Source organism: Mercenaria mercenaria, chromosome 4 (genome assembly GCF_021730395.1).
Source record: "Mercenaria mercenaria strain notata chromosome 4, MADL_Memer_1, whole genome shotgun sequence".
Classification (NCBI taxonomy): domain Eukaryota; kingdom Metazoa; phylum Mollusca; class Bivalvia; order Venerida; family Veneridae; genus Mercenaria; species Mercenaria mercenaria.
The window spans coordinates 11,896,219-11,953,370 of NC_069364.1; the positions used below are offsets into that span (position 1 = coordinate 11,896,219).

A 57,152-nucleotide genomic window follows, 5' to 3' on the forward strand; every position below is an offset into this window, starting at 1 on the left:
AACTACAGTCAAGATTGTCGAAATTATTATTTGAAACAAAATCATTTGCTTCAATGTTTCCTGTTTGTAAAATTTCTCCACTTAACTTCGAAAAGTACTCATAAAAGTCTTCCATTGGTATATTACCGTTATTTCTACTTTTGCTTTGCTTAAAATATTTCCAAATTCTCTAGGTTTAAAACGCCGAAGATTTTCTATGTCCTGTATTTTTTCTGTTCAAATTGTCTTCGTTTTTTCCGGATAAGATTTTTGTAATTACTTTTGCTTAGCCAAAATTGCTCCCTGCTAAAATATGATTTACTAGCATTAAAAACCCTCAGCGCTTCCTGATACACACGCTTTGCTTCTAAACATTCAGCGTCAAACCATTCCTTATTATTACAACAAAAGTCAGAAAATTCCGGACTGCCATGGGCTACATACTGTTTACAAAAAAGTGGATCTGCAACATCTCGGATAATTTCGGTAAATTTATTTACAAGATTATTGACAGAAGATCTATTTTCTATCACTAAGCTATCAGTCAAATGATTTAAGTCGGACAACTTAGAAATAATACCAGCCCTAAAGGCGTTTTTCAAATTACTGTTCCACTTATATATAATGTTATTTCTTTCCTCTTGTGTACATACATTTACGGTACAATTTAAAGAAAAAGACAGTGGTGCATGATCGCTCCATTCATTGAAAGACTGAACATTAAAATCACAAATGTTACTAAAATTACTTTCTTTTGTCAATAAATAGTCTATCACGGACGCTCCGTGCCTAGAGGCATATGTATACATTCCACAACCTTGATCACTGCCTAGACGACCGTTAGCTATTCTCAAGCTAGAAGATTTGCAAAGGTCAAGAAGCTCTATCCCAAAACCGTTACATGTTTTATCTTGTGAGGCCCGTATAAGTGGGGTGTCAGGAACATAGTTATCAAAGTCAATATCAACAATATATCTATCACATTCAATAAAATCGTTTCTTATGCCGACCCTGCTGTTCAAGTCACCTGTTATATACACTGCACCGACACAGTCAAAATCTGAGATATCATCCTGCAACAACTCAAAAAGATCAACACTAGAAATATTATAAGCTGGTGAGTCCTCGCCTCACATATAAAGCCCGCACAAGTAAACATCTTCTTCCATATTAAAAAATTTTTTGTCTAGTTTCAACCATATTATCGTGTCACAATGATTGCGGACTATTTCAATGCCATCTTTAATCGTATCCTTATAATAAACTGCTACTCCACCACTTGCCCGCTTAGCATTACGATTTTGAAATTTACGGAAGAAGTTGTGTGAAATATATCCATTTAATTCCAGGTTACTGTCCAAATACGCCCACGTCTCGAATAGAAAAAAAATATCGTTCTTGGAAAGTATATTTACAAAATCGTCTGTTTCTTTTTTAACATCTGAAAGCCCATTTACATTCCATGATAGAATTCGCAAAACATCCTCTTCGTTTCCCTACTTACTGTCAACTTTAACCTGCTCCCCATCTATGTATAGCTTATCATAAGAAAGCCACGCCCTTTTCCCGTCCTTTTTGGCCTGCTTCAATTTTAGTAATAATTTTTTCCGTACTTCAACTATTTCCCTTGGTAACTGCTCGTGAACTGAAAATTCCGTCCCTTGTAACGCTTTCCATTGCCTTCTAGTTAACTCTTTCTCTTTGTACTCCGTATATGTACAAACTGAGAGCAGAATGAAATAAATCGAGGAGTATATTGTTATGTCGAGAAGCGGTCATCAACGAGTATTTCATTCAGTCGAGAAACGGTCATCAACGAGTATTTGTTTTAGCTGAAAAGCGGTCATCAACGTGTATTTCATTTAGCCTAAAGGCGGACATCAACGAGTATGGCATTCAGCCGGAAAGCGGTCATCAATGAGTATTTCATTCAGCCGAGAAGAGATCATCAACGAGTATTTAGTTCAGTGAAGAAGCGGTCATCAACTAGTATTTCATCCAGTCGAGAAGCGGTCATCAACAAGTATTTCATTCATCAGGAAAGCGGTCATCAATGAGTATTTCATTCAGCCTTAGTCGTCAACGAGCTTTTCGATGATACTCCTCGGGCGGTCAGTCCATTGTGATATCCAGTCACAAAGTGTCAGTGGATGGCTTCCTGCCTTCCTCCATTTTTGAGTCACAGCCACAATCCGTTTAATTCTCATTCTGCGGCAGTTGCTCGTGATACGATACGAACTTGGTATCATTAAGGAAAAATATGTGTCAGGTTAGCTCAGTCAGTAAAGCACTGTAAGCAAGAGTTTCCGGGTTTGAGCCCCGGACTGGATGCACTTTTTACTCCATTCGACTCGACAATCGCTTTTTAGTTTTTCATATTATACCCATGGATCTTTGATCTCTTCAAAAGAGGATGTGGTGGAAAGGCTCTAGTTCTAACAGTCATATAACATGTTCTCAGCAATTCTCAAAAAGCGGTCTGTTCCTTTGTTCATTTTGCTGCATCTACACTTAATCCCGGTCTACAGCCGGTCCAGTAATCGGTTACTGCTTCCGGTAACTGACCTGGGTTATAGCATTAATATTTACAGTAACGTATATAAAGTATCAAATAAAATAACAATATAAATATTATACATGTATTAAATGATGTGCAGGTCAATAGTAAAAACTATGGCCAGATTTCCGGTTGAGCAAGTGCCAATTGTTTTGACTTTTAAGCCAGTAATAAGTATTTCATCACATGACATCAGAAATAGATTTTCATTTTTTTCTTCGAGTAGCCCAGCAAAATTTAGTATTCTTGAACTATTTTCACTTCCGCAATATAGATAACGAGTCATCTAATAACGTTTACATTGTATTTCTTTCAAAACTTAGACTTTATGTGATATATAGTAGGAAACATAAGCTTTGAGTAATGGCACTTTGACAATATATCATTTAGATTAAACCTGAAGTAAAATCCTGACATTTGAGCTATGTGTAAAACTCTTTCAAAGAACTTATCGCCTTGATATAAATTATGAGGACTGGAAAAAAAAACAAAATGACCTTAGACATTTGACCTTAAACTTTGAAATAAGGGTCTGAATTAAGTATGTAACAAACAGTCTTACGATGGTGAATGTTTGTGCAATGTTTTTTTAATCATTCATCTATGTATACAAAAGTTTTAGACCGGCAAAATGAAGAAAAATCTTTGACCTCTAAGTGCGACATCCAATTTTGAGGTTGTGTTCTGAATCTTGCACGCAGCACATTGTCTGGTCATGATAAACTAGTTTTGTAGTTTGTACGTCAGCACGGTAACCACCATGTCCATGTAGAAGTCAACAAATTGTCACAACGACTATTATTATTTTCTTGTCAATTTTTTAGATTTCGTCAATTTATTGTTACAGGAAACCTTTGTTGAGGCATATGCCTTCAGCAATGTCTTACTGACATATACAGCACACCCAACTGTTTGAACTTGCAAAGGTACATTCAAAATTCAAGTACAGAAAACAGTTTATCTCATACACTTACATCCATTTCCAACGTTGCTGTTTTTTTTGTACAATTCATACAGTTCCCAGACCAAAAATATGTGAGTTTTACATGTAAACCACTATACTTGGTCTCTGTGGCCCTTTCTTACGTTTTTATTATCGCATACCTCGAATTATTTTTCCCCAGATTTTTAAATGTCTTCTGTCTTTTGTACGGTGCTCTTTTCCATGACTACTTTCCTACTGTTTGTTTTAAAACGATCTGTACAATACTTCTAGTACTAATCTAGTAAGTTTATTCTGCCCATATCAGTTCCATTAATGCAATGTTTGTATAGTCTAGCCTGAAATGTGTTCATTTTGAAAGTGTCGTATCTTAGAGTATATGCATTTCTCAAAATTATAGGATGTTACGATTGCTACAAAATAACCACAGATTAACTTTCTAACCACAGATTAACTTTCTTAAAGTACTGTAATCTTACTAAATTACACCAATCTCCCGTCAATTTATCATATTGACGTCAATTGAACGTAACAGGATTTTCGAAATTTTGATTCTTCTTTACAGATTTTTGGTTTGGTAGTATTTGAAAATCCAGTAATGAAGTATATTTGGAGATAACACTTATCATTGCTGATAATAATTTCGGTTCATTGAATGCAGTTCATAATACGTTCAATATTCTTCTATGTTTTATTAGCGTTTGTGTGTGTGTGTGTTTTTTTGTTTTTTGTTTTGTTTTTTGTCGTTTTTTTTTAGGAAAACTATTTACTTTTTACTTTCCTTCTAGGATTGGAATGGCCAATATTCCAAAATCTACTAGAAAAAGCAAAAGCAATAACCTTAATTATATCAGCACGTAAACAGATATGATTTTGCCCCTGAATAGTATGCCGTCTGTTTGCTAAAAGAAAAACGTAAGCCGAAACCACGGAAACAAAATGATTTTATTTATTACAATAATATATTTTTAATTAATTTTTACTATGGCTTTATATGCATGCATGTTCTTTCACAAAATTTAGAAGAGATTTTTTTTTATTTATACGTAGAAAACCCAAGAGACTGACCTCCTTTGTTAGTTACTGAGTTTAAAATATCAGCTTTTCCCATTCCAGGATGTTTTGAAGTGTCACATACCAACGTTAATCACGTGTACTGACCTTTTTCTGGTGTATGATGATGTGGTTAATAACTAAACTGAATAGGATTCCTTTTCTGTGTAATACTAAGGATGTTGCATCAACCAAACAGGTTCAACCAATCATGTTCCCATTTACCAGCAGCTTCCAAATCAGACTGAAAACGTTTTGAGTCATTAACAAAGTATAAAATACATTTTTATAGCTGTTTGAGTCATTTAAAGTTTTAATTTCTCCACAAATTATGCTATCATCGGCAAAGATTCTTAAAGTACTATTTTTTATACAGTCGACAAAGAAATGGCTGTAGATTAAAAAGATTATATAACCCGGAAACGTGCACTGGGGGACACCAGAGGTTATATTAATTTCACTTTCCAGGACTTCTGTCTGGGTCCTATCCTCTAGAAAATCAGAAATCCATTTGAGAGCATTACAAATTATTCTATAATATTTTAATGCATACTTTCACTCCTTTGACCTGTGCATAATTATGTACTGTAAGATTGTAATGAAACATGTTCCGGGTACGGCACACTGGTACTCGATACTCGTTTCTTCTACAAAGTTACTTCCCTTTTATTTATAACACCACATGGGAACCTTAATTTGCAAACGAACAACTGTGGCCATAGTCGACCTAACCCTAACCTTTAGTCAGTATATTAGAGTCATAATTTTAGTGGTGCAAAGCCTGGACTATGGCCGACAAAACTATAGAAAGTAGTGTTTCCCCCTTAATTTAGTAGAGGACACAAAACCTGTTTTCGTAGGTTTGCATAAAGTACAGGTATTTTGAATGTATCATTCTGATGTTCTTTATGGATAATATAAATACTTTGTATTTTTTTATCTGTACTAGCGCGTAATTTCACAATACCCCAAACCAGGTCAAAACTCCCATAAAAAGCTCTTTTCAACCATCAAAAATGCTAAACAGGACACCCAAGGCATTGCCCCACTATCGGAAAATGATAACCTTCTCACAAATAGCAGGGGCCAGGCAAATGTTCTCAACCGCCAATTCCAGTCCGTCTTCACTCCAATGAATCCCTTAAAACTAAGTCAGCTATGCTTAATGAAAACTAAATACCTGTTTAGCAATGCCCCAAAGCCTCAATACCCCAAAATGCCTGAAATTTCCATCAGTGTAAATGGTGTCCAAAAGCTTTTGTCCACATTACATAGTGACAAAGCTTGCGGTCCCGATAACTTAAAACCGGTAGTCCTGAAAAACCTAAGTGTACAAATTGCCCCTCTGGTCACCAAACTTTTCCAAAAATCTCTAGAAACAGGCACTATCCCCTCCGACTGGTCCAAGGCGAATGTCACTCCTCTCTTTAAGAAAGGTGACAAAAGCAACCCTGCTAACTATAGACCCATTTCCCTGACGTGTTCTTTGCAAAGTTATGGAGCACATTGTCGCATCAAACATCACTAAACATTTCCAGGTCAACAACATACTTTATCACCTTCAACATGGCTTCAGGTCAAAACGGTCATGCGAAACTCAACTATTAGGACTTGTCGAGGACCTATCCAGGAATTTAATTCAAGGTCACCAAACAGACTTAATACTCCTCGACTTCTCAAAGGCGTTTGATAAGGTTAAACACCTAAAGTTACTATATAAGCTGCACCAACATGGCATCCAGGACTGTACACTACAGTGGGTCAGATCATTTCTCATCGGTCGTCGTCAGTCTGTCTTAGTCAATGGTGATAAGTCGGATGAGGTCCCGCTCACATCTGGTGTCCCACAGGGCTCTGTCCTCGGCCCTCTTCTCTTTCTGCTATACATAAACGACCTGCCTGAAAACATTGTTTCACAGGTCCGGTTATTTGCTGATGATACTGCTGTTTATATTACAGTCAACAATGTTACACAACAACATACTCTGCAAGAGGACTTAACCAGGTTACAAATATGGGAACACACATGGGATATGGAATTCAACCCATCCAAATGTACAGTGATTAATATTTCCAAGTCTAAACACCCTTACAAATCCACTTACACACTACATGGGCAGACACTAGCAACCGTGAGTGATGCAAAATACCTTGGTGTTAGCATCACTTCAGATCTAAACTGGAACAAACACATAAACCAGGTCACTTCAACAGCTGGTCAAACACTTAATTCATTAAGCGCAATATTCCCTCCAAACAGCAAAATATTAGGGAATTTGCCTACAAAACCCTTGTTAGACCACAACTAGAGTACTGCAGCTCAGTGTGGAGTCCACATACACAACTCAACATACATAAAATCGAGATGGTCTAACGCAGGGCCGCTCGATGGGTCACCAGTGACTATTCAAATTACAGCAGTGTCACACACATGTTAAAGCAATTAGGGTGGCGTTCCCTTGCAAACAGAAGAAATGATGCCAGGCTACTGATGTTTTACAAGATTGTCCATGGACTGGTTGCAGTGCCAATGCCATCTTATATTTTATCTCCTACCCGGCTCACTAGACACATGCATTCCCTATCTTTCCGGCAAATTCAAACACCCTGTAATTATTACAAGTTCTCTTGCTACCCGGCTACCATCATTCTCTGGAATTCTTTGCCGGCTGACATTGCTCAAGCACCTACCCTGGACCAGTTTAGGCAAGGGGTAACCAAACTGGGCCAGGACTTCTGAGTGACCAGGCTGTTTTTAATCCTTTTACTGTACATTTCGCCTTTTTATTAGCACTATCAGCTTTGTCTCAAATTCTCACAAATACTTTATGTATTACTTTATTTCTCCTGTACATTCCTGCTTTTAAACTCTTATGCACTGACGCGCACCTGCATAAAATACTCGCAAGGGTGTCATGCAGTATTTATAGATAGATAGATCTTTTTGGCATTGTTAAGTTTCTGTAGAGTGGTGGAACCTATGCTCGCGGTATTTTGTAAATATATCCTTTAAAGAAGCAAGAAAAGATTATTATTTCGATTTGCCTATGCAAAAACATAAAGTTATCCTTCTTTTATCGAAACATATTGTTGATGTGCGTCATCACATGACTTAGTCGTCTTGTGAGCTGTCGACACGGCATACGTGAGAATGTGAAATTTCGCCCTGAAGGGAACCTATGCTGGCGGTATGATATATCTATCAAACTAAGAATGAAACAAAATTTAAGCAGGCTAAAAATGAACAGTCAAGCATATGCGAGTATAATATTTGGAATATTACTCATTTATTATGTGAAAAACAAAAGAAATGAGGATGAAATTTAGTATGTGCCTCTATGTGTATATTTCTCTTACAGAAATGGAATCACTATTAGAACAAAGCATAAAAACGTATAATAATGTAAGATAAAAACAGAATGTTCAAGAATTAATGTTTCAGATGACAGTGATTAACTCACTAATGTTTCCTACACTTCTTTGGTGTGTAGGATAATTACTCCTCCCTACATCTCAGCAAGAGCCATTTGGACTTCGTCAAAATACTATGATCAACATCGATCTTTTCATGGTTCGACAGGGACTCGTAGTGTAGCCAGGCGTCACATTCATCACATATTGCTCTTAAATGTATCTTATATCTGAATTCAATACATGATTTCTAAAAGACTAACTTTAGCTGGGTGATTTTGACGTATTTGTCTGAGATTTGTGCGACGAAAACAGATTGCGTAAAATGTATCGGTTGCTGTATACGTCACGTGAGCGGCATGCGTGGCTATTGCTACGTTTGTTGTAAAGGCATTTCACAACTGGTCGGTGTTGAACTTAGTATGATGAAATATTTTTATCTGTGCTTCTGCAGAGAGCGTATTTATCGAAATACCGCGAGCACAGGAATACCGCGAGCATAGGTTCCACCACTCTAGTTTGAAAACTTTGATGATGGTGGGTAGTTTGGGGTAGGATAATCCAAATGATGACCTGTTCCAGAAAATACTCCCTGTGGAAGCAGTTGTTTTGGGGGGACAAGAGTGGGGGTGTAATTTATAGATAAAGGGAACAGGAGGTGCCGGGGTGGGGGTGGGGTTGGGGCGGGGAGTCCAGAGGGAAGGAGGTGTGGGGTGTATTTTCTTTGTGTACTGGTACTTAGGGGTGACTATTGAGGCCATTTTTGACTAAATTAGTAATGCAATACTGTTGGTATTGCGGAACGTACCATTGCGATACTGTTGCTGTTGCAGGTCACTATTGCAATACAATTGTGATAGTTATTGACAATCAAGTCTGTTCTGCTTTCCTTAATTATTAAATAACAAAGTGGAATGTAGCTAACTTCTACAAGTTGACATTGATGCACAGTGTAAGCAGGGATTATATATATTTATAAAACAACTTTTGGTGTAAGACAAAACAACATTATAATTGAATTCCAGAAAAGGACTGTATAAATGGGCCACACTTTTGGATAGTTAAATGCCTTTAAAAACTCACCATTTTCTAAGAACTGTTACATACTGGCTAGGAACCAGTTTCAAGACAGAATTTGATGTTTTTATTAAACAGGAAATCATTATTTCAAGTTGTCACGTAAATGTAAGACTTCTGAATTTTCTTTTGTAGGTAAAATGTTTTGTAATAGAGCAGTTGGTAAAGGCAGGATGGTTTTGAGGTATATAGGCAGAGGACAGAATTCGGTGTGCCTGTCATCAAAATCTGAGCCAAAGCCTGCAGCTGTTCAGAATCAGGAAGCAGCAGATAAAGTGAGACAATTAAAGAAAGGTAAGGAATAGTTATAAAAGGTAAAAAATGTATTTTTCTGTTTTAAATCACGGGAATGAGTCAGAATTCTCAGATTTGTCTTTGGGTAGTGTTGGGAATTAGTCAGAATTTAAAGTTAATCAGTACACAACAATCCTAATTAAACGGATATATGTCATTACTTAGAATACATACAAACATTCTTTCTTTTTTTATCCCCCGACGAAAGTCGGAGGGATATAGTTTTGGCGTTGTCCGTCCGTCCTTCCGGCCATCCGTCTGTCGGGAGCCATGTCTAGGAAATGGTTGGGAATATTTATTTAAAACTTCAGATACATGTTCACAACAATGAGTTCTTGCGGCCCGTCAAGTTTCAGTCAGATTGCCCAAGTAACACCAGAGTTATGGCCCTTAGAAGTTTCTAGTGTTAACTATATAGGGTACTATAAATATGGCAATTTCTGCATCATAACTCTTGATATATTTGACCTAGAACTATGAAACTTAAACAGAATTTAGATCACCATAATGTGGTTGTGTACACACAATTTCATTTGGATTTATTTGTAAATTAAGAGTTATTGCCCTTTAATTGTATAAAAATCCACATATTTGTACATAACAAACTTACCATTTGGTAGAATTTCATTAAATTTCTTTCATTCTTTTCCATGAACATTTATTGTAAACATGTGAAGTTGTGTACCCACAACTGGTCACCCCCTTAGCTTGATCACCCCATCCCCCGACCCCCCCCCCCCCCCCCCCCCCCCCCACCCCCAAAAAAAAATCATTCCTTAGATTTTTTCCAAACAAACTTCATATACATGTTCAACACTATGAGGTTATGGGGCCCATCAAGTTTCAGACAGATTGCCCAAGTAACACCAGAGTTATTGCCCTTAGAAGTTTCTAGTGTTAACTATATAGGGTACTATAGATCTATAGATATGCCAATTTTTGCATCATAACTTTTGATATATTTGACCTAGAACTATGAAACTTTAACAGAATTTAGAGCACTATAATGTGGTTGTGCACAGACAATTTTGTACGGATTTCTTTTTGTAACTTCAGAGTTATTGCCCTTTAATTGTCTAAAAATCCACATATTTGTACATAACAAACTTACCATTTGGCAGAATTTCATTAAATTTCTTTCATTCTTTTCTTACATTTATTATAAACATGTGAAGTTGCGCACCCACACCTGGTCACCCACTTGCCTTGGTCACACCCCCCCCCCCTCCCAACCCCCCCCCCCCCCCCCCCTCCCAAAAAAAATTAATTTTTTTTTTCATTTCTTATTTTAGATTTTTTTCAAGCCTTCAAAGTTGTACCATTCCCCCACCTCACTTCTCCACCCAGTCATGCCCACCACTGATCATGCATCCTCTGCCTCCCCCCCTCCCCTCCCCACTCCAACTTCACCCTTTTACCTTTTTTTTTTTCATTTTTAATTTTCGATCAATATTTATAATCAACATGTGAAATTTTGTTTCCTCTCCCGTTCCCCTGCACCCCCACCCCCTAAAAAAATAAATATATACATATATCTATATATAGATATATATTTCCATTCCTTGTGTTTTTTTTTTAAATGTTCAAACCTTCAACATGTTAAGTTGTGACTGCACAAACCTTGCCCTCAGCCATGTTCAAGATATCTTACCTGTGTTCTCTTAAGGACATCTGATCTTTTAAGTTCAAATGTACATGTAAAACAGCAACACCTGGTGCCAAACCACTCAAAGACAATATTTCATTCCAGTTAAACTTCAAGCTCATATTTCAATTAACTGCATTTAATTTTAAAAGCTAAGCTTATTACAGTAAGCATATCCCAATCAAAATAAATTCTTTAGTCAGGATCAAAGTATCATACATTTATTATGTACTCTTTAATTAAACATTTGTTTTCTGTTAAATTGATTTTGACTAATGAAATTATTTGCTTCTTATTAACATCCTTAACTTTTTGCCGGATATATCTTTTTGCCATTCCTCACCACAAACTATTTCGGCGGGGGATACCAATTCATCGAATTTGCTTGTTTTTCTTTTTTTTAGAGCAAAGTTATACCTGTATATTGGTTACTATGGACAAGAAGCCCAACCTGGTAGAATTTTTGCAGTAATTCCTTCAGAGAAGAGTTCGTTTTAATTACACATTGATGTAGTGTTTAATTAAATGTGTTTTCACAATAGTCTTGTAATAGATCCAAAGTCTAAGTACTGAGACTGCAGGCACAGGGCTAATATACTGGTAATAGATTGAAGATCTATTACAGGGCTATTGTGAAAACATATGCTCATTGACAATTTTATTTAATGATCACTGTAAGCTATTTCATCTATAGGACTTTTTTCAGTGACTTCTAAAGCTCAGAAATTTCTTATGAGACATCAGGAAAGCATTCTTGTTTATATCTTTTTCAGGGCCTTCTTTAGAGCATTTTATTGCTAACAGTACAAACACAGCTGTTAAACAGAACAAGCGGATAGATAATGTAAATATTCCCTATCTGAATGACAGTGACTTACAGGGTCATGGAAGAAAAGGTATAGTCTTTAGCTTAAACCTACCAATTTTACATTGAATGTAAAGAAAATTCTAAAAAATTTAATGTGTTAACAATGCTGGATCACTTGGTAAAGGATTGCGGAGACCAAGTGAAAATTCTACCAGGATACGAAACCTTGATGCACTGATACTAAACAACATAGTTTATTTAGATGTCATAAACATTTAGTCATAATGCACTGTTTATAAACTAGATTGCAGACATATAAGCGTTTATTATAAATTTGGAAATTGTTGTTAGGGCTCTTGATTGATATACTGGGAAGTAAATTTCAGTCTCATATCCCCATCCAAATTTGACATCACCTTTGAGAGGTAAAAATCGCTCTTGCATTTCACTAAAATCATCCAGTTTGATTTTTATGTGAACTCTTTGGTAAGATTTCTTTTCTGCTTTTGATAATGAGTAAGTGGTTTTAAACTACAGTGAAATTGGATTGCTTGAGATCCCAAGGGGAAGAGCAAATTGCACCATATATCCAAGGTGTTGACGAATCCGAACAAAGAAATTATTAGAAAAAATGGCGGAGACCATATGAATTGCTCTAGTGAGCCTGGGGTGAGCCATGTTTCACTGTAGTTCTCAAAGGATCATTAGAATAGTCAGAGATTGACGGGTCCATTGAAGTGTTTCAGTTTATTAATTGGCAATCTTTTTTGCAGTGTATTTTGATGTATATGGCTGTCAGATGAACACCAATGATACAGAAATAGCCTGGTCTATACTGCAGGAGAAAGGCTATCAAAGAACTGCAAATATATCTGAGGTAAGTCATGAGGTTTACTGTTGATTAGTCCAGCTAATTTGATGCAATCCTAGGACATACTGTAAAATGAAATTTTGAGGTATTGGTAAAAACCATAATTTTGTAGGGATATGAATTCGTGGATTTAAAACTTTTGAACATAAAATGAATGGGAATTTTACTTGTTCATTGGGATTAAATTTCATGGATTGAGTCAACCACGAAATCCACGAAAATTAGTCCCCCATGAATATTAATGATTTCACAGTATTGAGTTATTTTTCTTATGGGCAATATCTCCACTAATGGTTAGATTGCCCATCACAAATATAAAACAATCTGACCATCAAATTATTTTGATTAACTGTTTGATTTGCCTGTTCCATAACAAAGATTTTTGCCAATTTTAAGTACTTGATGAAAATGCTAGTATTTTACATCATTCTAAAAAAACAGAAATGGTCAGTATATAATTGTTTGTTCAAAATGTTTCGATTTGTAAAAATTTTCTCAACTAAAAATCTAATTTTGAATACTTTCTAGTGTGAATTTCAGCCGGTCTGGACACCATTAAGTTTTAAAGTTTCAGTTTTGATATTTGTTGTTGTTTGATTGTTATAAAACTTTCAGGATATCTTTAAAATAGTTAGCATAAAAGGAAAATTTTGATGTAAAAATTGATAAAATGTTGAAAAGAAAAATAATTCAGAAGCTTTCATGTGCTAGAATTTTAAGCAAGTAAAATACATTAATAGCCATATGATAGACATTGGTAAAGATATCTTAAATATTTAAATTAAAGATATCTTACTACAGCCTGAACTTGAAAAGAAGCCAACATTTTCAAAAACTCCCAGTTTCAGGTTTGATGGATGAAGCGATGGGTTTTATTCATGCATAGTTCTTGAAAAAAAAAAAGAATGATGGATTTTTTTCAAAAAAGTGTTTCTTATTTACATGCAGTTTGACTAATTTTGCTCCAGTTCTTAAATTATTCACACTTTTTTTTGAACTTTTAAATCTGGAAATTATTTTTTCATGTAAATTTCATTTTTTTTCTCATAAGTTATTCTGTAACACCAAAACAATTGATTTGATGATTGATCTTATACAGGCAGATGTAGTGTTGGTTATGACGTGTGCAATTAGAGAAGGGGCGGAACAGAAGATCTGGAGAAAACTGAAACATCTTACCACACTGAAAAGAAGGGGACCGCTGAGGAAAGGTGGTACCAGGATGAAGATAGGAATTCTGGGTAAGTTTTGTTGATGATGACTACAAAACACCGAAATATAACTGACAGGTTGTAAAAGGTACGGCATACAGAAATGTTAAAAATTTGAAATTAAATTTGCTTTGGGACGGCCATAGTACCCACTGTATTAGGTCTGGGCAGGCTAATCTTTATTTTAGTTGAATAATGGTTTAACATCTTTAATATTTGTTGTGTAAAATGGCTATGAAGACAGTATTCAGAAATATTTATATTGAAAAGGGTCACAGTTAAAACGTAAAATGTTTCTTTCAATTTTCTCCTGATTTTATTGAAGAGGTTTTTGCATTTTGAAAAAAAAAATTGAACTTTCATTCTGCATTCTGTTAATGAATATACATTTTTGTTCAGTTGACAAATTATCTGGTTACACAGAGCTATATTGCTGTCAGGAAAGAGTTCTATTCTGATAATGAATTTTGTATTATTGTTATTACCTCCCTTTATTTAGAAGTATTTTAAGTTTATTGTAGTTTATCAATGTTTGAGTAGGATTTCATATTTTCATTTCTTTTTACAAGTACCTTATGTTAACCAAGTGCATTCAAAATCATTGTTTTTACAATTCTTTTACCTGGGTTGATTTTCATAAATCTCGGTCTGGCGAGACAGAGGTTGGTTTCAGGGAGGAAATTAAAATATTTTTGTTATTAAAGTTTATGCATAGAACTGCCTTAGAATGTTAAATTTGTCATTTAATAATACAGTAGTTAAATTTTGGTGATCATACCTAGTTACCTACCAGCGACCAAATTTAGTGATCTTCTGAAAACATATAAAACAGTTAAGGAAGTTTGTGTAACGGCCACAGACAAAATACCTTTAGAATGGCAAAAAGGTATTTATGTTTAAAATATTTAAACTTTATCTTGAATATACTTTCCTTGGGAATTATAGAATTTAAAAAATGCAAAATGTAAATTATTTTTGTAGAACTACAGATATGTACAATCTAATTAAAGGGAGGTAATTCAGTTTATTAAATATCCCGATATTTCATAGGAAATGAAAGTTACTTGTATGATTTTAAACGTTTTTGCAGGAATAAGTTTATATTTTGTCAAGATTAAGGTCTAGAATAGATAATTAAGACATATATGTATAAAATAAAACTTACAGATTTGTAAATCTATAAAAGCTTAATATATATGCAGGAATATATTGCTGTCAATAACATGCTGCTAGGCAACTTGCAATTGGAGCTACTTACTGGGAATTTGTTTCTCAATGCGAGGCTCTAGGGAAAGTCCCCAGACACAGGGCAGAAAGTGTACCCTGTTAGACTCAGGCATCCTGTTCCCTAGTCCCTACAAGTAAGCTGTGAGGCCTTGTGCTGAGCTGGGGGTGGAACTGGTTATAGTCAAAGCACAGTTATGCAAGTGGTGTTTGAGAACACTGACTCAATGGGGCTTATGCTTGGTTAGCTTTTTTCTTCTCTTTGAATTATAATTCAAAATGTTTGATTGTTTTTTAGCCTAGAGTGGGGGTGAGCCCAATCCATAGAACTATCTACCCAGATTCTTTGAGACATTTCTGGTATAGATATTATTGTGTGTTAAGTTTGATTACTGCCCGGTATTTCCATTATTTTCAAGGTAACAAGTTGTCAGTCACAGTATTAAACTGATTTTGATGTAATTTATTGACTTACCCATTATAATCCCTGTATTCAGATTAAATGATTTAAAAAAATAAAAAATAGCACAGAACTTCTAAAAAGGGCACAAAAACATATAAATCTGGTATAACAAAATATATATAATATATTAGGTCATATATAAATGATCAATTGCATTTGATCAACCCTACCATACTTTTTGTTGGAGAATATCTAACAAGTATTATTACTTTTCAAGTAATTTCTTACTTCTGTCATTGAATATGTTTTATTGACTTTATTTGTATATTATTATTACCTCCCTTGACAAAAAGTGTTTGTAATCCCATGTATATTACTTTTGATTTTATAAAAAATTCTGTATCACAGTCCTTTTTATGGCAATTATTTTTGATGATTGTACTGACGGAAACTTTTTGTAACCTTTTCAAGCTTCAGATTTAAAGCATACTAAAGCAAATTAGATGAAAGGGAGGTAATTAGGGATTTTAAATTTTTTATTTCTCAACCCATTTCATGAAATAGTTTTTTTTCATTATATCTAAAATTATCTTGTCATAATACATTGAATGTTAATATACATTGATCTCAAAAGTCAGTCTGCGTAAAGTACTACTTGATGATGTCGGGATATTTCTCAGATCAAATATTAATCCAATTCACTGTCATTTTTGGTTTGTTTTGAACTTTTTGAAATTTGCATGTACTTTACTGTATAATATGTATGTTCAGTGGAAGGTTTTTTAAAACACTTACCCATCGTTTATGTCCTGCTTGAAAAATATTTAAAAAAAAAAAAAAATTAAATAATAACTAGTCTGGCCATGCCATTTGTACATCTTACTTTACATTCTGATGAAAAGTTGTATTCAGGAACAGAGTGGATAGAGTTATGGAAAAGGACTAAATAAAACCATAAAGACAAAATGAATTGTAGCATGCCTGATTTGGTCAAAAGAATAAAGACTTGATACCTTTTTTGTGAATTTACTGCAGGTAATACTTCAGTTTAGAAGAATATATGATTTATAAAAAGTTTAACCTGGCTCAAATCTATATGAACAGGTTGTATGGCAGAGAGACTGAAGACACAGATTCTAGAGAAGGAAAAGTTGGTTGATATTGTGTGTGGACCTGATGCTTACAGGGATTTGCCGAGGTTGTTAGCCGTCACAAACAACAAACAAAGTGCAGGTATGAAATTTATAGCTTGACAATTTGAAGAATGGGTAGAGCTGTTGGACTCACGTTGACATCTGCATCGGTTTCCGTGTTTGTGTAAGTTTTTGTATGTAAGCTGGTACCTCAGTATCCGGTAATGGGAATGGATTGAAACTTCACTCACTTGTTCACTGTAATATTTCCACATGCAGTGCACAGGTTCCTTTACTCTACTTTTCTTTTTCACAAAGGTATCCCCCTTTTTCAACTGCAAAAGTTTTTGTTTGTAAGCTGATATTTCAGTAACAACTTTTGGATATGGATTGAAAATACACTGAGATGATTTGACATGAATTGCACAGGTCCTGTAACTCTGTTTTGCTTTTTCACAAAGTTATCTCACTTTTTCGTCCTACCATTTTGTTTTGGTGTAATCAGTTTTCTCATTAAATGTCATAAGACGGGGGTAGTCCGATAACAGAAAATTGGTGCTCCTTTCATACTTGTTTATGTAGTGGTTTCAATATCTTAATTTTTTTAGAGGCACAGCTTTTAAAAGGTCAAGCATTGCTGTCCTCCAGCAGCTCTTGTTGTTAGATGTTAATTTCTCCATGCATGTGTACTATAATCCAGGAACTCTGTATTGAATTTGATAACAGTTGACAGTTAACAAAGTGCAGTTTTCAATTCATGACAGTCAAATAACTTTTAAACCTTATTAGCATCCAAATACATTGTATTCAAATCTTAAAACAGGAGTATTTACCTTTGGTTTGATCTGATTTACTTATACAAATGTACAGGTAGATACTGTTTATATTACAGTGAATGTTTTACTGTCCCTGGAGGAGACATACGCTGATGTTATGCCAGTCAGATTGAATGAAGACTCTGTTACAGCATATGTGTAGGTATATTACACACACTGTAGTAAATGCTTTACTTCTTGAACATAACCTGGCCGATTTTAACAGTCTGTATTGAGAAAAACTCTTTTCATGAAAAATCTTGCAACAACAACAGTTACTGTTACAACAAAAAGACATTTTAATTGTGTTATCCACCAACATAAAAGTATTTACAAAGTGGCATCTTTGGTTGTCTTCAAGCTTGTAATGTAGGTGTAATTACCATCCCAGAAAAAAATTTTTTTTGCATTCAGATCCTTTTCAGAATACCAGTAAACACATAAACCGAATTTTGTATTTTTTTCTATCTCTTTTGCAGATCAATAATGCGAGGTTGTGACAATATGTGTTCTTATTGTATTGTACCATTTACACGAGGTCGAGAGAGAAGTAGACCCATAGATTCTATACTAGAGGAAGTTAGAATATTATCAGATCAGGTATGAACCATTTGCATGAGATTGAGAGATAAATAGACACATATATTTTACGTTAGAGGTCATATATAATGTTATCAGATCAGGGAAGAAAAAGTGTAGGAACTTTACTAAAGGTCAGACTTTCATTAGGTCAGGTATGTACACAACACTTCGACTTTGTTTTGGCTTTTCGGCTTTTTATTATATTTCACATTAGAAAGATAAAACAAATGGAAGTTTGGTTCATTCAATAGGATTTTATTCCTATGCAGATTAAGTTCCAACTGAATGATAACGATTTCACATAGTACTGTTTTTGAGTATTTCTTAATCTTGTAGCATTAGCTTTATGAATTGTTCCTAAATTTGTTTGTTTAAAGTGTAGTATAGTGCTTTCACATTTTTGTCAACAGTGTAATAGTCTTCATGTTTTATTCTGTGTATGCTTGCTTCAATAAGGGTTTATCTGACCTTTTCAGGGCGTGAAGGAGGTCACACTTCTAGGTCAGAATGTAAACAGTTACCGTGATATATCCGAGTCAGATTACTATGGGGTACCAGATCGATCGCAAGCTACAACTCTACGAGAAGGTTTCAAGACTATATACAAACCTAAATCAGGAGGTCGAAGGTTTGCTGACCTGCTGGACAAAGTGTCTGACATTGACAAGGATATGAGGATCAGGTTTACAGCTGCACATCCCAAAGATTTCCCAGATGAGGTAGTTCTAAATGTGTCATTTCTGGAATTTTCCAAGCAATGTTGTAGACTTAAAAGTGTGAGGAATACTAGTGATTTGCACAAAATTGTGCATCTTGTTTTTTGGCAGGCATTAATGCCATTTTCCAGGTAGCCAATACGAATAAAGAGCCTGTGGATTCCTTCAGCTATTTACAATTGAAGATCACTGTCTACTCACACGTAAAGCTGCCAGTTTTTCCACTGAAACTGCCAACTTCAAGGGTTTTTTTTGACTGCCCTGCATTTGGTAATAATAAGGATTTTAAGTGAGGGCTTGTTTATATAAGAAGCAACTTGTGTAGTCCAGCCTTGCAAAATCCACTCAAGCTGAATACAGCATCCCAGATCAAGCCACTATTATAATATTAAACTTATTATTTGTGATAAAATCAAAATCATTTTTGTGCTTAGCATCTTGTATATTGTTAGGTTTTTTATTGGTACTATTCCAGGTTTTACATTTGATAAAAGAGCGAGGAAATATATGTAATCAGCTGCATTTACCAGCACAGAGTGGTAACAATCAGGTATTAAAGGCAATGAGAAGAGGTTATACTGTAGAGGCCTACATGAATCTAGTGGGACATGTTCGTAGTCTGCTACCAGGTGGGTTGATGATTTCATAATTTGTTGCCAGTCTGTAACCAGTTTTCATCTTCAGCCATATTTTTGTATTAATTCAGGTAATAGAAAGAATGCAGTTTGAATGAAAATGAAAGTTATTCACAGGAAATAACAGTATTTTCTTTGCTGAGAATTGTGTTTTATTGTGTAGTTCTGCTCTTTTCCTTTGTTATGTTATGAAAGTGAAACACAATGTGTTTACTTTCTTTCTGCTGCCTGTTTATATATATGGACAAATAGAGCTACTTTGTTTAGTCCAGGTGCAAGTCTGTCAAATAGAGCTTATCTGTTTATTTCAGGTGCAAATCTGTCAAACATAGCTTATCTGTGTATTTCAGTTGCAAGTCTGTTAAACTGTATTTCAAGTGCAAGTCTTGTCAATTAGATTTTATCTTTGTATTTCAGGTGCAAGTCTGTCAAATAGATCTTACCTCTGTATTTCAGGAGCAAGTCTGTCAAGTAAAGCTTATCTGAATTTCAGGTGCGGGTCCTATAAATAGAGATATCATTGTCTTTGCAGATCTTTAAGTGTATTTTTAAATATTTTAGGAGTAGCATTAACAAGTGATTTCATCTGTGGGTTTTGTGGTGAGACAGAGGAAGCTCACCAGCAGAGTATTAAACTGATAAGAGATGTCAAATATAGCATGGTATTCTGTTTTCCATACAGCATGAGACAGGTATATTTCGTTTGAGACTTCATACCAATAAAAGAAATTGTTCATTGTTTTGTATTGAATTCAGTCAATTCGGGACCATATTGGTATACTTTCTAGATTTTCTGTCAGCCATAGCCCTGTTTTCCACAAGCCATTTATTAATTTGCTAATGAATAAAGCATTGAAAAGAAAAAGGGGTGTTAAATATTATTATGTGAAATACAAGTAAACTGGAGTCGGGTACTCTCATATTGTTGCACTTCAGAGATTAGTCTGCAGAATAAACCCCATACTTCTTTTCAAGTCTACAACTTAAAAACATGAGAATATAAGCATGAAATAACTCGAAAACATGAATATAAGCATTAAAAGTGTCTTGAGTAAAAAACATTCTACAAGGGAAATAATCTCTTCTTGGCTGCTGTTTTATGTGCATATGTACTAAGAATGGACAAATCAGAATCTATTTAATACAGACTTTTTTATTACAGCACGGAAGCTTTTTTTTACTGGATTACTTCTATTACTTCTATATTGAATAGTTAATCTTTTTTAATTGGAAAAAAAACCTGAAATGGAAAAATGATAGTTTGATGACACTTTTTATTTTGTTTGGTTTAACATAGATTTTCAGCTGTGATGTAAATGTGGTCTATTAATCTGATTGTGTACCAAGATTTCATCTCTATCCTACATTGTAATTGTTCTTTGCAAGTTACCAATTACTGTTATCAATAATCAAAGTTGATAGTGATTTTTGTTAAACTTTAGACCTTGGGGTTAAACTGCTACAACTTTGGATCATACATGTATTTAATAGACAGGAGCTCTCTGTAATGGTACTTGAAATTCTGTTAAACTTAAACTTTTTTAAAGTTATACCAAACATGTTTCAGTCAGTAGGGTTTATTCTTCCAATTTTGAAATAATGACATTTTAGAATTTACTGATTTTCCAGACACAGTAACATTCAGCACGTTTTAACTGCGACACTGATATTTCACATCTCTCAGTCTCCTCTGTTTTACATTAAAGAATATGACTTTCAGAAAACTCAAGCTTTCCACAAGTTAGAGGATGATGTTTTAGAAGATGATAAGAAAAGACGGCATGCAGAATTGGCAGCAACTTTCAGACAGGAGGCTGGGGAATTTAATAAAACATATGTAGGACAGGTTCATACAGTCCTTGTTGAAGGGGTTGGTATATACATAAATTTATTGATAGTTTGCCAAATTTCAAACTCAGTTGTTTTTTTTTAGCTTACCTGAGCCAAAGGCTCATAGTGAGCTTTTGTGACCGCTCAGTGTCCGATGTGTGTCGGTCAACATTTCATAAAAAAATCTTCTTCTTGAAAACCACTGGGCAGAATTACTCTAAACTTCACAGGAATGATCCTTAGGTGGTCCCCTTTCAAAATTATACAAAGAATTTAATTCCATGCAGAACTCTGGTTGCCATGGCAACGGAAAGGAAAAACTTAAGAAAATTTCTTAGGCATAGAGCCTTGATATTTCGCATGTGACATCATCTTCTGGTCCTCTATCAGGATTGTTCAAATTATGTCCCTAGGGTGAAAAGAGGCCCCACCCTGGGGGTCACAAGTTTTACATAGACTTATATAGGAAAAACCTTTAAAAATCTCCTTGTCTAAAACCACAAGATCTAGGCCTTTGATATTTTGTATGTAGCATTGCCTTGTGGTCCTCTACCAAAATTGTTCAAATTATGCCCCTGGGGTGAAGAGGCCTCACCCTCGAGGGTCACTTGTAATTATGAGTTGTACAGGAAAAAATACTTTAAAAATTATCAGATCATATTTCCTAGACTCTTTTAAAATAATTACCTGATGATCCCAAGCAATAAGGGATCACTTGACTGTGACCTTGACCTACTTTCTTGTTTTTCAAGATACAGCCTTGAAATTTGGATGACATGTACAGTTTTGCACACCAATCTTAAAACCAACTTTCAGTTACCATTAATGTGACCTACTGACCTACCTTCTTAATATTTTAGCATCAGTTTGCCATTTGAAACATGTGGCTCATATTACTCAGGTGAGCGATCCAGGGTCATCATGACCCTCTTGTTTTTTTTTTAAATGTTGGAGTTCCAGATAGTCAGCTCGACTTGAATTTTAAATTGCAGCCATTTGATTGAAGAGTATGATTTCCTGTATTTAAATGGGTATATCATACTTTAATGTTAATGTGATGATTTTTGCCAATTGGCTTTTGTTAACAGTTTTCAGCTTTTTAGCTCACCTGTCACAAAGTTACAAGGTGAGCTATTGTGACCGCTTGATGTCCGTCGTCAGCCATGCGTTGTGCGTCAACAATTTCTAAAAAAAATCTTCTTGAAAACCACTGGGCAGAATTACACCAAACTTCACAGGAATGATCCTTGGGTGGTCCCCTTTCAAAATTGTTCAAAGAATTGAATTCCGTGCAGAACTCTGGTTGCCATGGCAACTGAAAGGAAAGACTTTAAAAATCTTCTTGTCCAAAACTACAGGGCCTAGGGCTTTGATATCTGGTGTGTAGCATCATCTAGTTGTCCTCTACCAAAATTATTCAAATTATCCCCCTACGGTCAAATATGGCCCCGCCCCGGCGGTCACATGGTTTATATAGACTTATATAGGGAAAACTTTGAAAATCTTCTTGTACAAAACCACATGGTCTAGGGCTTTGATATTTGGTATGTAGCATCATCTAGTGGTCCTCTACCAAGATTGTTCAAATTATCCCCCTAGGGTCAAATATGGCTCCGCCCCGGGGGTCCCAAGTTTTACATAGACTTATATAGGAAAAAAAGTTTAAAAATCTTCTTGTCTGAAACCACAACACTTAGACCTTTGATATTTGGTTTGTAGCATTGTCTTATGGTCCTCAACCAAAATTGTTCAAATTGTACCCCTTGGGTGAAAAGAGGCCCTACCCTGGGGGTTCCAAGTTTTATATAGACTTATATAGGAAAAAGCTTTAAAAATCTTCTTGTCTGAAACCATACGACCTAGGCTTTTGATATTTGGTATGGTGCATTGTCTAGTAGTCCTCTACCAAAATTGTTCAAATTATGCCCCTGGGGTTAAAGAGGCCCCGCCCTGGGGTCACTTAGTTATTATGTGAGTTATATAGGAAAAATACTTTAAAAAATCTGATCACATTTCCAAGACTGTTTAATTATAATTACCTGATGACCCCAAGTAATATGTCACTTGACTGTGACCTTGACCTACTGACCTACTTTCTTGTTTTTAGGATACAGCCTTGAAATTTTGATGACATACGCAGTTTTGCACACAAATCGTAAAACTGAATTTTATGGACCATGAATGTGACCTACTGACTTTCTTAATATTTTATTATCAGTTTGACATTTGAAACATGTAGCTCATATTACTCAGGTGAGCGGTCTAGGGTCATCATGACCCTCTTGTTTATAGCAATAAATTAAATTTTTTAAACTTCTCAGCTAAAAAGGAGCATTATAAAATTAATTTTTAAAATAAGAGAAGTTTATATATTAAATTGCAAGTCTCTTAATGTTTCACACAGGTCAGCAAGAAACGTAGAGATACACTGTTTGGTAGGAATGATGCAGGTTTAGCAGTTATCTTCCCAGATAGTGAGGTTTTAGATGGAAATCTAGCAAGGCAACCAAGGCCAGGAGACTATGTACAGATAAAGGTATACAAGGAATTTACTGTCCTATTTGACCTACCTGGTTAGTTCAGTAGGCATAGCACAAGACATTGAATGAAAAGATTAAAAGTTCAATCCCTGGGCAAGTGAATGAAAAGATTAAAAGTTCAATCCCTGGGCAAGACAATTTGACAGATAACAATGTACTATCTGAAGTTATCCCTCCTCTACCTTTTGTGTGGAAAAGCTTTCACCGTCCTGTGGAAAACAGTTCAACATTGGTGTAGAATCTAGGAACACCGGTTTGATATACAGGTAGTCAGATCACAGAAATACTGTAAAAACAGCATTAACCATAATAAATCAAACGTTAATACTTGAAATCTTTGCTTTAATGAACTTTCCTTCCCTAAACATGACTTAACCATTAAGACATTAACCTCTATTAGGGTACATCTCATAAAGATCTAACTGAAAGTGATAACATGTCCCACACAACCTACTTTTTAAGCTAATAGCAATGTACTGATAATTTGAAAAAGGCAGCAAGGAGCGAGTGATCTGATTCCTCTTAAATAGAATTACTATTCTATAAATCGTCACCTTAGCGCAAAAAGTGAGTAAGACCTTCTTTAAGTCAATGCAGTTATCTACTTCATGCGTTGAGGTGACGAAATGTAATTTTTCATCAAAATTTTGTTTCAGATGCTTCCAGTCGTTTTATGTTAATGTATAACATCGAGCGCAGATGATACCAGAAATATATGGTCTGGTCAGGACTCTGTACTGGATAATACATTACAGTCATTGAAACACACGCTGGGTTGAGATAATTTTCAAATTTTCTCTATGTTGCAGATCGAACAGACTACAGCGCAGACGTTGTACGGGTCAGCATTGAAGATAACTAATTTATATAATACTGACAGTGATGAAGTGTTAAAAGAAATACACTCTTGATAATTGCTGCAAAAATAGTTTGATCAAAGTATTTATAATTACCGTGTTGCAAATAAAAATATAGTACAGTTCAGACTTGTTACTCGTCACATAATTTTAGCCCGCCCACTTAGCATAATTAATTATAGGGAGTATGCAGATCTGTTTGATCCCTAGGTGAATGATGATATAATAAGAGTTTGAAATCATTTGTCTGCCACATCTGATTCATATGGGGAAGTTGGCACTTACTTGCAGAGAACAGGTTTTATTTGTACTGGTACAGAATCCAGGAACTTGTTTAGGTTAACTGCCTGGGATGTCAAGTTTGATCCATTTTCATCTGTTTAGATTTCCATATTTGATCCGTAAGAAGTAGGGAACAAGTAAATAACTGGCTAAATAACTGGCTGGTTTAATTTTTAGCCAACCAGAACCAAAAGTTCTTGTCAAGCTATAAGTGGATGGTTTGGTGTCAATTTTATTGTTTATTTTGAAATTTTATCCAGGTCAAAATTTAAATCACAGAAACTGCATATAAATCCTTCCTGAAGCCTGACTTTTGCTCATCTGGCAAGTATACCTATTCAATGAAAATGTTTACTTATTGTTTATGTTTTATCAATGAATAGAAGGTGTGACTGATTTTATTAATAAATCAACTGATGGTTAAAAAAAAATCAGTAGTAAATATTGATGATTTTGTTCTTTTATTTTGCACAAAGTAGTATCATTTTAGTATCATGTATGACAAAAAAAACATTGGTCTGTGCTGTTTGAGATTTTGTTTCCATCTCTGAAATAACAGCTAAATACACTTATGACACTTCCTACATTATTCAGAGAACTAAGGTATCTTTAATCTGTTCCACAGAACATGTATTTCCGCATACTGAATTTACAGCCCGACTTAAATGTGTTGGTGAAAATAAGGATAGTTGACACTCCGTTGCAAACAAATTATTTTTGAGGAGATTATGTTTACCTGTGCTTGACTTGTTGCCGTGGCATTAATATTGGACTAGAATACCTGGCAGACATAAAATATGGAGTGAAATCTGTCGCTGATTGTCATATACTTTTAAACCAATAGCAGTAACCAGTATTAGACCTTTCTAACGTAAACGTAATTACGAAACGGAATACTGAATCCGTAAAATTTTAGGCTAATTAGTGGTCTATGGGAGACAATTTCATCCAATAGTAATACAATAGTATCTCCCTTAGACCCTTATTTGCAAATAACATTTACGGATTCAGTAATCCGTTTCCGATTTACGTTTACGTTAGAAATGTCTATTATGAGATTATTGTGTTTTTAACTGCAACAGACATAAAATCAAGACACATGAAACGTGTAATACTATGTAGAAAGTAATAGACAAAAAGAACTGAATCTTATTGAAAGAAAGAAAAAGAATTTAATCTATCTTCAGGACAGGTGAATTTAGGTCTAATGACACTAAATTTACAGGATATTCTGTACTTCTTTTAGGATAGTCAGTACATGTTTGTTTCACAGTATGTGTAAGCTTCCTTGATGGAAGAAATCTCCATAGAAAATAGAACAAAAAGCAGACGTACAAGACATAAGCTTAACTTACATGCAGAATTGTAAAGGAACACAACAAGCACATAAAATTTTTCTTAATTTATCATAAATAAATATAAGCACAATACTTCGGGTTGTAAAAACAATTATGATTATAACTGTTAAATAATTTTTCAATTCTGATTACTGTCATCGTCTTTGTATGTCTTAGAGAGGATGATTCTGTCTCGTAGAAGCTTGAACAGCGTGTAGTAGTTACAGAACAGAACCAGTGACATACAGATTATGTGGTTCCACTCGCTGCACTGTAGCAAACAGAAGAACTGGTAACCAACCAACATCCACGTTAGAACAAGCATCCAGTTCAACACTCGTAATGGTCGGTGAAATAAAAACTGAAAAGGAGAAACAAATGAGCCGTGCCATGGGAAAACCAACATAGTGGGTGTGCGACCAGCATGGATCCAGACCAGCCTGCGCATCCGCGCAGTCTGGTCAGGATCCATGCTGTTCGCTAACAGTTTCTCCAATTCCAATAGGCTTTAAAAGCGAACAGCATGGAGCCTGACCAGACTGCGCGGATGCGCAGGCTGGTCTGGATCCATGCTGGTCGCACACCCACTACGTTGGTTTTCTCATGGCACGGAACAAATACTATTTCTACAGAGGATTCTCCTCATATTATAAATGACAATGCAATAGAAAGAATAAATATGAGATACTGACACAAATTAAGCTTTTATTAGGATTTTTTTAAATTAAATGTTGACACATACTGAAAAATTAATTTGGATATTTTAAATTAGACCTGTGAAGAGTACAAAAACCTTAACTCACACCTATGAGAATGATTACAGAAACTGGCCCATACCAGTATTCATTAGTATTTTAAGCCTGAGGTTTATACTAAGACTATTAAATACTGTTTCTTTCATTCTCTCTGTCACTGATATATTGACAGAGACTGTGATCAAACTTTACATGAATAAACCTGATAGAGCTACAGACAGCTCAGTAAATTTTTAGCATTAAAAATTTGCTTCAAACATACTTGACTTTTCTCAGTGCTCGACTCTGAGAGCTTCGCCAGTAAAAACTTTATAAAACTTTAACAAAAAAATTCTAAGTTAAAAAGGGGCATAACTCTGTCAAAATTCAAACCAGAGTTACGGGGATTGTTTCTCCTGGTGTAGACTTTGATAGTAAATAACTATTTCAAGTTTCAAGTCAAAAGCTTTGACAGTAACAGAGATATTTGACTTTATCAAAAACTTTACCAATGGTGACGCCAACGCTAGTGCAATAGCTCTACTTTTTTTCCGAAAAGTCGAGCTAATAAAAGCAATGAAAACAAGTTGGTAAATACATGGACTTTATACCAAAGGTCATTTCTTTCAAAACTATATTTCTACTTCATTTTGAAAGAAAATTTAAGTTACTTTTAAATGAGCATTAAGATATAGGTTGAACAAGACGAAAGTGCTTTGGAAAATACATTTTGAACCATTTCTTACATAAAATCTGCCATGCATGCTATTGCCAGGTTCAGCAGTAACATTTATACCCTCGGCTTTAAAAAGACCTCGCACATGTTTGACTAGAGCACCTTGTGGCCACACCTGTAGCTCTGACCAACTGAAACAAGAATGTTGTTATTTTCAGTAAATTGATATGACAGATAAACTACAAGTTCCTTAAGAAAAGGTACAGGTACATAACTCTGTAATTTTAACAATAGGTATATGCTCATTATCTTGTAAGTTTAACAAAAGGTACATGTAAATTACTTAAGTCAATCACAATCTATGACAAAGAAAAACACTGTTTTCTAAGAAAAAGTGAACTAGATTGTTCTCAATATTGCCTGCTTTATAAAAAACTAGATGCCCACGGGCAACATGTCGAGCCCGTCAGCTGTCTAAAGGACTGGGAGTTGCACACAACACTCTGTCTCATTGAGGCAAACATTTATGCCAAATAAAAACAAGATTGCAAAAAGGTACAATATAAGTTATTTCTAGTAACAACAAAGGGAAGTAAATCTTAAAAAAGTCCACACAAAAATCCTTACCGGTAGAGATAGGTCAAAATACACCTCAAAATCGGATGTAACATGCATGTTGTACTACAGAAAAGTGGTCTTGATTTTTCCCTATGACCAATAATAAAAAAAGTTACAATATCAGCTATTTATAGTAACAACAAAGGGAAGTAATTCTAGATTTTTTGCGCAAGACACTCCGTCTCAAGATGGTGAACAATTGTGCCAAGTTACATCAAAATCCCTCTATGCTTGAAAAAGAAATGCTCTGGACAATGTCCTTCTTGTATCTGACCTTTGACCTCTGTGACCTTGACCTTAGACCTAAGGACCTGATTCTTGCGCATGACACTCCGTCTCATGATGGTGAACATTTGTGCCAAGTTACATCAAAATCCCTCTATGCATGAAGAAGAAATGCTTCAGACAAAGTTGTCATTCTTGTATCCTTTGACCTCTGTGACCTTGACCTTAGACCTAGGGACCTGATTCTTGCGCACGACACTCTGTCTCATGATGGTGAACAATTGTGCCAAGTTACATCAAAATCCTTCCATGCATGAAGAAGAAATGCTCCGGACAGTCATTATTGAATTTGACCTTTGACCTCTGTGACCTTGACCTTTGGGATAAGAACCTGGGGATTGCGCATGACACTCCGTCTCACTGAGGTTTACATTCATGCCAAATATAAACAAGTTTGCTCCATGCATGTCAAAGTTATGGTCCGGACAAACAAATCCGGACGGACGCACGCACATAAACCAAACAGCCATTTGGACAACTATGTCTTCGCTTCCGCATGCGGGCTCGACAAAAACATAAAAAAAAACAACAAAAAAAACATGTTTTTATAGAAAGAAGAATGTGGAAATCTGTGGGATTCCAGCTTAACACATTAATGTTACGAGTCTGTTATTCTTTTAAACCAAAATTATTTGAATTTAATATATTTTTTTTCTACCCTGAAATATTATGTAAAATTATGTATCAAAACAAAAGTAAATTTACATACGCATTATATGGTACATGAGCATGTCTGCCTTCAACTTTCTGCCATCTTCCGAGATGCTGTGCACACCTATGCATGAGATCTAGATATTTAGGTGGGAGAAAGTGTGCACACAGCATTAGAAATGCACTTAGCCAAGTCAGAAAGACATGTTGCCCTACCCACCAGCTGTCGTAAAACAATGTATTCTGAAACAAAACATCACAATGACATTAAAATATAAGCTGAAGCTTATTTTTTCAGTGACTCCTGTTTCCTCCCTTCAAATAAGTTGAAGCATAAGTTTTGAGGATGAAAATATTTTAAGAAAGGGATGCAAAATTAGTGTTACGTTAAACTGAGATGTAAAATATTCTCAAGAAGTTGGACGGAATCAAAGTTAGTAAACCGTGGATTTTCACAAAAATGTAAACTATCCTGCGGTGATTTGACAGTCTGACATGCAAAAACAATATGTTTGCTCTCTTGAAGCAGGACACATAATGAATAAATACAGAAAGGTAAAATGCACAGGAACATAAAAGATCTTCCTTTTCTTTAATGTAGTTTCATTTATATATACAGATGGTAAATTCACAATAAGCAGATTTCATAGGCTATTTTTCAGCATATGACTGCTGTTTTGAAATTTACAAATAAAAACATAATCATACATTAGAATGCCAACAGAGTTCAAATGAAAAATTAAAATCGTCTACTGCGCTCTTTCATGTCATGTGATTAAAATGGTGAACAAAATTCAGTTATAGTCATTGACTTGAACCAAGTTGACTATTAAAACGTGGAAGACAATACTTTAACAAGATCAATTTCAAATTAAGTTGAAGAACTACATTTAGTAGGTGCTTCATGAGAGGTAATAATAAAACATAGACATGTGTACAAAAATATCTACAGCAAGTGAATACTATCAGCTTCAGAGACTGCAGTAAAGCCCAGATAGGGCAGTCAGTTAAATAACTGTTCACAATCTGCTCTACCTGTAGAGGAAAATCTATCACAGAAAATCTATAGCATAACATAAAATTACATTGAGCAAGTGTGTTATTCAACTTAAAAACACATACTGTAAAATCATTTAATTTCGTGGGCGTGAAATTTTGTGGTTTTGGTCAAAACGGCAATTTCGTGGGGATATGAATTTGTAGATTTCAACTTTTGAACATAAAATTATTGGAATTTTACTTGTTCGTTGGGATTAAATTTCATGGATTGACTCAACCACAAAATCCACGAAAATTAGTCCCCCGCGAATATTAATGATTTCACAGTAACTCGAGGCAGAAAAAGTGTTCCGAGTATCAAGAAATCATAAAAACAATATAAACACTAAAATGTATTTTGAATACTCACAAGACATAGAAAACAATACAAACACTGTAAAAGACAACACAAAGGTTATTCTTACCCAGCAAGTCTCACAGTTATTCTGGATATGCTGTTGTGTGGGATATATAAATCTGGTTATTCTAACTACCTATGCATACATTATACCGGCACTAGCAAACATGTACCTTACATTATGCAATAGATTATTAAATTTTGTTTCTGTAAATGGACGGCCAAGAAAAATTCTTTCAATTTCTTATCTTATTTCTCCTGAACAGACATTGCTGATTGCCGCAAATAGCTCAATATAACATTCTGTCAATACCTCCTTTATTATAATAAAATGCAGAGTAAAAATATTTTCACTGTTAACATACACACTTCTACTCTATACAAAAACACAGCAAATGAAAGCATGAAGAAAGAGAAGTGTGCTCTTACAGTACCTTATGCACTGATCACCGACCCTCCTGAATACTACCCTTACCTATAATTTGATGATCAAATGGATGATTCCTCAAAAAAAATGTTAGTGATTTCAGTTAGAAGATGGTGCAATATATTAAAGATGCCCAAATTTCAGAAGTTTCCCCATGTTCTTTGAAGCTCATTTCAAAGTCACATTATAAAATACTATTAGTATTTTAATATTGAGTCCAGTCTCTGGTGGAGTATGAACCCAGGACCTTCTACTTGTGAAGCCAGTGCACTTAACTACTAAGCCATAGAGGGCTCCTAACAATGTCATGAGATAGAGGATACTTTTTTTCCTTTCATTGAAAAATCTAAATATCTTTGACCATGTGAACAGAAGTGCAATTTTATGAGTGGCAAAGCCACTGGTTGATATTTAAAATCTGTAGTTCAGTGTAGTTCCATATCAGATTCTGTGAAAATTATAAAATGATAAACTTTGTGGAAATTTCAAATATAATCCACAGTTACATTTCAATTAACCGCTGCAAAACATGAAATAAATAGAGTGCAACGCATCTAAAGCCTTTAAAAATGTTGTTCCCCATCACCCAAGTGGTCAATTTCTGTTGAGGATTTCTAAAAACTAAAGTAATCCCATAACTGCAGATATCAAGTGAACAGTGAAATCTGTACTAAACAGCCAGCCATGTGAGTGATATAATGTGACTGTTTAAATTGGGTGGTTATTTAAGGCAGGTGGAAATTAGGACATAAATCAAGTTGGGAAATTAGGTGACTGGCTACTTAAGGTAAGTGGCTGCTTAATGCAGGTGGCCATTGAGACATGTTCAACTGTAGTTTCAGGGAAAAATGCTTTAATCCAAATTTGTGCAAGCTGGCGGCAAATCCACAGAAAAGTCTCTGTGTAAGCACTATTTCAGAGAAGAAGCAGTCTTTTTTCACCTTGAAAGATTCTGATACGAGTTAGAAATTTTTGGTACACAACGAATTTCAGAATGAGTAAGTGAATAGAAACAAAGGCTCATAGATGCTTGTATTTGGTACACAACGAATTTCAGAATGAGTAAGTGAATAGAAACAAAGGCTCATAGATGCTTGTATTTGGTACACAACGAATTTCAAAATGAGTTAGTGAATAGAGACAAAGGCTCATAGATGCTTGTATTTGGTACACAACGAATTAACAAGAGAAAAGTCTCTGTGTAAGCACTATTTCAGAGAAGAAGCAGTCTTTTTTCACCTTGAAAGATTCTTATACGAGTTAGAAATATTTGGTAAACAACGAATTTCAGAATGAGTTAGTGAATAGAAACAAAGGCTCATAGGTGCTTGTATTTGGTAAACAACGAATTTCAGAATGAGTTAGTGAATAGAAACAAAGGCTCATAGATGCTTGTATTTGGTACACAACGAATTTCAGAATGAGTTAGTGAATAGAAACAAAGGCTCATAGATGCTTGTATATCTAAGATTATATAATATAAGATAATACCATTCATATCTATGAAGCAAAAATCACCATCAACCAAACTACTATATAAGACCTACATGTATACTGTAAAAGCACATATTTTCGCTGGGTCAGTATTTTGTGAATTTGAAACTTTGAGTATGTTCGCAAAGTTTATTATTCGCCAAATTGTAAATAAGATATCCTACTCGAATTTGAATTACACTAATGGTGAATATTTACTGGAGGATTAATTTTCGCGAGATGTAGGGCCTCGCGAATATAGTGGAAATTAAACCCTCGTGAAAATTCCTGCTTTTACAGTATATGCAAGATGACATGTTTATAAGGACCAAATCCCACAAACAGGAGGCTAAAATGGGCCTATGTCACTCACTAGAGGAGAACCTTGTCACTATGAACTTGGCTGTGACCAAGTTCCGTGAAGCAGTTCATTTAAATTACCTAAAGCTTGTGTCTAATTTTCCTGGGAATGGCTCTAAAATGTAGTTACTGGAATCTGTTAGACTCAACTTGAAGGGTCCTTACAGATCAAGACAGGTGAAGAAGACCCTAAAGAGCAAATCTGTTGAAGAACTAAAAGTTTATGAGAAGAAGCTGTTTAAATTTTTTTTCTATTTTAAGCTCTGGTCCCTAAATGGGGGCCAAGCAGAAACATTTGAACAGATATGAGAGACGGCCATACAAGATGCTACAGACCAAGTCAGGTGATGACCCATCAAGTGGTCTATGAGTTCTTGAATTAAAGTTTTTTATCACTAGTTCTTGTGACCCTTAAATGGGGTCAAGCTAAACCATTTCAAAAAGCTTGAGAGAGGATCACGCCAAGAGCCTACAGACCAATTTGGTAAAACTCTTAACCAGTATTCCAGAGGAAAAGATATTTAAGTAAAAATGTTGATGCAGGACAAAGAACTACAGATGCAGGATTATCCACCTGTACTAACAGCCCAACAAGAATAAAGTTCAGGAGAGTTAAAAATGTTTTCTTTTGTCTAAGCTGCATTTAGAGTCTGTTAACAATGTTTAGTTGGGTAAACTTATTTCCTCTTAACTTAAATGAAAACACCAAAATACAGTTGTACAGTAGATATATACATTTTTCTTCAAGCCTAAAACTATGAGACTTTCCAAAAATCAATTTTTGTCAGCATGCAGATGGCCTTTGTCAACCAGAGTATTTAAGCATAAAGCAAAGTTACTTTATCTAATGGTTATTTCAAAACGTAAAACAAAGTGCATGATAAATCATTTTTCCTCTACTGTAAAGACTGTTTTTTTCCTGTATTTTCAAGAATGCAATGCAACAGTGTAAAATCTTTTCAGTCTTTTCAATATATTTTGTGCAAAGCATAACCATTTCTCTTAAACATGTAAGTACTCCAATATTTCAGTCTTGTTAAATTACATATATTTTGTCTGTTAGATTCCTGTTCCAAAATACCAACAAGTGTTATTAGTATAGTATATTCCCCCTAATAAAAAAATTACGAAAAGCAAATCCCACAAAAAAGCATACCTTTAACTGGCATCAAGTGATTGGTAAAATAATAGGTTGGTTTAGTAATTACATTATTTATCAGTATTAGCAATACTTTATCTATAAACGAGCTTCTATCTATACTGACTGTTAAAAATTAGTATTTATCTAAAAATTTAGTCTGAAATACCGTCACAATTAAGCAATCGCTACAGGTTAAGACCTTTTCTCTAAAATCACTTTACAAGTATAAGATTTCTGACTTCACAATAAAAAAAGTTGTTTACAATTAGTTACTTCCCTTTTTCAACGTGGCAGCTTAATATGAATATTCAAATGTTGGTGCTTACCTGTGCAAAGCATAATGGTACAAAGGTCATATAATAAGCCGTCAGCATTGAATTAAACAAGATCTGCTTCACACGATTATTGAAATCTATTTTTAGAACCTCCACCTCTTCTCGGATGATATCAGGAGTTAGAACACAGTTGTGGAATAGAACAAAGTCTGAAAAAAAAACACAGTTAAAAACAAGAGCTGTCTGTAAAACAGCCAATGCTCTACTATTCAAACTCTTGTCCCAGAAACAGGAATATTACACTAAATGTTAAAATATCTACAGGATTTCAATCCAGTCTCTGCATTAGTTTTGGAGATAATTTGCACGCAAAACTTTAACCAGAAATTCAAAAGGGGACATAATTTTGCAAAATGCATGTCAGAGTTATGCGACTTGCATGATGCTATGACCTAGTTTTATAAACCCAAAGAAACACATGAAGTTTCAATTTAATATTTGCATTTGTTTTTTAGATAGTACCGATAACTTGCATGCAAAACTTTAGCCAGGATTTTCTAAGTCCAGAAGGGGGCATTATTTGCCCAAAATATATGTCAATGTTATGGGAAAAAAATGTTTCATTGAATTGAGAATAAGCCAGTGTTAACACAAAATGTAAATTTAACATTTCTATTGCAAGATAAACCAAACCTTTTAAGTATTAACTTAAATTTACCTTTATCAAGATTCGATTTATGTTTTGGAGTGGACTTCTCTGTGACAATGGATGGCCAATTCAGGGATCTAACATACAGTGGTTTAACTGTTGGTCCAAAAAGGAATATGTATGTCACAATACTGAAATGAAAATTAAATAATTTAGTAACATGTAGATTCATATTATTTCATAGTTTTCTGTACCTTTACTTCGCAGTAAAACAATACCTTACCTCTAAAATTCAATTTTAAAAAGTCTCACAGGTAGGACTGCAAAAACTAACATTTTGAAATTAGACTGAATACTGTCACATAATATATTTATGGTATCATACACGTTCCTGCATGTCAAAACAAATCTTTTGTCTTGTTATCTAGATAAATGATGTCATGCTACTTTTTTCAAACATGTAAAACCACTTTAATCAAAGTTCCCTTCAAGTTAGTGAACTTGAACTGTATTTTGAATATTTTCATTTTCATGATTTTGTCACAATTATATTTGCTTCTGATTTAATCTTTCTTTGTTTTTTTTTATTCCTGCTGGGTTTAGAGTCACACTGACACAATTATAAGTCATGTCAACTTTTGAAACCTCTGATGGTGGAGGACCTTGGGTGCCCCTGTAGGCATTAATTCAGGCATGGGCAGGCACCTTGGTAGATCTACCGACCTTCCTTAAACCAGCTGGATGGCTTACTCACATGAAGAATTCTACAGGCAAAATGAAGTTCAGATTCAACACTGATCAGTAAAGGGCAAGTAATTTCAAGCCTTCGGCCATGAAGGCCCCTTTGGCCTTTTGTAACCAATGTGGTAGTCAATAACGTATTTGGATCATTTTTCTCTACAATAACGAATTAGATTAAAACCCACTTTTGTTATATGTTAAGAAAATTCTGCCACTAAAAAAGGCCGAAGCAAATTAGGCTACTGCTCATAAAATCATAACAAGTAGACACAAGAGCTGTGGGATGACAGCGCCCTCGACTATTCGAAGAATTGATTGAAGAATGGGGTCAAAATATTTCCATAGATTTTCAGACAAAAGAAAAAAATGGATTAAACAAAAATTTTTCCTGTATTTGTGGATTTCGATTAGTCTTGCAATAAGTGGCAATGTGTGACCATGATGGCAAATATGTTATTAAGTTATATCTTAGGCAAACACAGACTTGTATGAAAGTTTAACTAATTTCCAAGTCCAAAAAGGGCCATAATTCAGTCAAAATAGTTGACAGAGTTATGTACACTTGCCTACAGATGGAAATCATGTTGATATACTAGTGTTAACAGTTTCAAAGCCACAGTTCAAATATTTTGACAAAAATGTCAAAGTCCAAAAAGGGCCATAATTCAGCCAAAATAGTTGTCAAGAGTTATGTACTCTTGCCTGCAGATGGAAATCATAATGATAAACAAGTGTTTAAAGTTTAAAAGCCATATGTCAAATAGTCTTGACAAAACATGGACATATATGAAAACAGAACCAATTTCCAAGTTCAAAAAGGGCCATAATTCAGCCAAAAAAGATGACAGAGTTATGTTCTCTTGCCTATTGATAGAGACTATAATACTGAACAAGATATAAAAGTTTCAAAGCCATATGTCAAACACTTTACACAAAATATAAACTGGTACGAAAAACTTAACCAAGACTTCTAAGTCAGAAGGGGCCATAATTCAGCCAAAATGCTTGATAGAGTTATGTACTCTTGCCTACAACTGGATATGGTGATGGTAAACAAGTGTTGAAAGTTTCAAAGCTTTATCTCAAAAGACTTTGTCAAAATGGAGACTGGTACGAAAAACTTAACCAAGATTTCTAAGTAAAAAAGGGGCAATAATTCAACCAAAATGCTTGATGGAGTTATGTACTCTTGCCTACAACTGGACATGATGATGGTAAACAAGTGTTGAAAGTTTCAAAGCTTTATCTCAAAAGACTTTGCCAAAATATGAACTGGTACGAAAAACTTAACCAAGATTTCTAAGTCAAAAGGGGCCATAATTCAGTCAAAATGCTTGACAGAGTTATATACTCTTGCCTATAACTGGACATGGTGATGGTAAACAAGTGTTGAAAGTTTCAAAGCTTTACCTCAAAAGACTTTGTCAAAATGTGGACTGGTACGAAAAACTTAACCAGGGTGTGACGCCAACGCCAACGCCGACACTGTGTAGGATAGCTCTACTTATTCTTCGAATAGTCGAGCTAAAAATGTATACAATGTACAATATCTTATCTTACGCTATCAAAAGTATTAAAATGCTACATCAAAACTACTTACGGACAGCAGAGAAAAAGGCAGTAAAGGAGAGAGTGGTTCCTCAGCACCTGATAGCCAGTGAAGAGCAGGGCACAAACTGCAAATGTTACCGTGACAACCTTACAGATCTGAATCAACATATACAGAAATCCTTTACCAGTCCTAGATCCATAAATCTGAAAAAATCACAAATCACATGTAATTTTCTAATTTTAACTTATGAAAGTCAAAAAAGACAATGAAGCCATGGCTGAATTTCTTTCAGCAGAGTCAGTGTCTTTTAAAAGCAAGTTAAAAACAAACACTCTGACGTCTGTTTTATTTTTTAATGATGCTAAATAAGAATAAAATGAATAAATGAACCTCTTTTTATGTTACTTTACATCTTGAACATGACTGTTTATCTCTTGCACATGAATATTTAGCTACTGTATATGAATATTGAAAAATCGTTTTATTTTGTTAGCATAAAATATCGGGTCTCAAATTTTACCTCATGTATGGAAGTCATAAATATAAAATCTAACTTTGGTACATGAATAAGGAATTTCCGTGCATGAATATCTAATTTTTATACCTCTTGTACGAAACACCAGATCAGCCTCCGGCTCATCAGTACACACAGGAAACTGGCTAGGTATGGGTCTATCAGGTAAAAGTTCTGAAGGAAGAAACAGGTAACAAAAATATACAATCTGTTCTTGTACCTGGGTAGGCATCAGAACTAGTAAATATACAAATACATATGATAATGCTATTATAAGAAAATGATAAATGGCAATAAATATTAAGTATTTCCAGCTATTAACAATGTTTAAGTTTAATCAAAACAAGAGGCCCAAATCGACCTAAGTCGCTCATCTGAAGAGGACCTTGATCACCTAACCTTGCTTCTAACTAGGTTTGGTGAAAATCTTTTAAGCAGTTCACTTAAAAAAGTTATTTAATGGGTTTTTTATAAAAAAAAGTCGATAAAAGGTATGTCCCCAAATAGGACAATTCACAGAAATAAGTCACTTTAGAACACACACAAAAAAACAGTGGATTGTGTTTTCACAGATTTTTACCATTTTTTTCAAATCACAATGTAACTGATCCTCTTCCTTCTGCAGAGTTTTATGAACTTTAAACATGTTAATAGTTGTTTATCAGAAAATCAAATATAAAACTGTTATTACTTACAAGAGCATAGTTTGCGTGTGAGTGAGGGAGCCACCAGACTGTTTTATACAGATTAATGTACTGTAGACACATAACAATGAATCCGAAAATGTAGAGCATCACTTCAAATGAGACATTTGTGTCGCCTGGTATCTCTGGGATGTGGGCATGCTTTGGGAGAACTGCCATGGTTGCTAATGGAACCATGTTATTTTCACGGTCATCAGAATGCCTGAAATTAATTTAATAACAAAATAAAATATTAAAAAACACTTACGATTTTCAAAATCTTTTTGCTAAATTTTACGAAAAGAATCGACAAGTTTGCACATCAACGGTACATCTAATTCACAACATCATCATGAATTCTATTTCTTTAAGAAGTAAAATTGGGCTGTAACTACAAATTCATGAATTAAAGTTCAAACAAATTTAAAGTGTTTTATTGTAATTGGTTTTAACAGAAAGTTACAAATATTAATTAGATTATCAGGATTTTTTTAATTGCAAAGAGAGCATTGTGTCTGTTATTTTGAGTGGTTGTGTTAAGGGAAGAGGTCAAATAGCTTGGTATTTCTGGTGTAGAGAAATAAAAATACTGTTGTGTGGAAAGTCAACTGCATGATTTGAAAGAAAATTTCTGAGGAGCAGAGGCCTATAAACGACCCCTACTACATAGGTGGAAAAAAGCCAATGATGTTTGAGACTTTTTGGAAGTGTTGATATCCCAATATTAAACTGGGATAAATGGCAATGTGACAAATGTCATTCCATTTCCACCATCTTGAATTTCAATAACCAAGATGTACAACCTTTAAACTTGGAAAATGGAATCACATTTGTCATCCTACTGTATACTGTAATACATTATTCATTATATTGATATCTGGTATTTGATATTTTGTATGAAGTTGCTTGTTCTTTATACAGTTGCTCTACAGAATCAATACCAGTTTTCTAAATCATCTGGATCATTTGGTTATGTAGATTAATTATTATTATTATTCATTAATACTGCAGTACTCCTTACAATTTGCTGTTAAAATATTTAGATATACGTCGGGCACCGAAGCATCACAATATTACTTACATGTAACTATGTTCTTTTCAGTGTGAGGTGAGTCACACAGGTGACTGGACTGTTGATGCATACTGAAGTTGGGGACAGACAAGAGTTAAAAGTATAAGAAAAGGATGTTCATTTTAGTATTAAATAAAGTTCCTGCAGATGACCTTGTTGTGATAACTTTACTGACTTGGGTGTTCGAAGACAAATCATTAGAAATGTCTGTCCCTAGATATTTTGCATTTGGTACAGGTTTTATGGTTTCTCCATGAAGTGTATATTTATTCAAATATTATGAATAAATAATAGTCTTAACATGCCGGTTGCCCCGGTGTTCAACGTGTTATTCCTCTATTTACCTTTAATATTTAAATGTTATACTCTAGCTACCATTTAAAAGATGTTGCATTTTTCTGTTGGTGGTGTCCTTTTAAACCACATTTGTTTACCTAACCAGCGCTGAACTGCAACATCCACACTAACTCTCACATGAAATTGATGATGTAAACTGAAACTCGCTGCACATGTTTGAAGCTTGAATGTCAAATTCAATAAGTTTTTAATGTATGAATTTGATTTATTTATAAATATCAGCATTTTCAATAAGGTTCTTAAAAATGTAATAAAGAAAGTTTAAGTTCACAAAAAATAACTATTTTATGCAGCTATTTCACAGTACCCATTTGTTTAGAAAGTGAAGCATATTTCAATCATATGGCAACTGTAATCGTGGTCAAAATATTGAAGACAGCATAACCCAGTTCAAATTTCTATGTGGAACTCTTCTTCAAATGTGTTGCATGGTTTATCTTATTTGGAAAAGAAAATGGAATTACAAAGATATGAAAGATCGGTCCATAGCATAAATTTGAACTGATGAAATTATTACTAGTGTGACAGACTGTACAACATGATGTCAATATCAAATTCAAAACAGTCATTATCCCATCAAAATGATTTATGAGACAATTTTAAGACAATCACAAAGAAAATAGATCTACGCAGTCTCAATTTCAATACATGTTGCAATTTTTTGCGATGAATCTGAACTAAATTACATCTACATCTTTCACCAACCGTCGATTTCCGACTATCACTGGGCAGAGTAACAGTCATTCTCACAAGTGACACATTCTAAAATTGCTGCATTTATCAAAACATATGTGACTGCAGAGATCTTGGTTGTTTTATAAACTATTCAGATGCAAAAATGACCATTTTGTATTCGATTTTGATGTATTTTGCATTCTTGTTATTGGATTTATACCTAATTCTATAGCTCTATATATAGCTAGATTAAGCTATAAAGCTAATTAGTGACATCTCTGGGGCCTATATCAAGACAGAATATTTTGATACTTATAATGTTGATGCATTTCTAGAATAAAGGAAAGTATGTAAGTGTGCTCCTATAAGCTAGGTAACGTTATAACTGATCGTTCGAGCTTCAGACACCATACAGGTACTGAGGTATGTTTCATTTCAAAGTTTAGAGTAATGAAAGCATCCGAATATGCTGTCCGATTTTATGTATACCTTATACATACCCGGAATTAGAATTCTTATGAGCACCACCCTGGTATGGGGGATTTGTCTGAATACGAGACAGTATTCTTCGTCCTGGTGGCATGGTACTTTAGACCATGACAGTCGAACTGCAAAGAAAATCGAGAAAATTTGTTTGCTGTAATATGCTAATTAGTGTTTACTTCGACACCGCTTTTGACGTTAAAATTACACGCCTGTGATAATTAGTCTTGACAGTATGGGATCAAATGACGATTTGTTTCATGACATTGTCATGTCAGAGGAAATGTAAGATAGATCAGTAGACAATGAATTTTAACCTATCTCTAAACATAGGACAATTATGGTTCAATTTCTGTAATTCAAATTACTCACCTTGCCATGTCACTGTCAGACCATGGAGACATGGTCCACATTTTGGGATCAGTATCCTCTTGGCTGCCACTGCCAACTATTGAATGACTGCCTCAGTGATAGAGTGTCCACTGTGAGTGTTGGAGGTCAGGGTTCGATACCTGGCTGCCACAGTTCGTTTTTAAATGCAAAAAGATACTGACTAACAGGTGTCAGGGGTGAAGGAGGGTAGTGTGACTGACCCAAACTGGCCAAAGCGTTTGTCTGTGTCTATGTCTGTGTTATACTGCTTAACAATCGTTATCGATTATAACTAGCAGGGGCTTTGTCAGGAATAGCTGTTAAAAATAATAAGTATATAGAGATTATGTGCATCTCAAAGATAAAGTAAAAGTTTGTGCGAATTGTATTAGTTCCTCTCGCCCAACATATCATGTATACATCAGTTATGTGAGCCACTTGAAAAAATTTCATGCAATAAATAATTATGATAACCACACCAGTCTACCTACCACTGTAGTAAATTAAAATTATAACTGCAGTAACCTTACTGTATTACCACAGAGATCTAACAGTATAATATATTGCATTACAAATTATCCTTTCTGTGCTACAAAGCGGCTGTAACTGCCACAGTAACATAAAATTCTAAATTATGATCATTGCCACAGTAACCTTACTGTATTGCAACACAAGTCTAAATAAAGTAATTAATGTACATTTATATTTATATTACAGTGATTACCACAGAACTTTGCTGTTTTACAAAACTTATGGTGATAATCATAATAACTGTAATATCAGGAATATATTACCATAATAGTATAAATACCACAGTTACATTACATAATTAATGTGATTTCCACAGTACACTCACTGTATTACCAGAACAGGTAAACTAGCACTGTTACATACATAAACAAATTATGATAGTTACCACAGTAATGGTAATGTTTTACCACAACAGATAATCTACCACAGTAGTGTAACTAAATTACAGTTATTACAACAGACTTTACAGTAAACTTACTGTCTCACACAACAGTGTAACTACCATAACAGAACTAAATTATGGACATTGCCACAGTACACTAATACTGTATTATCTCTGACAACAGTTTAACTACCACAGTAACATAATTGGATTATGGTGATTACCACAGTAACCCTAATTGATACCACAACAGTGAAACTGCCACAGAAACACAACTAAGTTATGGTGAAATCTTACTATATTTATGGTAATTGTAACTACCACAGTTAGGTAACTTAATGTTAGTGATTACCAGAGTTACGTTACTGTATAACCACATCAGTTTAATCACCACAGTAACCATGGTAACTTAACTAAATTATGGTGATTGCTACAGTATACTTTCTGTATTATTGCAACAGTTTATCTACTTGAGAGTAACATGCTTACCACAGTTACCATAATGTGATACCACACAGGTCTAACAACCACAGTCGCATAATTAAATTATGTTCATAACCACAATGAACAGTAACATCAGTAAATGATATTGATAACCACAGTATACTGCGTTACCTGACTACAGAGTTAATAAGGGAAGTATCTTGTAAAGGATATCAAGCTGAGCCGCTCCATATATAATTAGTCAAAATAATTCAATGGTCGGATTGTTTTATATTTGTGACAGGCAATTGGATATATTCTTGGACTGGTCATATAACATATTTTATTACATTTGAGTAAAGTGTCAAATTGATCATGCAAAGTGAAATAAAAATAATAACTTCAAAGGATATGAGTCAGACTATATTTTCAGTTTGTTTCATTGGCAAAAATGAAAATTGAGTGACATGGTCTTTTTATACATTTTAATTCCTTAAGTTTTTGTTTTGGGCAGAAGTCAGAAGGATGGCTTTGAACATGGAAGACAAGTAGGAAGAAATCAAGGCCAGGCTGAGGGTAACAGACTAGGATGGGAGAAAGGAGCTGCCATTGGTTCTGAGGTACATGGCTTGTTGGTCTAGTGGCAGCATGCTTGGCTGTCAATCTGGAGGTTCGGGGTTCGCATCCCAATCCAGGCAATGGAAATTTCAGAGATTCTCTTGGGTGTCTCCCACCTAAGCACAGGCCATTACTAGTTCTTCCCAGAAAAGACATTTTTGTGTGTATCAGTCCTACACACTGGGCATGTTAAAGGACAAGACGAGCTAGGCTAAGTTGGCTGGACATGTCTGTAATATGTAAAAGACTTCTCTGGGGGCTTTCTGTCACTTTGCTCCTCTGCTCAAATCGCTCTGTGTCTGTACTAGTAGAGGATGAACTGGTGCCCTGAGTGGCCCTTTTGTATGTAAAGCTCCTTTGAAGGTGTTTGTCATGAAAAGGGTGCTATATAAATCAGGTACCGTATATATAATATAATAAAATGTAATAGATTTCACGTATAAAACCGATCTATTACAAATAAAATAATTCAGTAGAGTTCTAGTCACCCCTTTATATACAGAAAGTGGGCATGGCTCACCCTTTCAAAAACATTTAACCACATTGTCCAAGTCTAGATTGGGTCATTTTTCAGTTTCTTTGGGAGAACAAATTAGTACTTGCATGAAATTCAGAATCATTGGTCAGTCAACTGACCATCACAAACATAACTACTTTTTTGTTGAAAAGATATATGAGCCGTGCCATGGGAAAACCAACATAGTGGGTATGCGACCAGCATGGATCCAGACCAGCCTGCGCATCCGCGCAGTCTGGTCAGGATCCATGCTGTCCGCTAATAGTTTCTCCAATTCCAATAGGCTTTAAAAGCGAACAGCATGGAGCCTGACCAGACTGCGCGGATGCGCAGGCTGGTCTGGATCCATGCTGGTCGCATACCCACTATGTTGGTTTTCTCGTGGCACGGCTCATATAATTGTGATATATAATTATATAGCTCATCCAGCCAGGCAATTTCCTGTGATAAAATTAATGATATTGATGCCTCTTTTTAAAGGTTGGTTTCTATGCTGGGTTTGCCAAGTCATTGCTGGAAGAAATGCTTAACAAAGAAGATTCTAAACCAAGGTAAACAATTCTAAAAGGTTTTAATGCCCTTTTTTGAGACTTCAAAATGCTGAATATATAAACACATACACTCAAACCCCTTTATAACGCTATTCAGTATACCATGCTATTCGGTATAATGCTGTATGGTCTCGGCTCCCGAATTTTCCAAGACCCAAAAAATTTTTTTTTTAAAAATTCAAAATTGTTTTTTTGCATACTTAAAAGGGAATGTGTGAGAAGAAGAATGTTTAAATGAAATTAATGAAACAAACAGTATAAGTTAAAAATGTTGTTTACTATAATATTAAATGTATGTGGTAAATATTTTTTCTAATACATACATATTTGCTTTAAACAATGATTTGATATTGTACCTAAAAATTGTCAGCATTTTTACTTAGAAACTTTGTTATTTCACTATTTCAGAGTTGTGAAAACACTTGAAAGGATTGTGAAAGCAGCAGAAGACTTCCCTCTCTCAGATCCTCTACATCCAGACCTTCAAAATAAACTAGAGGAAATCCGTACGAAATTTAAGCAGGTACAGAATAATTATGCGCATTTTTTCATAAAAGAAAAACTTAGAATATTTAGATTTCATGTCATATGGCCTTTTTTTTTCACCTGCTAATTGTTTATGAAAGGTTGTGTGTTTATAATTAATATCATGGTGGATTTGGTATACCTTTGTGGAAACCAGTTTAAAACTTTTATTTAATTCACTGTATCTTGGGATCTTGGTGGAAAAGTCCATTAAAAATAAAATACCTTGTCAACAGTTTGTTGCCAGAACAATGTAAGGTATACAGTTTTTACCTGCATACGAAATGCAGCCTCTATCTTATTTTCACTTTTTCAGTTTTACCTGTTGTTTTGCTGTTGTATCTCACAGGTTTTATTTTTCAGTTTTACCTGTTGTTTTGCTGTTGTATCTCACAGGTTTTATTTTTCAGTTTTACCTGTTGTTTTGCTGTTGTATCTCACAGGTTTTATTTTTCAGTTTTACCTGTTGTTTTGCTGTTGTATCTCACAGGTTTTATTTTTCAGTTTTACCTGTTGTTTTGCTGTTGTATCTCACAGGTTTTACATAGTCATTGACTGCAAGCATGACTGCCAACTTTGAATTGCTTGCCCCTCATCAACGTAGGTTGGATACCTGTTTTTGGGGTGAACAATTCTTCCATGTTAGGAGCCACGTAAGGTTGTTGGTTCTATACAGTGCCCGCCCATGCCTGAAACAACACCCACAGGGGGCACCTAGTGTCTTTCTGCTCCATTAAAGAGCTAGAAGTCACCATATGACCAATATTGTGTCATTGTGACTCTGAACTGAACAAAAACAAAAAGACAGTTACCTGTAAAGAATAGAGTAAATTCATGATACCCATGATGATGGATGCAAGCACGACCCAAGATTGTTACATTTTTCTAGTTCACAACACTGAGATCATGAATTAGATTGTTCTGTTTTAAGGTTTGTGCACAGTTGGGGATCAAACAAGAGGCATCGAGCAGTTCAGAAAATAAAGGCATATCTTTTTGAGATATCATGCAAACTCTGCAAACAGAATAGCTTAGCAGTGGGCTGACAACAATAAAAAAGGTGTGTATTTTAAAGATTTGCATGTTTGTGTGTGTAGAAATGTTTTACTACTTTCAAAGTTCTGCCCCTTTCTCTACTTTGCAATTTTTTGTTACCCAGTGAAGCATCATAAGAGCAGAAATCAATTTATAATTGTTGCCCCTTTTGTACTGATCAGATGTCTAACTGTTCATTATTTTAACAATTTTTTGTAACAAGCCTTTGAAAATTGAGTGTTGCTGTCTTCCAACAGCTCTTGTTGTTATTGTACTAGTATAGTGTTATAGTTTCTAGATGACTTATGTGCCCTTAAAACTGTTTTAGACATACCCATTTTCTGTTTCACTTATTTATATATATCGGTAATTCTAATGCTTGGTACTGTAGTGGTCAGGTGAGTGTTACAAGCACTATTTTCTTCTTGTCCTTATCATTTTACTTATTTTTCAGAACATCAGTCTGCTGGCTTGAAAAGGAGGGACATCAGAAGTGAATTTTACCAGGACACACCACTATGCTAAGGATTTATTACGGAGAAAACAAAGACTTCGAAAGCAGAAAGTGAACTGGCACCTACATTGTGTACTCCAGTTATGCTGCAACTTCTCTATGGAAATACTGAAATTTTTACCCGTCTGGAGGAGTGTTGCAAGGTTGAATATAATCATGCAGTATCAAATAACATAAACGTAACCTGCATGAATTTGTAGTTTTTGTTTTGAACAATCCGTTTGCTATATCACGTTCAAAGGTAGTCACAGAATTCTGTATTTATTGTATAGCAGTAACATTGCAACAGAACTACCAGTGGTTAGGGTGGCGGCATAGTTGCATTCTAGAAGTGCAGATTTAGTACTTTTCAGCTGGCTGTGATAACCATCACACAGATTGTTAGTTTACTGCGGGGTTGGCATTGTGTCTGTGTTAACGATTTTCAGCAATCTCATATTTATTATTACTGGTCACAAATGAATGAAAGTTCAGACATTTTTTGGTCATGGTAATACCAGCTAAATGACATAGGTTGCATAACTTGTTATTTTGATGAAATTATGCCTCTTTTTGTACTTTTTTGTTTCATAGTATATTTTTAATCACATTCCCAAATTATCTTCTCATTACACCCTCTATTTTTTACATTGATAACATTTTCATTTTTACTTTCATCCATCAAAATACATTTCAGCCTAAAATTAAAATCCCCCAACCCTACCACTCTCTTTCAGAATTTGAACTTTTTAACTTTTCATCTTTTGTAGGGAGCTTCGTTGTCTGCTGACCACTCTTGTTTAAACATCTGCTAGAGATTTTATTTATAAACTAAGTAACTCATTACAGATTTTTAGTTTTACAAGAAAAGTATTCTTACTGTACTTTTATTAAATTTTGTGAATAAATTGAATAAATTTTCCTTCAAAGAGAATTTTTTTTTTTTAAGTCTTTGTTTAATCTAGAAAATATTTAAAACACTTCGATGCAAGAGATCAGCTAGCTTGGTAGAGCACAAGATTAACCCTTACAAGTTTGCAAGTTGAATTCCAGACAAGGCTAATGTACTTGTCACATTTTCAAAAACTTGTTTCAAAATACTTGTTTCACTGGGTTTTAATGAAATCTGTAAGAAGAAACATTATAGCTAGAATAATGTTTGTGCACAACCAACTTATGTCCTTGGGACAACTCCTACTGCCTAGCCAAAGCTTAAGTGGAACTATTAAACAGAACCATATCATTGTATGGACACCATGACCCCCAAAGTCAAAGTGTTCGGAGACATTTAAAACTGTCACAAGTTCTTCATTCATATACACACAAGGCTATATATTTCTGACTTAAACTAGAGCTGCTTTTGAAAAAAGCACATGTCTCCCACAACTGCCTAATCATCTGAACAGTAAGTCTGTCTTTATACACTGTTTACTAACAGAAAATATACCTTTGATAGTTTTGGAGTAAGTTTTGGAGTAAATGGCCTTTAATAGTTTTTGAGTAATTTTTGGAGTAAATGGCCTATCGGTACTTAAAGGGCTATAATTCTAAAGTGCCTGGGCCGATTTGGCTAGTTATCAAACTTGGCCGAGGACTTATTGGCAAACACATTTTGTTAAAGTTTGGTGAAGATCGGATGAGAACTGTTCAACTTAGAGCGCGGACAAGATTTGTGACACATGGACACACAGACAGGAGTAAATCAGTGTCTCCCACACTACTGTGTGGTGGGAGACATAATGATGGATCACTGACTTTAAAAGTTTATTCTAGTCCACCAAATAGCTTCCTTACCTGAAATAATTTTAGGTCCCAAGTGGAGTTTGGATCCCAAAGCTATCAGGGGACAAATGGCAACCACTAAGCTACATACTGATTCTTGTAAAAAATTTTCATTCTTACAGAAAATAAGCATGACGAGAAATTCCTGTTCATGGGGTATCTTAATTTGAATGTACATGACTGAAACACCACAACATCAAGAGAATAACAGCTTTATTTCATCATTAGATCAATGGACAATGTACAATAGTCAACAATTCACGGCACATTTTGATGATGGTGATAATGTGTATAAACAAAATGATGTGTTTCAGCCCTGGTGCAAAACTGGTGTATCTCCTGATGTTACAGCAAAGTTTTCAACAAGAGATACATAGATTTTGCACAAAGCATATAATTTATTATGTCATCTATACAAACACTGAAAGCTTATATACATACAATTGATACATTTTTCATGTGTATTCACCTTTTTCAGGGATTTTGTAACTAGCACTATGACAGAAAATGATCTGAAATAAGTTATATTAAGGTAGTATGAACAATGATAAGACCTCCTACGGGCGCCGTGGATCATCTGACAAGGACCAGATATTGGGCATTATGCAAGATTGTGTCCTGGTGCTTGGTCTTACTCACCCTTTGATGATAAATGTATCAAACTTCAAGATTATATCTCTTACACTTTTTCAAAAAAGTGGACCTAAACAATTCTAACTGAGAAAGAACAATTTTCTGAGTACAAAAAGGGCCTAAATTCTGAAAAGAAAATACATTTGTACATGTCTTTGTTTAAATGTTATTACTAACCTATTTATGACAAACAAGTGAAGAAAGTGTCCAAGCTATAGCTCTTATTGTTTTCTAGACACAAGGACCTAAATAAAATCTTATCCTACACCAACAATCAACTGTCTGTTTATACACATACATGTATAATGTATTTCTTAAAGACATAAAACAGCATCTAATTGGTTATTAGAGGGGAAAATAATTCCCTTAGACTAGTTTTAACTTCATTAATCATATAATTCCATTTTCTATCACTCTGGCTGCTTGTTAGAAAAGCCCAGAATTTTTAAATGCTAGTTTTCCATCCGAGGACTTGCGAATCTGTTATGTACAGAATCCTTAGGTTTCCTTATAGAACTACATGTATTTAGCAAATTTTTAATAAAAAATTAAGACTAGATGTTATATACATAGGACACTGGAGTAGCTATATAGCTTTATGTTACTTGTTGAAAATGCAAGGCTAAATATTTGGAGAAAGGATAAAAGAACCTGGAAGTGTACATAACATATCAAATCAAGGGCAACAACTCTTATCTGGCTGAATGAACTCTCCAACAAAAACCCAGGTACACAACTTCATGACACTATGTCAAATACTTTTTGAGGCACGTGATAAAAACCTTAAGGCATTTATGCTTAATTTTGACTGCCATGGGCCATAACTCCGCTCTTAAAAAGTATGAGATCCTGTGCACAACTTCATAAGCTGAATAACAAACCTCTAGGTCAAAAACAAAGAATATTTAGACTTACACCATATCTTTTATCAAAACTGTTTGCAAATTCTGACTACATAAGATTACAACCTCATAACATTATTCAGAAACCAAATGACAAAATAATCTTGTGCCATTTTTTAGCAAAATCCCAACATGTGTATCTTTGCTGTACATGATAATCCCACCAAAAAGTCTTTCAACAGAACAATGCATAAATAATATAAATGTTTACAAAAATAATTTATTTTGGCAAAATTTAGAACTCCTATCCTACAAGTTATTCGTCTCTAAACAATGTAATAGAAAATCATGATCTGTAGGTAATAATTATCAATAAAGTTTGTAGCAGTGCAGCCTGTGTTTTATCACATATAAGTTAAGATGGAAAGAAACTAACAAGAGGACCATGATGGTCCTGAATCGCTCACCTCTTCCCACATGATCCAGTTTTGAGTATGACGTCGTTTTTTCTATTATTTGACATAGTGACCTAGTTTTTGAGCTCATGTGACCCAGTTTTGAATTTGACCTAGATATTATCAAGATAAAAATTCTGACCAATTTTCATGAAGATCCATTGAAAAATATGGTCTCTAGAGAGGTCACAAGGTTTTTCTATTATTTGACCTATTGACCTAGTTTTTAGCTCACCTGTCACAAAGTGACAAGGTGAGCTTTTGTGATCGCGCGGTGTCCGTCGTCCGTCGTCCGTCCGTGCGTCCGTGCGTCCGTGCGTCCGTAAACTTTTGCTTGTGACCACTCTAGAGGTCACATTTTTCATGGGATCTTTATGAAAATTGGTCAGAATGTTCATCTTGATGATATCTAGGTCAAGTTCGAAACTGGGTCACGTGCCATCAAAAACTAGGTCAGTAGGTCTAAAAATAGAAAAAACCTTGTGACCTCTCTAGAGGCCATATATTTCACAAGATCTTCATGAAAATTGTCAGAATGTTCACCTTGATGATATCTAGGTCAAGTTCGAAACTGGTCACGTGGGGTCAAAAAATAGGTCAGTAGGTCTAAAAATAGAAAAACCTTGTGACCTCTCTAGGGGCCATATTTTTCATGAAAACTTCATGAGAAATTGGGTCAGAATTTTTTATCTTAAAGGGATTCTAGGTCAAGTTCGAAACGGGGTCACGTGGGGGCAAAAACTAGTCTTTAAAGGCCCAAAAATAAAAAAAACCTTTGTGACCCCCTCTAGGGGCCCAAATTTTTCTAAATGCATTTTCAAAAAAAATTTGGGGCAAAAATGTTCATCTTGATGAAACTAGGTCAGGTTAAAAACGGGGTCCGTGGGGTTAAAAACAAGGCCCCAAAAGGTCAAAAAATAGAAAACCCTTTGGGTGACCCCCCCTTTCCCGGGGCCCCATATTTTTCATGAGATTTTCATGAAAAAGGTCAGTTTTTTTTTATCTTGATGAATCTAGGTCAAGTTCGAAACTGGGCCCCACGTAGGCAAAAACTGGGCCCTTGGGCCCAAAAATAAAAAAACCCTTGTGACCTCCTAGGGGCCCATTTTTCTCAATGCATCTTCAAAAAAATTGCCCGAATGTTAAACTTAAATGATATCTAGGTCAATTTCGAAACGGGGTAAAGGGGGGTTTTAAAAACTAGTAGTAAATCTAAAAATAGAAAAAACCTTTGTGACCTCTTTTAGAGGCCAAAATTTTTTCATGAGTTTCCTTCATAAATTTTTGGGCAAATTTTTCACCTTGATGATATCAGGTCAAGTTCGAAACGGCCCATTGGGACCCAAAAACTAGCCCAGTAGTTTAAAAAAAAAATAGAAAAACCTTGTGACCTCTCTATGGCCATTTTTCCCCAAAAGGATCTTCATGAAAATTGTCAGAATGTTCACCTGGGGTTCTGGGTCAATTCGAAACTGGGTCATTTGCCGTAAAAAACTAGGCCCTTAGTCAAAAAAGGGGGAAAACCTTGTGACCTCTCTAGAGGCGATTTTTTTCAAGGGATCTTCATGAAAAGGGGCAGAATTTTTTCCCTTTGAATTTATCTGGGTTTCCTTTCAAAACGGGGTCACGGGGGGTTTAAAAAAAAAACTGGGCCCAGAAAGACTAAAATAAAAAAAAACCTTGTACCCCCTAGAGGCCATTTTTTTTTCTTTAGACTTCATGAAAATTGGTCGAATTTTAAATTTTTGAGATATCTAGTAAATTCAAAACGGGGTTCCCGGGGGGGTCAAAAACAAAGGCCCCCGAAAGGTCAAAAAAATAAAAAAAAACCTTTGGACCTCCTAAAAGGCCATATTATCAATGATCTTCAAAAAAATTTGGGTGAAATGTTCAGTTTGATATATCTGGGTCAGGTTCAAAACGGGGTAAAGTCTTTTAAAAAACCCAGGTCAGTAGTCGAAAAATAGAAAAACCTTGGGGACCCCTCTAGGGGGCCATTTTTTTTCACGAGATCTTAAATAAAAAATTGGTGAGAATGTTCCCCCTTGAGATATCGGGTCAAGTTTAAAAGTGGGTCACGAGCCTTCAAAAACTAGGCCCCATTGGGCAAATAAAGAAAGAACCTTGTGACCCCTAGAGGCCAAATTTTTTCAAGGGATCTTCATAAAAATTTGGGCCCGAATTTTTTATTTTTAAATGATATCTAGGCCCACATGTGCTCAAAAACTGGGTCACTATGTCAAAAAAATAGAAAAAAAACGATGCCCATACCATTTTGAAAAACGGGGGTCGGGGAGATGGGTGAGCGTTTCCCAGGCCCCATCATGGCCCTTTCCTTTTTTTAAAAGGCAAGTGACCCAGTTTAAAAATTTGACCTAATATCATAAAGGGTGAACAATCTAAACCAAAATTTCAAAAAAGACCCTTTAAAGGGGTAGGGCCCTCTAGAGGGGTCAAAAAGGTTTTTCTATTTCAAACCTACTAAACCTATTTTTTTGATCGCATTGACCCATTTAAAAACTTGACCAAAGATACCCATCAAGATAAACATTCAGCCCAAATTTTCATGCAGATCCCGAAAAAAAAGGCCTCAGAGGGGGCACAACTTTTTTTCTTTATTTGACCTCCTCCCTTTACTTTTTGTTTGGCACTTAAACCCATTTTAAAACTTGACCTAAAATTTCAAGATAAAAATCTAAACCAAATTTTTTTAGGGAGATCCATTCACAAATAAGGCCCCAAGAGAGGTCACAAGGTTTTTCTTTTTTTAACCTACTGCCTATTTTTTTAAACCGCAAAAATGACCCTTTTCGAAGTTGACCTAGATATCCCCAAAGATGAACTTTCCCAGACCAACTTCCATGAAGATCCTTTGAAAATATGGCCTTTAAAAGGTCAAAAAGGTTTTTTTCCATTTTTTTGACCTACTGACCTATTTTTTGAAGGAAATGGCCCCCACTTTCAAACTTGACCTAGTATCATCAAGAGAACATTAAAACCCCAAACTTTCATACAGATCCCATGGAAAATATGGCCTCTAGAGGGTCAAAAAGTTTTTTATTTTTTTAACCAAACTACCTATTTTTTTGATGAAAACCTTTACCCACTTTCATACTTGATTTAGAATCATCAAGATGAAAATTCTGCCCAAATTTTTCATGAAAATTTCTAAAATATAGGCCTCTAGAGGGGTTCAAAATTTTTTTCTTTTAGACCTACTGACCTGGGTTTTTGACCGCACGTGACCCAGTTTCGATTTTGACCTGGGATATCTAAAGAGAAAAACCCAACCAATTTTCATACAGATCCCATGAAAAATAGGGCCTTTAGAGAAGACAAAAGGGTTTTTTATTTTGGACCTACTGACCTAGTTTTTCTGACGGAAATGGCCCATTTTTCGAACTTGACCTAGATATCTTTCAAGGTGAACGTTCTGCCCAAATTTTCATAAGATCTTGTGAAAATAGGGCCTCTAAAAGGGCCCAAAAGGGTTTTTTTCTATTTTTAGACCTACTGCCTATTTTTGCCCGCACGTGCCCCATTTCAAACTTGACCTAGATATCATCAAGGGAACATTCTGACCAATTTTCATAAAAACTTTTTGAAATAAGGGCCTCAAGGGGTCAAAGGTTTTTCATTTTTAGACCTCCTCCCCTAGTTTTGACGGCACATGCCCCAGTTTGGGGGAACTTGACCTAAATATCATAAAAGGGACCATTCTGACCTTTTTCCCCATAAATTTTTTGTGAAATATAGGGGCCTCTAGAGAGGTCACAAGGTTTTTTCTATTTTTAGACCAACTGCCCTATTTTTTTGACCGCACTGACCCAGTTTTCGAACCTACCTAGATATCAAAAAGGTGCCTTTCCCTGACAAATTTTCAGAAGATCCTTTGGAAAAATAGGCCCTCTAGAGGGGCCCAAAAGGGTTTTTTTCCTTTTTTAGACCAACTGACCTATTTTTTGGGAGGGGCTTTGGGACCCCATTTTCAAAATTTGACCAAAAATTTTACCAAGATAACTTTTCTGACCCATTTAAATAAAGTTTCCCTGAAAAAGGGTGCCCTTTCTAGAAAAGCCAAAAGGGAAAAAGGGTTTACGCACGAAAACGGACGCACGGGAACGCCCGCCCCTCAAAAAAAGCTCACCTTTTTCACTTTGTGACAGGTGAGCTAATAAGGTTTTTGGTAACACAATGTATACCCCCGAAAGTTTTGTACACAAGTACCCCCGAAAGGACTGAAGCAAAAGGGGGTTTTTCATCACAAAAATTATTTTAAAGGGAGAAATTTTAAAAATTATCAAGAGCTCGCAGAAAAAAACGAAATGCCCCCCCCCCCCCCCCCCCCCCCCCCCCCCCAACCCCCCCCCTTGATGTATTCAGTAACTGCAAAAGGAAAACAGAAATTTTTTGGTAACGGCACTGACATTTGACTTACTAAACCTAAAATCATAATTAGGGATAATTTCCAGCCCTTTACGTGACCCCATATCAAATGTGATTTTAAAAAACCAAAGAATTCTCTGTTTTTTGGCAATAAAAAGTTCTACTGTTCGGGGTTCAATGTAAACTTGCCCCTTTGACTTACGACCCCCAAAGCAAAAATGGGTTACTGAAAAATAATTTAAATTTTTGTTGGCTTTAAATTTTCCCTTTTTTTTTGGTAAAAATGGCAAATTTCGGGGGGAAAAGGGAAATTTTTGGGGGATTTCAACTTTTGAACATAAAATGAATGGGAATTTTACTTGCTGTTGGATTAAATTTCTTGGATTGACTCAACCACGAAAATTAGTCCCCCACGAATATTAATGATTTCACAGTACCTACTGACCACCGTCAATCATCCTATGATGTGACAGGAAACCAAATGGTCTACTGACTGACCAACACTGAGCAAAATATATTCCCTCTTCTTTGAAGGGGTAGGGTACAAAAGAGAGGAACCATTGAAAAACAGTGATACTGGTATGGTGGATAAATCATTACAATGGCTAGCAACATCTTTAATACTGTGAAACTGCTATTATTCATACTTTTTCTATCGTGAAATACTGATTTTACTGTGAGGGGAGAACTATGGCAACTTAATGTCGTAACATTTAACAGGAATCTCTGTTTACTATGCATGTATATGTGCATCATAACGAAATAAACCTGTGGAAAAAAAATTGTTTAAACTTAAATAAGAATAACTGAAAAAACAAGAGCTGTCGGAGGACAGCAATGCTCGACTATTCAACAGCCTTGTCAATTGAATGAATACAAAAGTTGAAAAAGGGGCATAATTTTGTAAAATGCAAAGTAGAGGCATTGAACCTCTGTACTGCATGTCATATCAGTGAACAAGTGTGTGAAGTTTCAATCATTTCCAATTTGTGGATACTGAGATACCAGCTTACATACAAAAACTTAACCAAAAACTGTCAAAGGGGCATAATTTTGTAAAAATGCCAAGTAGAGTTATGGGACTTTCACAGTGCATGTTGGATCATGACAGTGAACAAGTGTGTGAAGTTTCAATCCATTCCAATTAGTGAATCTGAGATATCGGATTACATACAAAAATTTAACTAAAAACTGCTAAGTCGAAAAAGGGACATAATTTTGAAAAAAAGAGTAGAGATATGGGACTTGCTTAGTGCATGTCAGATCATGACAGTGAACAAGTATGTGAGGTTTCAATCCATTCCCATTAGTAAGTACTGAGATACCAGCTTACATACAAAACCTTAACCAAAAATTTCTAAGTCAAAAAAGGGGCATAATTTTGTAAAAAAGCAAAATAGAGTTATGGAACCTGTGCAATACAGGTCAGTTTATCACAATGAATAAGTGTGTGAAGTTTCAATCCATTCCCACAAGTGGTTACTGAGTTACCAGCTTACATACAAAACCTTAACCAAAATTTCTAAGTCGAAAAAGGGGCATAATTTTAAAAAAAAGAAAAATAAGTTATGGAACCTTGCAATGTAAGTCAATTTGTCATAGTGAATAAGGTTTTAAGTTTCAATCCTTCCCCACAAGTCTACGAATCCACTTACATAAAAAACCCTTTAACCCAAAAATCGGACGCGGAACGCGGACGCGACACAGGGGCGAGCCAATAGCTACTATTCTAGAATATCAAGCAAAAAAACCACTATGACATCAAAATTTGTCTTGAGAAACAAAGGAAAAAAAAGTTCACTCCCAATTTTCAATTTCTTTTTTTTGGCTCATAAGATTTTTTAGGGCTCATCTTTTTCTAACCAAAAAAGGCTAGGCAGCAAAGAATATTTTACAAAACAAAAAAATCTCCATTTTCACAGTAACAAAAAACAAAAATTTTCCCCAAAGAAAATTTCACAGGGGGGACTTTTCACGAATCAAACCCGGGGCTTTTTCCAACCACTACAAACCAAATTTTTACACAATCTACACAGAAGAGTATCTTTAAAATGCACTAGTCAAAAGCATTCACCATTTTGATGGTTTTCAAGATTAACCCACTTAACTCCAAATACCTTAAACTTCTGCCAAACTTGAAAGACACCCAAACTTCCTAAAATCCTGCCGACCAACACCTAAGAATTTTCTATCATAATTCTAACCCTCTTTACAAATTTTTTTTGTCAATTTTCGAATAAATCTTGAGCCCACCATAAAAGTTTAGCCCCTTACTCACAATCTGTTAAACATAACCATTGGCCAAACAAACTCAAATCCTGATTCACAATCTATCCTTCTCTACTGCTTTTATAATTCCGCCTTTTTAAAAATATTTACCTTATCTAAGTATTGTTTTCTTTTCCCCCTTAAAAAAAAACCCCGTATTTCTCCTTCATCCAATAAAGATCCCTTAAACCTTTCCCTTTTCCTTCAATTTTTTTTCTACAAAACCATCAAACCCCCTATAGGGGTTAAAATCCTGAATTTGGGCCGAAAAAAACAAAAAATCGAAAATGGTGTGTCATAATAATAACTGAAAACTATGTTGGTTTAGAGGGGATTTGGGGCCCCAAATTTGGGGTCACCCTTAACAACTAATT

At 35.0% G+C, this 57,152-nt stretch overlaps 3 protein-coding genes across 10 annotated transcripts; 2 read left to right on the forward strand and 1 right to left on the reverse strand.

Annotated features, from left to right (window-relative positions):
• The first annotated feature begins 5,207 nt into the window (after positions 1-5,207).
• Positions 5,208-24,711, forward strand: LOC123551013 (mitochondrial tRNA methylthiotransferase CDK5RAP1-like). 5 transcript variants are annotated; one of them, XM_053540452.1, is made up of 15 exons: positions 5,208-5,409; positions 9,156-9,314; positions 11,364-11,413; positions 11,733-11,855; positions 12,541-12,644; positions 13,738-13,879; positions 16,581-16,709; positions 17,502-17,583; positions 17,904-18,024; positions 18,483-18,725; positions 19,198-19,351; positions 19,919-20,049; positions 21,078-21,227; positions 23,592-23,723; positions 24,537-24,711. In XM_053540452.1, the coding sequence occupies exons 5-15, from the start codon at positions 12,567-12,569 to the stop codon at positions 24,636-24,638; spliced, it is 1,464 nt and encodes a 487-aa protein (XP_053396427.1). In that variant the 5' UTR covers positions 5,208-5,409; positions 9,156-9,314; positions 11,364-11,413; positions 11,733-11,855; positions 12,541-12,566; the 3' UTR covers positions 24,639-24,711. The 5 variants fall into 5 exon arrangements, with proteins under 5 accessions (XP_053396427.1, XP_053396423.1, XP_053396425.1 ...); XM_053540448.1 differs by lacking the exon at positions 11,364-11,413; XM_053540450.1 differs by lacking the exon at positions 11,364-11,413 and having other exon boundaries at positions 5,208-5,392.
• A 1,542-nt stretch (positions 24,712-26,253) lies between these two features.
• On the reverse strand, positions 26,254-41,159 carry LOC123551014 (transmembrane protein 39A-B-like). 4 transcript variants are annotated; one of them, XM_045339611.2, is made up of 11 exons: positions 40,983-41,159; positions 38,391-38,601; positions 37,786-37,869; positions 37,230-37,384; positions 34,958-35,079; positions 34,291-34,448; positions 30,576-30,599; positions 29,226-29,410; positions 28,241-28,321; positions 27,684-27,804; positions 26,254-26,564 (listed from the first exon to the last, which is right to left on the reverse strand). In XM_045339611.2, the coding sequence occupies exons 1-11, from the start codon at positions 41,063-41,065 to the stop codon at positions 26,343-26,345; spliced, it is 1,446 nt and encodes a 481-aa protein (XP_045195546.2). In that variant the 5' UTR covers positions 41,066-41,159; the 3' UTR covers positions 26,254-26,342. The 4 variants fall into 4 exon arrangements, with proteins under 4 accessions (XP_045195546.2, XP_045195545.2, XP_045195548.2 ...); XM_045339610.2 differs by lacking the exon at positions 30,576-30,599 and adding an exon at positions 30,631-30,660; XM_045339613.2 differs by lacking the exon at positions 30,576-30,599.
• On the forward strand, positions 41,153-47,376 carry LOC123551015 (protein LTO1 homolog). The gene is made up of 6 exons (XM_045339615.2): positions 41,153-41,250; positions 43,188-43,293; positions 44,289-44,359; positions 44,768-44,882; positions 45,816-45,944; positions 46,374-47,376. The coding sequence occupies exons 1-5, from the start codon at positions 41,201-41,203 to the stop codon at positions 45,882-45,884; spliced, it is 411 nt and encodes a 136-aa protein (XP_045195550.2). The 5' UTR covers positions 41,153-41,200; the 3' UTR covers positions 45,885-45,944; positions 46,374-47,376.
• Positions 47,377-57,152: the final 9,776 nt, after the last annotated feature.

Excerpts from the sequence above, each read along its gene's own strand:
- LOC123551013 (XM_053540448.1), top strand. The coding sequence starts at position 9,161 with ATGTTTTGTAATAGAGCAGTTGGTAAAGGCAGGATGGTTTTGAGGTAT. Across the intron at positions 18,025-18,482 it reads TTAGAATATTATCAGATCAG|GGCGTGAAGGAGGTCACACT; the intron begins GTATGAACCATT and ends TGACCTTTTCAG. Across the intron at positions 21,228-23,591 it reads ATACAGTCCTTGTTGAAGGG|GTCAGCAAGAAACGTAGAGA; the intron begins GTTGGTATATAC and ends TGTTTCACACAG.
- LOC123551014 (XM_045339610.2), bottom strand. The coding sequence starts at position 41,065 with ATGCCACCAGGACGAAGAATACTGTCTCGTATTCAGACAAATCCCCCA. Across the intron at positions 27,805-28,240 it reads ATTTTGACCTATCTCTACCG|TTGGTCAGAGCTACAGGTGT; the intron begins GTAAGGATTTTT and ends TTCTTGTTTCAG. Across the intron at positions 26,565-27,683 it reads GCATGCATGGCAGATTTTAT|TTTTTATTTCACCGACCATT; the intron begins GTAAGAAATGGT and ends TCTCCTTTTCAG.
- LOC123551015 (XM_045339615.2), top strand. The coding sequence starts at position 41,201 with ATGGGATCAAATGACGATTTGTTTCATGACATTGTCATGTCAGAGGAA. Across the intron at positions 43,294-44,288 it reads GAGCTGCCATTGGTTCTGAG|GTTGGTTTCTATGCTGGGTT; the intron begins GTACATGGCTTG and ends CTCTTTTTAAAG. Across the intron at positions 44,883-45,815 it reads TCCGTACGAAATTTAAGCAG|GTTTGTGCACAGTTGGGGAT; the intron begins GTACAGAATAAT and ends TTCTGTTTTAAG.